Source organism: Melozone crissalis, unplaced genomic scaffold, assembly GCF_028551555.1.
Source record: "Melozone crissalis strain CALT ecotype California unplaced genomic scaffold, PUWL_Pcris_2 ptg000032l_1, whole genome shotgun sequence".
Taxonomy (NCBI): Eukaryota; Metazoa; Chordata; class Aves; order Passeriformes; family Passerellidae; genus Melozone; species Melozone crissalis.
This window is the reverse complement of record NW_026535810.1, coordinates 4732586-4803029: the sequence shown is the minus strand read 5'-3', so window position 1 is coordinate 4803029 and position 70444 is coordinate 4732586. Positions and strand designations below refer to the sequence as shown.

Genomic DNA, 70444 nt, shown 5'->3' with positions numbered 1-70444 from the left:
CAGGCTCCCGGTGCTTCCCGCCATTGCCGCTGCGCCTCCCTCAGCCTCTGCCGGCGGCCATGCCGACACTGCCCGCCTTTCGGCAAGCTCCCCGCGCCCTCCCAGCGCCAGGCGGCCTTTGGCCCTGCCTGCCTGCCTGCCTGCCCACCAAAGGCGCTCTCAGCGCTCCGCACAAGTGGAGAGGAGAGAAAGGACAGCGAAAGGCTCATGAGTTTACAGAAAGAGAGGGAGAGATCCCTCCATGGTCACGGACACAACGGAAGGAACTTGGGGATATTCATTACATTTATTACCCATAAAATCAGAGCAGGATAATGATAAGGAAAGGAAATTTCAACAGCACCTGTGGCCCCAAAGCCATGCCAAAACCTGGCCACACCAACCCAATACAGATGGGAATGGCTTCACAGTGACACAGGGCAGGCTTAGATCTCGTGTTGAGGAGAAATTCCTTCCCTGGGAGGGTGGGCAGGCCCTGGCACAGGGTGCCCAGAGCAGCTGTGGCTGCCCCTGGATCCCTGGCAGTGTCCAAGGCCAGGTTGGACGGGGCTTGGAGCACCCTGGGATAGTGGAAGGTGTCCCTGCTGCCATAGCAGGGGTGAAACTGGACGGGCTTTAAGGCCCCTTCCTAGCCCATCCATTCCATGACTCTGCAGATTGATGGCTCTAAGATAGATTCATTTGGTGACAGCATGGCCTGAACTGCGGTTTGCTGCAAGCTCTGATGCCAAGCACCATCACGGTGACAAGAGCATTGCTACAGTGTCATCAGAAGGACCATTGTGACATTGGCAGCAGCACTGTGACACAGGAGCTGCCACAGCTGCAGCTCAGGTCTGTGTCCCAGGTGACTGCAGGCAGTCCTGCCTCGCCATGGGCCTGGAGATGCGTCTGGTGCGCGCTCTGCTCCTGCTGGCCCTGCTGCTGGCAGTGGCCCCCTCGCCAGCAGTGGGCAAGGAGCTCTGCCCAGAGCCCTGCCACTGCCCAGGCCGTGGGCGGCTGAACTGCGGCCACGCCGGCCTGGCCACCGTGCCCCCGGGCAGCCGCCGCCGAGCCCTGACCTTCCTGTGAGTGCCGCGGCCCCTCAGAGCCCTGCAGCTGCCCCTCCTTGGCTCCCTGGCTCTGCAAACACCTCCAGGGACAACCGGGGCAATCCCTGGCCAGAGACAGGGGGGGTTTGGGGACCTGAGCTCAGCATGAGCCAGGTGAAGCCAGGCTGGGCACGCTGCGCCTTCTCCAGGCAAAGCCCAATTCCAGCTCAGCAGCCGAAAGGCAGGGAAATGGGCTTCCCTGAGAGGGGACCGGGGTTTTTGTTTCTTTGCAGAGATTTCACTGGCAACTCCATTGCGGATATTCGAAAACGAACCTGGAAGGACTACCCATGGACTGAGACCTTGTAAGTGCCCTGCAGCATTTCAACTGTCGGGAGTGTGGGGAGTTTCCATCCTTTGGTCTCTGGTGTGAGCAGCAGCCCCCACACCACCCGCTTCCACTGGAATTCCAAGCTTGGCTGCTCTGCCAGGAGGGGTGTGAATCACCACAGCTTCCCAGCATGGCAAGAATTGCCTTGAGCCTCTTGCAGTCAGGACACCATCCCCATGTCTGTCTGCCCAGGGATCAAGCTGTGGTCAGCGTCAGCCGGCCAGGAGCAAGGGCCTGCTGGTGCCAGGAGTGGGGACAGTCCCTGCAGCGGTGCCCCAAAGAGATGCTTCAGTCAAGCTGCTGCAGGAGATTTTCCCATGAGAATCCCAATTGCTGCTGGGCTGTGGGCGCTGTCACAATGTCCCTGTGTCCCCTTGCAGAGTGCTCAGGGACAATGAGCTGCGGGCAGTGAAGAGGCATTCCCTGGAGGGGCTGTTCCTGCTGAAGCACCTGTAAGCACCGTGCCCTGCCCACGGCGGGGGGCTCCTGCCTGCCCCTGCCTGGGGCCCTGCTGCTCAGCCCAGCCACGGGCACGTGGCCTTTGTCCCTCCTGGGATCCAGGCTGCAGAGGCAGGTAAAAGCAACAGGGCAAATGGAAGTGACATTTGTTGTTGTACCTGGAACAGGGATTTGTCCTGCAATGAGATCCTGTCCATTGAGGAACGGGCATTTGAGCCACTGCCTTTCCTGAAGTTTCTGTGAGTGATCAAGTCTCTCTCTGGTGGTTTTAGCTCAGCCTTTTCATGGGCACCCTTCCTGTGTGGGAAAATGCTGCTGTTGTTTTTCGCACAGTCCCTAAATCTGCCCTGCCCAGAGCCCAGCTGAGCTGCAGAGGTCAATGCCAATGGCTGGGCGGCCACGCCAGGGGACAGAGCCCAGCGGGGTTGTCCACACACAGCCATCAGAGCAGCCACTTCTTGCAGCCTTGGCTGCATCCTGGAACAGAAATAGAGTCAGCACGTGTGCCCTTCTCTTGCTCCCCTGAGCAGGCTACAAACGCTGAGAAAGCAGCAGTTTCCTCCCTCTTCCACCTTGGATTAGCACCATTCCTGCAAAGGGCTCATTCTTTGCCCCCTCTCTCTGTAGGGCAGGCCTGATTGCTTTGTGTGACCTCCTCTTTCCCCAGAAATCTCTCCTGGAATGGCCTCACACAGATCCGCAGCGACACTTTCCAGGCCTGGCATGGGATGCAGTTCCTCCAGGAGCTGTAAGTGGCACCGGGGCTAAAGGCACGGCAGGGCGAGTCTCTGCAGGGTCTCTGCAGGGTCAGTGGGCAAGAGCAGATTTGCCCTTGGCAAAGTCCTGATTCCAACTGTGGATGTCAGCCAGGGAGCACCAGGAGTGTGCAGCTGCCAAGGCCCTTTCCCCTGCCCTGCTCCTCTCCTGGAAGGCTTCCTTGAGTGCGGCCAGGCCTTGCCCACGTACCCGGCACGGCCAGCTCACATCCTTGCCATCAGCCCTGACAGAGCTCTGTTGTTTCTCAGGATCCTCAGCCACAACCCGCTGGCTGTCATTGATGATGCTGCCTTCTTCAAGCTGCCCTCAGTGAGCTCTCTGTAAGTATTGGCTCATTTGGAGCAGATGCACAGAGAGCTGTGTCTCTCTGCAGTGCCCTGTTCTAAGGAAAGCAGCACAAGTGGTGCAGGAGCACATCCTCCTCTTGGCCAGCCGGGGTCTGCTGGAGACACAACTTGCCTGGCTTCTCTTGGAGCAGGCAGAAGTGGATGCCTCTGCCAACAGCACCACCATCATCAGGGCCCTGGGCTTGCTCTGAGAGCAGAGTTGTGGCAATGTCACCACAGAGTTTCATCAACTCTTTCCAATGTTTGCAGAGACATGAGTGCCACCCAAGTGAACTCGCAGACGCTGCTGCAGCTGCTGCAGACCACAGTGAGCTTGGAAACCCTGTGAGTGTGTGGGACTGAGCCCCTGAAACCAGCAGGCCCAGAGTGGTGGGACAGGGGCTCTGCTTGGGAAACAAATCCGTGTGCCACAAAACCTGAACAAGCCCAGTAAGCTCAAGAGCTGGTATTTCCTTCTGGGCAAGTGCCAAAGCTCACCAGCTCAGAGGCAGAATCTCACCTTGGGGGTGACTTGCTGCAGGCTGCTCAAAGGGGAGTTTGAACTCCAGGCGGGTGCATTTCTGTGTCACGTGGTGTTTTGGGAGCAGTTCTACTTTCCAGGATAAAATCCCCTTTTTAATGCTTTGCCTTGGGAGTCAGGGCCCTTTCCCAGAGCGGTGGCACACAGTCAGGCAAAAGCCCCACGCATGGTATGGGTGTGTTCCCTGAGTTGGGCTCTGAGCCATGCACTGGGTGGCCAGGTGTTCCTCCAAGAATCCCCTCTTGTCTGCAGCCAAGTGCCCAAGGAGGCGGCCTGCTGCCTGTGCCAGGAGCGTCCCCTGCCCGAGAGCCCCTGCAGGACCATCCAGTTCCTGTGCCAGAAGCTGTGCAGCACCAGCGCCCCGCAGTGCGGTGAGTGTGCGGAGGGGCTGGGGGAGCTCCAATCTGCCCCTTCTCCTGAGCCTGGGCAGATGCTGCAGCACTGCCCCGTGCTGGGGCGTGCTGATCTGCCCTTGCAGTACAGGCCTTGGACACAACACCTTGGGTAGGAAAGTTCCTGGTGATTGTACTTATCTTGTGTGTCACATACTGTCTGGAGAAGGAACAGCTCACTGGGCCCACCAAACCTACCCATTTCCTACCCACACCATGGCCCCAGGCAAGGAAAGCAGGAATGCCCCGTGCCCTTCCCTGGTGCTGGAAGGCAAGGGCTGCCCATAAAGGCCCCAAATTGCCCTAACAGCCTGGTTTCTGTGCCACCCCAGTGCCCACTGCAGGGCAAAGGGCAGGGCCCCTGATGTGCTCTGCAGGGTGAACACCAAGCACCGTCATGCCCCGGCTGGCCTGTGCAGGGGCAGCAAAGCCCCGTCCTGCTCTAGCTGGGCACAGGGCACAGCACATGCTGTGCACAGCAGGGCCAGGCTGCCCTTCTGCAAACAGAGACAGCCAGGTTTGCAAGGGCCCCAGGGAGCTCGCTTCTCTCACTGCCTCAGCCCCAGGTTTCCCACAGCACAGTCCCACAGCTCTGGTCCCCTTGAGGAAGTTTTTCATGCTCTGACAGCTTCAGCTGCTGCTCTTGGCAATGGCCCCTGAGCAAAGGAGTCCCTGGGCATTCCTCCCCTGCCAGTGTGTGCCCCCCTTGCAGTGCTGATCTTTCCTCTGGGGTCTCTGCCTCTTCACCGGCTCCTGCAGAGCAAGCCAAGCCTGCTCATCTGGAGCTGTGGGAACCTCTCTGACAGCAATCCCGTTCCCCTGGGATGTTTCCGTCCCATCCAAAGGGAGCCCCAGGAGACACCAGGAAAGAACCAGCTCTCTGCTCTGCCCCAAGGGGATAATGGCATGGATTGAAGGGCTCTCCTCCTCACCACCACACATCCTCCACTCTTCTCTTGTGCTCCCTGGCCTTGAGATGACCTCCTGCTGCTCGGGATAACCTCTGAGCCTGTGTTTTTGCCCAGCTGCTAATCTGTTCTCTTGCTGTTCTCCAGGTCACACAATTCTGCCAAAGAGTCGAGGAGAAATAATGGACATGGAACAAGGCAGAGAGCTGAACAGCATGCCAGTGCTGAGCGTCGAGCCCAAGGAGCCTTCAGTGGGAGATGGTGAAAGTGTAACGCTTGTGGTTGCCCTGACCCTGAGATCTGAGGGTGATGTCAGCAGCCTGGACAGTTCCAGAACAAATTCACATCTCCCTCAGAATCTCTTGGGGCATGAAGGCAAAAGAAGCGCTCATGACCTGAGGGCCAAGGTCAAGAAGAAGCTGCACAAGGCTGAAAGCATCAAGACTGCCAAAAGCAATGTGGTGAAAAAGACACCCTCAAGCTGGCAGCAGGGGAAAATGGAGTCACGTTTATACTGGCAAGGATCAATAGCTTCAGCGGTAGCTGGTGGTTTAAAACGTGGTGATGATACTTTCATGTCTGCCCCACACAGAGATGAGGAGGAAGATCCAGCTGCCAGCAAGCACCTCATCAAGAGACACAAATGGCACAAGAAGCAGGATAGGCAGTATGGGGTTGGATATAATCATCTTTTCTACCAGGTTTCAGAGCTTGTGAAAGTGGAGCGAAGGTCCAGATCTGACCAGGGTCTAAACAAGAATCTAGATTTCCTCTCTGACCTGTTGATTGGGAGCCGCCCCGCTGCGAGCAGGAGAGGAAGAGCCACAGCTGAAGAGAAGCATTCCTCTATAGGCAGGCACCTCCTGATGATGCCTGACACCACACAGGAGGGAGACTCCATGTTCCTAAACAAACCTGTGAGGCCCCAAAGTCCAGTCCTTGCGCCAGTTCCAAAAGGACGGGAAACCAACGCTGATCATCACCGGCCGCTGCAGGAGGCACACAAAGGCCTGCGAGCATTCACGGCCCACGTGGAGCGAGCCCTGAACAGGGAGTGCAGCCTGCCCCAGCTCAAGCACGCCTGTGCCAGGATGGTCATGAAGACCAGGCTGCTTCTAAAGCTGCTCACTGAGAGGCAAGAGAACCAGGGAGCCTACGATCCCATGGCCCGGTTTCGTCGGCAAGAAAACATGATCACTTATATGGCCTTGGACAATGGCAAGGGACAAACATGGAAGGTAGGAGAGCTGCTGGGCACTGCTGCACGTGTCCTTCTGGGCAAAGGAGAATGGAAGGATCAATCCTCTTACCTGCGTGATCTTTCTTTCCTCACAGCGCAAACTGGAAGTTGTGGTGTACGTGGTCACTTTTGTCTTTTTGCTGATTTTCCTCATCTTCGTCTTCCTGATCCTGATGTGCATCTTCCATGTAAGCCAATTTCTTGTTTGACACGGAGCTGTCTGCCTTGCAGCTGGAGTGCCCAGGTGACAAAGCCCCATGTGCCACTGCAGATGGCCCTGCATGTGCTGGCTACCACAGGAGTTGTTGTTCCAAGCCTGGAGCTTGTGGCAGCATCCACAGCAGCAAGCTCAGCAGGGTCCAGCCTGCCTCAAGGAAGCTTGTCCTGCCTCCTGTCGCAGCTCTCCCTAGCTTTGCTTTGCTCTCCTGCCTTCAGCCACACAGCAATGAGAGCTTTTGCCCTCTCCTGTTTGGCAGAATATTACAGGAAAACTGATGTGGCAAATCTCCGATTTCTCTTCCCCAGAAGCGCTCTCGACATTGTGAACTTGACTCCCAACCCCGCGACACCGGGAATTTGTGTCTGACAAGGTAACTGCTCCCTGCCCCTGCCACTGCTGTGCCACCAAGAGTCTTTCCCGTGCAGAGCAGCTCCTCCTGGGGCCCCGCAGCCGCGCAGGAGCCGCTGCCCAGGACTCTCCCGGCTGTGTTTCCAACACGTCGCGTTTGGGGCAGCCCCGGGCGAGCGGCTCCTGAGCGGCAGCGCTGGGCACGGCCGGGGGCTCCCAGCCCAACCAGCCCTTGCCACGCCAGCGCTGGGATGGATGCCCGGTGTGCTCCTGAGTTTCTATGAGCACCTGCAATGCCTCTGTGTTCCCAGAACAGTCTCCTCTGCTGATGGCTCTGCCCTATTTCTCCCCGCTCCCTCCCCACAGTGGCTGCTGAAGAACTCACTCCCATCCTCTCCACTTGTCTTTTGCATGCAGGGCTCATTCTCTGCATTGCCAGCCATTGCCATCCCTGCTGGGGCTCCCCATCTTCCTTGGGCTCTGCTGGCACAGCCCCGAGCAGGGAGAGGTGCTGGCACCTGCTGCAGCCCTCCCTGGCCAGACCTCCCTGCTCACGGAGCGGGAGCCGGGAGCTCTGGGCATGGGATGGCCAGAAGCCTTTTTGTCCCCATTCACCTCGCTCACTCCATTGCTTTGCAGTTTTGGAAATGCCCCTTCCCAACTCCTCCAGCGGCTGCTGCCCACACAGGGCAGAGCACAGGCAGCCCGGTTGCCCACAGCCTCCATCACCAGCTGCCTTCTCTCTTTAACCCTATTTTCCCTTTCTGATTTTTTCAGGTTCTGTGTAAAACTGCCACAGAGTGGGTGGAAGTATAACGAGGAGGCACAGCATGTAGAACAGAAAAGTGCAGATAGCTCCTTCGATTGTTTTCCCCGTTTCCCGCCCATTCAAGGTGCTTTCGGGTGCTTTTCCCTATTCAAGAAGTCTGAATTGCCATGGATTCGACGCATTAGGGTTGTCTATGAATCCGAGAGACAGGCATCCCAGCAAGAGTTATAGTTTGAAGAAGTATGGTAGCAGAGTTTTAAGAAGTTAATGGGATGCCCGCAATTCTTCACTTCACATTTTAGTTCAGGCTCTTTTTGGATGCCGTTTGATTGGTTCCTGTTATTTCCATGGATGCTGTTTCCTGGGTTGTTGTTATTTCCATGGATGCTGTTTCTTTGGTTGTGGTTGTTTCCTTGGATGCTTTTTCTTTGACTGTTATTTTCTTGCTGCCCCTGCTGAGGGAAGGCCAGAGGGTGCTGCAGACAATCCCAAGCTTTGGACACCCTGAGGAGGCATCTCAGTGTTTTCCTCATCCCTTGTGGTAATATTTCCCCTTGCATTAGTATAAATAAAGTTTACTCTTGTTCCTCCTGGTGTTGCTGATGTCTTTGTAAAATCAGTTTCCGTTCTTCCACATGGAATTCGTCAAATACAGTTCCAGCTTAGCCTTTGCTTTTCCACCTTTCTCTCTGCATGCCCCAACAATATTCTCGCCATCTTCCTGTGGTGCTGCCCTTCTTCCACAGCTTTCAATTCTGTGTTTTCCTGGAGTCCCAGGCAGAGCTCCCTGCTCAGCCGCTCTGCTTCCCGACCACCTCGTCTTTGGGCACACGGGCACGGGCTGTTCCTGCCTTTGCCTTCAAGGATTTCTCCCTGCACAATGTGCAGCCTCCCTGGACTCCTCTGCCCCTCAGCACAGCGTCCCCAGGGAGCCTCTCAAACAGCGTGGCTGGACGGACTCCCCTGGGCAGCCCCTCCAGCCTGGATGGAGCTTGGCCACACCGTGATTGTCCCGGCCCCAGAGGCCCAGAGCCTCCACCTGTTGTGTAGTGGGAGCTGGGAAGGTGAGATGGGCCAGGAGGGGATTCCCCTGCTGCCCACAGCAGGGACCTGTTTCCATTCCCCCTGCTTTTTGGGTCCCCTCCTTCTGCCTGCTGGCCACACCCTTGGTGATCCTCGGCTTCTTGGCAGGTGTCTGTCTGGGACATTTGTCCAATGGCTGCTTCAGAGTGGCTCCAGCAGTCCCTCTTCCTCTCCTAAACCCTGACACTCCTTATCTTTCCACTTCCCTGTTCAGTATTACTTCTTTCACAGTTCTTTCCTTGGAGGTTATTTCCTAGTTAATGTTGGTTTTGTGCAGCCAGAGTGTGCTGTGAGCTGGGAGAAATATCTGTGTATGTTCAGGGCTGTGCACGTGTTTTTTTGTGAATGTGTGCATGCTCGTTTGTCTGGTGCCAGAAGCAGGACTCACATTTGACCTGGCAGGGATTAAACCCCTGGGATGGAGTTGGTGGATCAAACTGCACTGATTATGAAAACCCCATTGAACTAAAATTTTCCTTTTTAGTCCCCATTTTACTGGTATGTTTGTAAAAGAAGTTTCTCTTCTTCTCTTCTCTTCTCTTCTCTTCTCTTCTCTTCTCTTCTCTTCTCTTCTCTCTTGCTGAGCTGTTTAGCCTGAAGAAAAGGAGGCTCAGGGGGCACCTTCTGACTCTCCCTGACATAAGGGGCTGCCTCGAGGGACAAGAGGAGAGGAAATGGCTTGAGTTGTGCCAGAGAGGTTTAGGTTGGGCTTTAGGAAGAATTTCTTCACAGGGAGGAGGATTAAACATTGGAATAGACTGCTCAAGCAGTGGAATCACTGTCTGAGGAGGTGCTTGAGACCTGGCTGCCTGTGGCACTCAGTGCTCTGGGCTGGGGGACAAGGTGGGGATCGTGGGGGTACCACTTGTTGGTTTCTGTGGGTCTGGATGGACGGCACTTGAGGCAGTAATTAATGTTTGGACTCAGGTCTTTATTATTTCTTCTCAGTAAAACATCTCGTTATTATGAGTTCTGCAGCTTTTCTTTAGAAGGCACAAAATGGCCAACAATCTCTTGGTACAAAGTTTTTTAAGACTGAACTATCCAATTAAGAACTGACACCTAGATTATTTTCTATTTTAACCCAAGAACTGATCCCACAGAGCCGACAATGCAGACTTTTCTGTCCAATTGCAAAATGCCACCCAAACCCACGAAGAAGAAGGAAGAAGAAGAAACCCAGCATGACACCCCGTGCCCTCCATCTTGCTTCCATCCACAACATACTAAACATCCCAAAACCTCAATTTCTCACCCAGTGATCCACCTACACTATTCTCTATAATCCATTTCACACTTTTGTGGATTCCAGTCTAGCTTGAAGTCTGGGAAACTTTCTCCTTGAATGAGGGTCAAAGTCAGTGCTGCCCTGGGGGTCAGGGCACCCCAGAGCAGAGAGAGAAATATTCCCTGTGGTGCCCTGGGTTTCCACAGGGATGGGCACAGGTTGGACTCGATGATCTGGGAGGGCTTTTCTGACCTCACTGACTCTGTGATTCTGTTACCATGACAGGAGCTAGCCCTGCCCCTACTGCTCAGTCCTCTGCCAGGGCCTCCCCACCCTCACACGGAATTTTGGGAATATTCCTTCCCAATATCCCATCTAACCCTGGGGAAGCTATTCCCCCTTGTCCTGTCTCTCCACCCCTTGTCCCAAATCCCTCTCCTCTCCTGGAGCCCCTTTAGGCCCTGAAGGGGCTCTGAGCTCTCCCTGGATCCTTCTCTTCTCCAGGTGAGCACCCCCAGCTGTCCCAGCCTGGCTCCAGAGGGGCTCCAGCCCTCAGAGCAGCTCCGTGGCCTCCTCTGGACTCACTGCAGCAGCTCCACGTCCTTCCTGTGTTGGGGACCCCAGGGCTGGAGGCAGCTCTGCAGGTGGGGTCTCACCTGAGCAGGGCAGAATTCCCCCCTCACCCTCTGGTGACACTGCTGGGGATGGTGATAATTTCATGTTTTGATGCATTTATAAGCCAATAGAATATAGAAATTGCCCCAGCAGGGATATACCTTCACAGATACCAGGCTCCCTGGTCACTGCCTTATGAATCACCACATCTTCCCACTTGGAGTTCCCCAAGTTCTGTGTCCTCACACTGGATTTTGCTTTACCTTTGCCTTTGCGGTTCAAGCTCAGCCAGGGCCAGGTGATTTCTCCTGTAGCAAATCACCCCTTTGCTCTCTCTAGTTGTTAAACAGGTTACATTTCTCTAATTTCAAGAGGGATTTCACATCATTCCTGTGGCTCATCCCCGAGCTTTTCTTTTTGCAAAGCGAGGTCAAAATACCTGGGCAGGAGTTTGTTATGAATTAAGACACCCCCCTCCCTTCATGATTTGGTGAGCTTGGTGTCCCTTCCCATTGCTTGAGCTGCCTCAGATGGTTATTCATTACCAGGTTACACAATCTCATTTCATTTAATGGAAAACATGTTTGAAAGTAGAAGGAACCTTTGTTTTACGTAATGTTAATGCCCCAACTACTTGGGGTTCAACACCTGTGGTTGACAAGACTCTTGTGGCTCAACACATTTATTACAAGGCTTTTTTTTTTTTTCTCTTCTTAGAGAAATACTTTTCCTGTGCCTGTGCAAATAAGTCCCACAGCTACTCCTGCTGGTAAGACACCTTCCCCCTCCAGTTTTCTCAGAGCAGCTCTGGGCTTTACGTGGGCTCCTGCAGGGAGGGTTTGTTCCTTTTGTTGTTCTGGAAGTGCTGCACACGTCTGATACTCTGTCTAAATAATCCTGCAGCTCTGCTGGTTCCAGATATAGCTGACCTCAATAAGTTGACAGGAAAACACCTCCTTTCTAAAACCAGCATTTATCTGGGGGCTTACTTTTAGTAGCATTTAGGTTTATTGCCCATTTCTGTTGCTGTTACATATTTGGAGGAGAAGCAGACATTGGATGCGACGCACATGGTGTCTCAGAACATTAAACTTTCATCCCTAATAAAACACTGCAAAACTCTTGGAAACGATGAAGACAGAGCTGCTTTAATTCTGTGGCATCATTAAAACTGAGATCAAATAAAACTTCTTCTTTGAGGTCAAACTGTTCCAAAGACAATTCATTGGCCTGGGAGAGAAATCAAGTGTAAATTCCTCTCTACAACGTGTTCTAGTTTCCTCCCTGTGCACATATTTTTGCCATATATGAGGGGCAGCTTCCCCAGAATTTACCACTTGGGAATGTTTCTGCTTTGGAAGGACTGACTGACATCACGAGGCAATGAGCCAGGAGGACACACGGCCACTCTCATCCTGAGCAAGTCCTTCCAAATCCCCGTCTGTTCCCCTTTCCATCGGGCTGGACAGTGCTTTGTGGAGGGTGGGTTCTGAATTGCCTCCCACCCTGTCCCAAGGGAAGGGAGCAGGCAGGGAGCTGAGGGATGGTTCTGCAGGAACAGAGCTTTCTGTTTGACTCTGCTGCTCCCTTCCCTTGGGGGCAGTACTGGCCACAGCTTGCTGTGCCTTTGGAAGGGGCTGGAGAGCAGGGCCTGCAAGGGGGAATGTGGAGAGACAGCAAGCAAGCAGAAATTCCATCTTCTCAACAAAAAATCTGATGGGTATTGGTTGTGTCAAACCCCAAAAAGCTCCAGTTTTGCTGCTGCTCTTCAGTAAGGATCCATGCCCAGGGACAGCAGGTGACTCAATGTCACCACAGGGAACCACGTGTCACAAGGGTGGGCAGACACTGCTCCAGGCAAACTGCAGGAAGAGTCAGAATATCCTGAGTGGGAGGGACCCCCAAGGATCATCCAGTCCCTCCCCTGGCCCTGCACAGACACCCCAACAATCCCACCCTGGGCATCCCTGGGAGCTCTGGCAGCCTGGGGACTGGGACCATTCCCTGGCAGTGCCCAGGGCTGGCTCATGGCAGGAGCAGCTCCAGAGAAGCCAAAGCCACCATGGAGTTGGCTCCTTCCAAGCAGACAAGGAAATGCAAACCCTTCTTTTAATGGGACAAGCAGAAGCACATCAGGGTCCCAGGAAATGGCACCACAAGGACAAGCACTGATGGAGCTGAGCACTGGGAATAAGTTAAAACAACTGAGGGGATTTGGGGACACCTCTGTGTGCCCTCATTTCAGCTGCTTCGATAACAAGCATGACCCTGCAGGGCCAGGGCTTCCCTTGCTGTCAGCTTTTCCCCATTTGCCATGAGGTTTGTGGTGATAAGTGCCTGCACCTGCGGAGGTGAGTGGGCTGTGGCACAAAACTGAGCCTCCCCAGGGAAGCTGTGGTGGTCCCAAATGCAGTGACAGGAAAATCCTCTGCTCAGGGCTTGTGCCAAGGCTGGTGCCAGCACCCACCTCATGAGTACCACCAACCAACCACCTTGGACTCAGCACCTTCCAAATTCACCCCCTGCCCCCACCCTCCTCAGACCCCAAATCCACCTTCCCAGCCCCAAATCTGCCTCTCAGTCCCAAATCTATCCCCAAATCCCTCCCAAGCCACAAATTCACTCCCCTCAGTCCCAACTCCGCCCCAACCCTAAATCCAAGCCCTAATTCATCCTTGCAGCCCCAAATCCACCCCCAGCCCCAAACTGCTGTTCAGCCCCAAATCCTCTCCCCAATCCCCCCTCACAGCCCTAAATCCACCACCCAATCCCAAATCTACCCCTAAATCTCCCCAAAGCCACAAATCCACCCATCTCAGCCCCAATTGTGCCCCACCCCATATCCACCCCAGTAGTCCCAAGTCTATCCCCAAATCTGACCTCCCAGCCCCAAATCACACCTCTCCCTGCGGCATCTCGCCCCTTCCATCCCCCGAACATTCCGTGCCCCCCGAACATTCCGTGCCCCCCAAAACCCAGATTCCTGTTCCCTAAAAGCCAGACTCGTGCCCCCCAAGAGCCAGACTCATGACCCCCACAAAATCCAGATTTGTGCTCCCCAAAAGCATGACTTGTGTCCCCCAAAACTCATACTTGTGCCCCCCAAGAGCCAGCCTCGTGCCCCCAAAAATCCAGATTTGTGCCCCCACAAAAAGCCAAACTCGTGCCCCCCAAAGCCAGACTCGTGTCGGCAGTAGCGGGTTTTATTCTCCGGTTTCTTCTCCCTGGAGCGGGGCGGGCTCAGAGGGCGCAGTTCCCCTCTCCGTAGCGCCGGCACCTCATCACCTTCAGGTAGGTCTCCACCTTGTGCAGGTCCTTTTTGAAGCACGAGAGCAGCCCGTAGTTCTTGACCAGCGCGTCCTCCCCGCGCAGGTGGAGCTCGAATTTCTCGTAGGTGGCTTTGAGCACCTGCGGACCCCGCGGGCTGCGCTCCTCCAGCTCCTGCGGGACAACGGGGACACTCCGGGAGAGGCAGGGCCGGACAGGGGCGTCTCCCAGGGACAAACCTCCTGCCGAGCCCTGGGACAGGTCAGGGGCGTTGCCCCCGGTTTTAAATGGGGTTTCAGGTGGGTTTTTGTGTAGCAGGAATCCTTGTAAAGCATATGTATTGTATAAGTGGCTGTGCCCCAGTCCTAGTTATTCTAAATGAGTCACAGCTGCTGCCCAACTAAGGACTCCACAGCTGTAGCTCATTTAGAATAACTAGGACTGGGGCACAGTGTCGTGGTTTGACCGGAAATGGGACATCTGGGATATGTTGTTTTGCTGTGGTTACCAATGGGTGGTTGGAATTTAAGATGAGCACCTAGTTTGACCAGTGCAGCATTTGGATCCGCCTCTTGAGACTACGAACCCAAGGGGTTAAAAGCAGGGCTCTTGTCCCTCAGAGCCCTCTTGGGATTTCCGGCGTGAAGAAGTCTCTCCCCCGGCCCAGTTGCTGGCTGGGCTGGGGGAGGGGAAAGCCACGTGGCCCATCTACGGTAGGCCCGGGTTCGGATGAAGGGTGGCGGACCCTTGAGCGACCTGTTTATCCCCCCCCCCCCCCATTTGGGATGGAGAGAATGCAGCCCGTGCGCAAACTGTATATCTTGAAACTTGATATCATGTGCCGGCAGGCAGCACGGCTGGGAGGAGAAAAGGGGGGGGCAGCGGGCAGTCCGGCCGCCTGGGACCTGGGAGAGCTTTTAACCCTTGTGGAGAATGAAGGCTTCGCAGAACATTGCCTTTCCTGGGAAAGGGATAGGAGTGGAAGATGAAGGAAGAAACCAGGCCAGTAAGGGGGGTCTGGCAAAGGGAGAAGAGAGATGTTGAAGGAATGGAGGAAGATGGAGTGGCAGTTTTTGCTGGACTCTTTTTTGTTGTATATCCATGGACTCTTTCCTGGTGATGCAGAGGCTGTATTGCAGGGGGAAGCGGAGGCTCGGCGTCAAGAGAGTTTGGTTTTGAGACCCCTCGGCCCCAGGGGGTATAGAAGACATGGGGGGGACAAAGGTCCCAGGGATGTGACTGTGCTCTGCTTGGAATGAGACGAGGCATTCTTAAAAGGCCCTGAAGGCAGGCCCCTGCCCCATCCCATGCCTGGTGGTGAGAGCACCTTGGCATGGAAAGGAGATGTCACGAGATAGCAAGATACCGGGCGGATTGCTGATTGTGACAAGAAGTCCGTGGCACAAGGAAGGACTCCGTCTATCCCTTATGAGCTGAAGATTTGATTTTTTTTTCTAAAGGGTGGTGCCAGACCAAGTGTGGATAATTTTTTGGAAATGTAAATGTGTTTGGGAATTTGGTGGGAGGAGGATAAGGAAGTGTTTCTGTGTAGTTTTCATTCTCTTTGTGTGTGTAGTTTAGTAATTGTGTGTGTAGTCTAGTAATTGTGTGTCCAGTTTAGTTAATAAACTTCTCTTTATGTTTAAGTTGGAGCCTGCTTTGCTTATTTCCTGGCCACATCTCACAGCAGATATCAGGTAAAAGGTATATTTATGGGGGCTCTGGCTTTGTCAGGCCTAAACCATAACACACAGCCACTTATACAATACATATGCCTTACAAGGACTCCTCCTACATTTCCCCCTTTTTCTTTTACTGACAGATGTTCAAATATGATACAGATATTTAAGTACAAGACATACATTTCCCACAATCCATATTTTACCCCGAGACTCAAAGGCCTCGTACAACACACACACAGCTCTTTGCTCAAAGGCCGTATTCTTCACAGCTCTTGGCTGTCACAGCTCCTCAACTCAAAGGCTATGTTCTTCCACGGCTCTTGGCTGTCTTTCCCACAGTCCTGGCTCAAAGGCCATCTCACCTAATTCAGCACTCTGATTTCATGGGACCAACATCATCTGTGCTCTCTGAAGTGATTCAAAAGGGCTGGTTCATACCAGAATTGACTTTTTCTGAGTCTTACATCTAAATCTGTGTCCTTTTCCATTGATCTAAAATTATTTGATTACTTTTGCCTAAGTAGCTAGTTAAGTAAATTAGTGACCAACTAACTCAATTCCCCAGAATGCTTCAGCTGAATGTTCACACCAATCTTTATCTGAAAACTCATCAAATCACACAGATTCCTCTTGTCTGGCCCTCTTTCAGTAACCTTTTACTGCCCAGTTTTGGACAAACCAGGTTTGAGCACGATGTTGTCTCCTTGTTCTGTTTTCAAATCTGTATTCTTAAGGAATGAAATTGCAATAAGGCACATACCACCATTAAAATGCCTCCCCCATAAATCTTTTCACCAGGTTCAGTGTAGCATGTAGCAAACACACCTGTGAACAACAGCTCAGCAATGTGCTCAGGCCTTGGGGTCCTTGGCAAGCAACTTTCTCCAGCAGGGCCAGAATGTCACACAAGGATCCTTTTTCTTTGGTGGTCCCCAATCTGTGTCCCTTTCGTGATGATCATGAGGCAGATTTTAAGAGCTGAAATGAGGGATGTGGGACTCCGGGTGGCTCTTCAAAATACAGTTTGTTGTATACAAAATGCAGTTTCTTGTATACAAAATGCAGTTTATTCCATCCAAGAGGTTACAGCAGTCCAGGGTCATGGGCAACAGAGCTGTGCCTACAGCTGTCAGCTCCAGAGACCCTTAGTTTAGGTTCCAATGCATTCTATACTTTTGGTTCCAATGCATTATATATTTTTCTTTTAGTTACATTGCATTCTATACTTCTCTTTGCTGAGCATCTTCATACAGTAGAACCAATCTATACCTTAACTTTTATCTCTAGCCTATCATAACTACTGTAATTACCATATTCATGTTACTGTTCTCCAATCACTCAACGTTAATACATTACAATTTAAGCTGGAAGTTGTTTTTCAGTTTTCCTGCAGTGGAAAATTCTGAGACCTTTTTTCTACTTGCAACTTCGCTGACTTGTTTGCCTGTCTATCTTTGTGCTTGGTAAAAACATTTTCTTGTTTGAGATGGGTTTATCCTTTGCTCTAAGCCATAAAAACCCCTTCTAACTAACACACCCTTTGCCTCCTTGGTTATCCAGTAAGACTGGCTCAGCAATTCTTTTCTTCTATACCAAAACTTGCTTCCATCTCTATTCCTTCATCAGACTCTATATTTAAAAAACTTTCTGCTAAGCACACATATCTGTGAGACTTTCTTGTCAAACTTTCATCCTTCCCAAGAGCAGATGAGGGAAACTTCAGACAGAGAAGAAAGGCCTCACACTCTTTGTTTGAGGATCTTGCCTCTGGCTGTGCTGGTGCACAGGGCACGTCCTCTTCACCAGGACGCTGCTGGAGCTCAGCTCTGTGTCCCAGTAGTACTCTGGGGACAGCAGCCGGGTGGGTTTGTGCTGCAGGAGGTACCTGTTGAGGTGGCTCTCGTGGTGCCAGGGACCCTCAATGCCATTTTCTCTGTCCTGCAGCAGCCCTGCAGAGCAGGCTCTGCTCAGCTTGTACACCTCAGCCACGCTGCCCCCATAGAAGCTGGCAGTGTAGTGGAAGTCCCCTTGTCCCTCAGGGACGGCAGGTTGTGACTCAGAGTGTTTCTCAGAGGCTTTGTCCTCCTGCTGTGGGGTGACCTGCCAGGAGCTGATGGTGGCCACCAAGGCATCGATGATCTCCACGCCAATGTGTGCCAGGAGCTGGACATTGATATCCACGGAGTACAGATAATCCACCTCGTGCTGGAACTGGCTCTGGTGTAGGAGCTGAGGATGTCCATGCGGCTCCTGGAGATGTCCTGCCACCTGGGGTCATGCTGGACAGGGATGACAAACAGGTGGTTCTCAGGGGCCATCTGAAGGTGGGAGACCTTCTCGGGACAGTCTGTGAACAGGTAGAAGTTCACGGGGTGCCCAGCAAGGAAGTATTTGTTGGCAGAGCTCATGAACCCTTCGATGAACTGGACATAGCTAAGAGACATGGAAAGGAAGAGAAGGGAGAGGCTCCTTCTGCTGAGGAGTGACAGCTTTTCAAATTCATTTTCTTTCTCTTTTTCTATCTATTGCTCCTTTTTATGATGTTAGTGTCCTTTATTTAACACAGCTGCTGGGTTTTTCTCTGCAAAGAGTTTTGTTATTTTGCCTTTTATTATACCTTTTTGTTTCCAACACTACCACAGAAGCCATCCTGCTGATTTTATGCCTTCTAAGCTAGCTGAGCTATCTTGGGTGTGATATAAATCTCCAAGAGCTTATGAGACCTGGCTCAAAGAGGAAAATATTACTCTGCTGTGAGCTGTTTTCACTCTTTGGCCAGTTGGGGCCAAGCTCTGTGGAGACTCTGGAAAGAGTCAGGAGTTTTCATTATTATTTTTTTTTTAGCATTCAGTAAGAATCCTTTCTGTATCCTTTAGTATAGTATAGTATTTATAATATAATATATAAAAATTAATTATACATATAATTAATTATTATATATAATTTTATATAACATTATATATTATTATTTTTATATAAATTATATATTGTTATTTTTATATAAGATATACATAGTATATGTAATTATATATATAATAATATATGTAATCATATATGTATAATTTATATATAGAATATATATAATTTTCATTACTATCTTTTTAGCATTCAGTAAGTATCCTTTCTGTATCCTTTGGTATAGTATAGTATTTTTAAGATAATATATAATAACTAATTATATATAAAATTAATAATTATATATGATAGTCAAAGTATATAAAATAAAATAAAATAAAATAAAATAAAAATAATAATAAATTAGCCTTCTGAGAACCTGTAGTCAGATTCATCATTCCTTCCTTCACCCCTTGCAGATACAATCATGCTCCACCAGCAGTACTGCAGAGAGGTTTAACTATTTGACAAGAAACAAAGGACAAACCAGTACTTTTCAACAGCAAAAGTGACCACTCCAGTGACCAGGTTCTTCTGCAGATATTGAGCATCCAGGATGTCTCTGCTGAACGTGCCTTCCCAGACAACTGGAGCCAGCCATGGTGTCAGCACCAGCACATCCCTCCTCCTGCAAGGGCTTGGCAATGAAGGCAGGCTTGAGATGGCCCAGGAAATTCATCAAAACAAACACAGATGTAACACTGAATTAATCATTCCAGTCTCACTTTGAAATCACAGCATAGGTTTCTGATTGCAGCACAGATTTCTGAATAGGCAATTCCAGAAAATAATTTATCCCAGTGACCAAAAATGTTAATTCCATAGGTGTTTACACATCAGGTATGATGGTGACTGCCGTCGCAAAAAATAGTATTTTGATTTTTTGGCTTCTGAGTTGTGACAGAGGATGCAAAAAACTGAATTAAGATAAAATTAAACCAAAATATTTTCAACTTTCATCATCATTACCTGGTTTCCTTTCTGAAAGTAACAAATTACAGATTCTTCATCTATGCATTTTTGATGGTTTATGGAAGAGTTGATTTTCTAGTCAGGCTTCTGTTTCATTCGGTCTGGCTCTCGGCTATCCTGTCAGTGCCACTCTGTGTTTCTGACATCAATGGGATTTCATGGTCATGATATTCCATTGTGCCAGAGCAGGTGCACTTACCATGGAAGCATCAGAGATGTTTCATCTATTTTTCTGCAAATGAAAATAAAAAAAATATTGGAAATATTATACAGGGAGAAATAAAGGGTACATAAATGAATTGTGGCACAGAAGTTTTGTTACAGCGCCTGAGTGGGGTCACTGCTGGTGAGAGAGACGATGAATCTTGTTTCTTGATCAGAAGGCTGGATTTATTGATATATGATATAAAATACATTATGACTATACTAAATAGAATAAAGAGAGAAGTTGCAGATGCTTGCTAAGCCAAGAATAGAAAAGAAGGAAAAGAATCTAAAACAAAGTTGTGCCCAGGGACTCGGTCCCCTGGCTTGCTCTTGTGATTGGCCCTCAATTATAAACATACAAACATGAGCCAATCAAGGTGTCCCTGTTACATTCCACAGCAGCTGATAACAACTGTTTACATTCATCTTCTGGGGCCTCTGGCCTCCCAGAAAATGCAGAAATCTGAAAGAAAGGATTTCTGTGAAAAAATGTCTGCAACATCTCACCTTTCTAAATTGTATAAAATAAAAGAAAAATGCTGATGTGGAATGAACAGGAAATTTCTTCACCTGTAGAATATACAATAACTAACAAATCACTAAAACAGTGCTACAATATAAGAAAAATGCAAAATACAATGCAAAGAGAATTTGAGTCCATGCAGCTGAGTTTCAGGAACAGTCCAAGAGCCGAAGTTGTTTCCCTTGGAATATCTGAGAGTCCTTTTTGGTCCTGAAAACAACTTGCTGCAAAAGGAATCCCATCAATAGTTATCAAAAAACCATTGACAGTCATAACACAATTTTAAACAGTTTGTGGAATGTCCTTTCTGGCCCTTCAATGCTTCAGAGCTGCTGCCCGCTATTTTCAATCTTTTTTATTTAATTTAAATTTTTTTTTTTTTTTTTTTTTTTTTTTGATTGAAGAGCAAAAGAGCAGAAGCCGAGCAGAGCAGTGCCAGAGAAGGAAAGGCCCTGGGGGCCCTGGCCCATGCTGGACCAGGAACCCCAAAACTGGCTCACAAAGGGGGACCAGGTCCAGTAGGAGGAACCTCAATCCCCAGAAACATCAAGAGGCCAAATGCTGGCCCTGGCCCAGAAACTTTCTCAGCCCAATGGCCCAGGCCAAACCCATGACAGAGGCTCTGCATTCCCGCAGGCCTGAACCCTGCTGCCAGCACAATGGCAGCACGGGTAGTGAGACGCTTCCTTTCCCCAAAACCACTGAGGCATGCCAGCAGTGAGGAAATAGAAGCCTTCCCCAGCAATCCCATCTGGGGTCTGGAGATGTTTGTTTCCCACAGCAAACCAGCTATGGTCTCCTCCAGCTGTGCCATCTTCCCCTGCACTGCATCGGGTTTGTCTCTCATCCGCCCCGTGGCATCACCATCCCCATCCCCTTCGGGCTGGGGATCAGAGGCAGGGCTCTCGGGATGCACCTGCCCCCCCATGCCACTAGGACGCAGGAGAGGCGGCAGCCTCCATGGGACAGCAACCGAAACACCACCCCCCAAACCGCCGAGCTTGAAAGCCGGCAGCCGGGCTGCCGCAAGAGTCAGCTGGCGGGCAGCCCCCGCTCCACTGAAGGAGAGACCCGCGGCCGGGGCAGCTGCTGGGGCAGCCGGTTCAGGACGGTCCAGGCTCGAACCAGCCGCCGGTGCCATGGCAGTCTCTGACACCGACACGGAGGACAGAGCCTCCGACAACGCCAGAGCCGCTGGAGCGGCCAGTCCGAGCGGCGAGGGGGGGGCCGGAACTGGGGAGGGAACCGCGCTGAGAGTGGGATCAGCCGCGGGCTGCTCCAAGGGTCCCGCAGGTTCAGCGCCGTTTTCAGCCCCATCCTGAACAGGAACTGTCTCACCTTGAGGCGGCGGGGATGCGCGGGAACACGCTGTTGCTGCGTCCCTTGGCTCTGAAAGCGGCGGCAGGCACGGCACAGGCAGCAGCGGAGCCGGGAGAAGCGACGGAGCATCGCTGTTGCTTAGCAACAGCTCAATCACAGGAAGTGCTGTCTCTTCTGCCTTCTCCGACGCTGAGCCGGAAGCTGGAGACGCATCCTCGTCGTTGCCTAGCAACAGCTCAGGGGGCGGGGAGGCCGGTGAAACCGCGGGCGGGACAGCCTGGAGAGGCGGAGACGGGATCTCCTGGAGTGACGGCTCTGGCAGGACCGGAGAAACCTCAGAGACCGGTGCCGCCCCCATGTCTGAAGGCGGAGTCTGAGAGGCCGGCGCTGGCTTGAGCGGCCACTCCCATCCCCCCGGAGAGAGAGAAGGGGGGGAAGGAGAAAACTCCATCTGAGCATGCTCCGGAGCAAGAGTAAAAAAAACTTCTTCGCCCAGCGAAGTTTCAGCCCCCCCCGCCGCGAAGCAGGGCGGGGGAAAAAGCCCAAAGTCATCACCCACCGGGTCTTCTGCCAAGGGGGGGGGAAACGGTGCCTGGCCATAACAGTTAGAAATCCATTGAAAACAAGCTGCTCTGCGTTTCAGAAGTGGGAAAAGCTGTATAAATGCTGGGTAGATAGAAGGCAGGACACGTCCCTGGCTCCAGACGAACTGGAAAATGGAGTCCATGCACTCCCAGACAAAAGCATCTAAAGCGTACAGGACATCAGTAAAGAACCCAAAAAACTTTGCCCATCTAAAGAATTTATAGAGATCTGTTTCTGACAAAAAGCAACCATCTTCTCTAGACCAATGGTTCCAGAGGGCTATAAGTTTCTCCTCTGAAGGGGAGAATTGAATCTCTTCTGGCAAGGCATGTGTCTGCCATACAAACAGCCACAAGCTACGAAGGGCTGCTTCATCAGGGATAGAAAAGCCCACAGTACCTTTTGAAAGAGTCCAGCTTGCTCTGGCCAGCTCCACGGGTCTGCTGCTCTTTTCCATCATCTTTCCTGATGGTTTTCCAGAAGAAGGTTCTGTTGTGGTTAGCCTTGGCTGTGAACTCTGTCCAAATCAGGATCTTCAGTTCTTCAGCTCCTGGCTTGAGTCCACTTTTGTGGTCACTTCAAAGCAACCAACAAATGCTACACATACAGGATTTTTACCCAGTGCAGCAATTTTGCTCCTCTGGTCTTATCAAATTAATTTTTGCTCTGACACGAGGGGTCACCAGATGTTACAGCGCCTGAGTGGGGTCACTGCTGGTGAGAGAGACGATGAATCTTGTTTCTTGATCAGAAGGCTGGATTTATTGATATATGATATAAAATACATTATGACTATACTAAATAGAATAAAGAGAGAAGTTGCAGATGCTTGCTAAGCCAAGAATAGAAAAGAAGGAAAAGAATCTAAAACAAAGTTGTGCCCAGGGACTCGGTCCCCTGGCTTGCTCTTGTGATTGGCCCTCAATTATAAACATACAAACATGAGCCAATCAAGGTGTCCCTGTTACATTCCACAGCAGCTGATAACAACTGTTTACATTCATCTTCTGGGGCCTCTGGCCTCCCAGAAAATGCAGAAATCTGAAAGAAAGGATTTCTGTGAAAAAATGTCTGCAACAAAGTTTCAGATTTTTTTTTTTATGTGAGATGAGCTCCGCAAGAGATCTTTGTGTGGTTCAATGTCAGTGAGCATCCAGACTCCACCACAAACACTATTTTTTTATTTATATGAGTTCATATACAATGTGACCCTGCAGGGTGGCTCATATCAAAATGGAAATTTGCACTTCCAGGGCATGGATCTGGTGCCTAAAAAGGAGTCTTTTAGGTGAGTGTTGTCCTCACGGCCTGGACTGATCCTTTGGTAAACTCTTTCCTGTGGTGGTGTTTGCAGGGGTACCAGGATGAGGGAAGAGATGAGAATCTTGACTCCATGTTTCAGAAGGCTTGATTTATTATTTTATTATATATATTATGTTAAAAGAAAATTATATATTAGAACTATACTAAATGAATAGAAGAAAGGATTTAATCAGAAGGCTTGAAAGGAAAGAAATGGAATCATAATAAAATCTTGTGACTGACCAGAGAGTCTGAGCCAGCTGACTGTGATTGGCCATTAATTAAAAACAACCACATGAGACCAATCACAGATGCACCTGTTGCATTCCACAGCAGCAGATAACCATTGTTCACATTTCACTTCTGAGGCCTCTCAGCTTGTCAGGAGAAAACATCCTAACAGAAGGATTTTTCATAAAATATGTCCATGACGCTCTCCTGTATGTCCATACCTCTTTTATTACTTTTTCATTTTGCAGAATGAACTTACAGGACTGAATCATCTCCAGGGGAGGCTTTGTGTTCCTGAGCTCTGGCTGGGGAGAAAGGGTAGTGGTACCTTGGACAGGATAAGAAGTCAATGAGTCAATGATAAAACCAAAATCAGCCTCTCACCCACTTCCATTGTGACTGAAACTATAAAACAAATCTAACAGAACATTTGTGGGGTCAGTATGGTGATGAGGATTTGCAAATCTCAGCTGTTTCAAGACAGGATGCAAAAAAGGTGTATTTTATGATTGGCTTTTGGAAAATATTAAAATGAATATTGTATGTGTTATGTCAGAAAGTGATGCTGTATTAATTTTCTTAAGTAGTGTGTTAAATAGAGTTTTAGGTTATAACATAATGTTAAAATAGAAACTGTGCCATGTAAGAGACTTTTTAAAGAGAGGACTCAGCAGCCACAGGACACCTGAATCTTTCAGAGAAAGAGAATTTATTGCTCCCTTATCAGAGGAAATGAACTTCTTCCCACCTCGCTCCGCCCTGAAGACGCTGTTAGGATTCAGAGGAAGAAGCTGACACTGACCAGACAGAATCCTGTGTTTGAATGGAATTTACGCATCATGTATGAGGTGTATGAATATGCAACAGGCTGTTGCTTTTAAGGGGTAATCCTCTGTTCATATGGGTCCTTTTTTGGGCTTATTTTGCCCAGAAAGAGGCACCCAGATGTCTGTAACTCTTTGGGGTTTTTTTGTCTCGTATTGTCCTAATCCAAATTGTCAAAATTTTCATTACTCCAGTTATATTACTATTTTTATAACCATTTTATTACTATTAAATTTTTAAAATTTTATTAAAAAGTGATTGGTGTTTTTCACACAGGAGTTTAGCCTAAAGTTATCTGAAGATCAATCAGCTCTGAGGATCTGCGAGTCATTTAATTTGCCCCAGACTGTTTGCACCAAAGGAAATGTGTGTGCTTTGAGCAGAACTTGGGCTCAGCTGATGCCCGAACTCCTCTGCAGCTGCCTCTTGAATCCAGATGTTCACAGCACCCCTTGGCTCTGGCCATTCTGTGGGATCTGAGTGTAAATTTAAACAAAAATGTGAGCATTTGTGCTCACATTTGAGCATTTGATGCTCTGCTGCAGAGAAAGAATGGCTGAAAATTTGTCCTGATTCCTACAACTGGAACAGATCTTCAATATTGTTCCAGCCAACTCTGAATTAACCCCACCTGCTCTGATTTCAGGCTCCAGAACACTGAATACACACCTGTCCTGGTTTGAAAGGAAGTGAGATTTTGGGAGTTTGAAGTCAAACCAATCAGTGCTCAGATTTCAATGTTGGCATGAAACCAACCACCACGAAACAACATTTTTAGATTGAAGAATACTTGAAATATTCTCGATATTATATATATATATATAAAAAAAAAAATATAAAATAAATAACATATCTTTTATAGATATATAATATTATATATAAAATGTATATTTTATATATAATATATATAATTATTCAGACTTTTAGAATTTCACAGAAAAGGTTAAAAGTGTTCACACCTTGCTTATTTTCATATTTTGAATGTAAAAGGAGATTTTGAATTTGTGTAAATTCAAAGCTTACATTGTACCTGCATTAGTTAGAAGAAACCTGTCTGAGTCTGGGCAGTAGAAAGAAATTCTTGTTGAGAATAATTGTCAAAGGTTAAACACCCACCAGATTGCACCAGTGATCCCTGCTGTCACTAGAATAGCCAGGCCATGTAATTTTGTCATTCCCATCTCCTTAGTGCTGCAAAGCAAGATTGTGAACTCTGGATTGACAGCAAAGTGGGGAAAAAACCCAAAACAAACACAAAAACAAAAAGGCAGCAAATACTGGTTATGAAATACTGAATAAGTATTTTGTTTTGCACTGCAAGTCTGGACATAATACAGAGAAAAATTAGTTTTTCTAGATAGAAAGTTTGACATCTAGGTATTTATAATACATACTACATATTTACACAGTGAGCTCTCATTTTACAATAGTATAGTAAACCATTTTTAATTGTTCAAAGCAATAATTCTCATACCAGATTTTCTCTGAAGCAGGTTTTATTTTTTCCCCAGCCAGTGCCCTCTCTGATCTTGGTCTTTCTTTCTTCCTTTCCCTCTGTCCCTGCCTTTTTCTGTTGTTTTTCTATTATATTTTGTTATTTTATTTTTTAATTTTATTTTATTTATTTTTGTCTAGCTCTCCTTTTTGACCTTGCTGCCTTGATTTTCCTGCTCTGCCCCTCACTGCTCAGTTCTCTTTTTTTCTAATTTGAAAGTCACAGTCCTTTTCTCTGGCTCAGCTTCTCCATCCATTCTGGGGCTGTTCACAACTGGGGTTCGGCCACATCTTCCTTTGTCCCAGCCTTCTGAAAAGTCTCTGGGGCATTCTGTTTGTCAATATTGACCATCCTCTGATTTCAGCATCTCCTCCTGCTGTCACCCGTTTCTCAGCCTAATTTCTTATCTATATCACAATTTTACAAGCCATGAGTTCTACAGCATTTCACTAGCAAGCTACAAAATAGCCCCGTCTCTCTCTCTACAAGGTCTTTTAGGGGAAAAAAACTTATCCAATTAAGAAATGATGCCTCAACTATTTCTGCTTTTAACCCAAAAACCAATCACCCGTGGCCCACCATGTGGATTTTTTTTATCCAAATACACAAAACCACCCAAACCCATGGAGAAGAAGGTGAAGGAGAAGGAGGAGAAGGAGAAGGAGGAGGACGAAAAGGGAAGGAAGAGAAAAAGGAGGAGGAGAAGAAGAAGGAGAGAAGGTGAAGGAGGAAAAGGAGAAGGGGGAGAAGGTGAAGGAGGAGAAGGTGAAGGAGGAGAAGGGGGAGAAGAAGAAAGAGAAGAAGAGAGAAGGAGAAAGAAGGAGAAGGAGGAGAAGGGGAAGAAGAAGGAAGAGAAGAAGAAAGAAGGAGAAAGAAGGAGAAAGAAGGAAGAGAAGGTGAAAGAGAAGGAGGAGAAGGGGGAGAAGAAAAAAGAAAAGAAAGGAGAAGAAAGAAGGAGGAGAAGAAAGATCAGCCACCACCCTAAAACCTCCATCTTGCTCTATATATATTACTATATTCTAAACCCTTAAACTCTAAGTTTAAGGTGATATCACCCTGTGATATTACACACTTCTATTCAAACTCTACACCCACAATCCCAGTTCTATCATTCCATTTTGGAAGCTTCTCCATGGCCTCAGGTCAAATGCAGTGTTCTCTTGGAGGTCAGTGCCTGGCAGCACAGAAAATCCAAAATTCTCATTTTCCAGGGTTCCAGCACTCACCTGTGGTTCTCCCAACGCTCACACCCCAGCAGCTGCAGCTCTCTGCTGCTCCCAGCCCTGCTGAACCAGTACCAGCTCCCAGATCCTCCTGTGTGTGTGTCAGCCCTGGGCTCGGGGCCAGCAGGAGCCTCCACCCCAATCCTCACCTTTTGTGGGAGTGCTGACACCTGAGTAATGGGGAAACAACAAGAAACCTGCAGCAGCCAGTTATTCCCTGGCACTGCAACCTGTGTGGGTTACCTAAAAACAGAGCCAGACCAAATTAAGGGGATGAAAAGTGGTTTTATTGATTGAATATGGGTGTGTATTGAATGTTTGGGTGTCTTCTCTCTGGGCTGTATCTCACTCTAAGTTGGAGTCACGTGCAGTGAGTTGGATTTCCCCTCTTAATGGTGTCTTTCACACCTAAAAATATTATTGATACTTAATCCTTGGGTACTGCTGTCTCTGTGGAACCTCAAGTAATATTAAAGACCAGTGCAATAATTATTTAATGTCCTGGTTGAGATGGAGACAACAAAAAGCAACACACTCCATTTTCAGAAGGCTTCAAACTGTTCTTATTATGGCCTGCATGCTTTTTATACATTCTTACAAAGCTCATAAGTTCACACTTTACTCATTGGTCACCAGAGACAAAGTGCTCATTGGAATACGTAGTTGAAGTTTCTCTTATTCTCCTTCTTTCTTTCTTGGTTTCTGTGCCAGCAACCTTGGTAGAAAATTCTTTTAGGGGTAAACATGGATCCTCTTCTCAAACTCCTCTCTGGCTCACAGAAGTCACTGTAAAACCTCTTCCACAATTTAATGGACAGAGAAACTAAAGCATTGATAAGTGAAGAGTTTTACCCATCATGAGCCACCAGCAAAGTACAAATATCCTGAGTTCTGCTCTGATGCTTTGTCACACAGACACAGTGACTTGGGAGAAGGAAGAAAAAAAGTATGAAAGTGCTACAATAGTTAGCACATAAAAAAATTAACAAGCAAACAACCAACAGCAGCAGAGCAACGCTTTCCATGAGGTTTAGAAAAAAGAGGGGAAATTATTCCCTCTAATTCTGTTCCCAGCTCTCTTGGGCTTTGAAGGATAATGTACTGGGAGATATTTTAGCATCCTGGGAAATCTCCTGCTCAGCTGAAGTGACAAAAGCCTGCAGGAACTGTTTGTGCTCACAGCTTTTAACAAAGCAGCCACCAACAATGCAGCTTCCAGCCACTGGAGAGAGACAGAACAGCACAGGGGTAAGGTTTAGCTTAGTAGAAGAGAGACAAGCATAGATATGATCTCTCGTTAGACAAAAAGCTTTTAATTTATTTTTCTGTAGGTTTGTTAGAGCTGTTTCTTCTCATCTGATCTCACCTGAGCTCTGAAAATTCCAACATAAGTTGTGAGTGTCCTGGAAATGGCATTCCCAGTTTTTATCGAGAATTGGAGCAGGACAAGGGAGAATGGCTTTGAACTGAAAAGGAATAAGTTTAGATTAGATATTGGAAAGAAATTCTTCTCTGGGATGGTGGGGAGGGTGCCCCTGCATCCCTGGAAGTGCCCGAATCCAGGTTGGACAGGGCTGGGAGCAGCCTGGGACAGTGGAAGGTGTCCCTGCCATGGCAGGGGTGGGTTGGGATGGGCTTTAAAATTCTCCCAACACAAACCAGTCTGGGATTCTGTGATTTTGTGATTTTGGCATTCTGTGATTTTGTGATTCTGTGATTTTGTGATTCTGGGATACTGTGATTTTGTGATTCTATGGTTTTTTGATTCTGTGATGCTGTGAGCACTTTTCAAGAGAAACATGGACATTTTTCTCAAAGTGTGAGAAAGAAGAGAAAGGGATTGCTTGGAAAGGAAAGCAGATTTGGATTTGACAGATTAAAAGACTAGAAATATGGAAATTTCTAATTGTACTTGATGTGCTTTTAAAAGTCTTACGACCTCTGTTGAGAGTATAAGTCAAATATAACCTTTCCCTCACTCTCTCTCTGTGTTTTCTATGCAATAGCAGTGCTTCTGGGCATGTTTATGTGGTCAAAAGGCATTTTTATTCTACTTTCAGTGGACTAGAATGTAAAAAACATTCACCATTATTTTTACATTGAAAAGCTTCATTCTTGAAACATGGAAGTTGGCTTTCTGTGCCACCTGAGAGTGATCTGTTAGTTGAGGAAGGTATCTGAAATGCTCCAGTTAATCACCCTTTTAAAATTAAAAGTAGAGTCAGTCAATTCTGACACTTTCAATTCTTTTAATTTAAAATTAAAGTAGTGCCAGTCAATATTCTAAGGTACTTTAAAGTAGATCTGGAATTTTTAAAGTCAATAATAGAATGGGGAACTATAATTTTTCTTTTTTTAATATCCTTTTGGTTCAGGCACTTCTCAATTATGGTTTGTATTCTATAGCCTGCTAAAACACTTAAACGAGGTTTTTTCCTTGTTCTGCTTGAATTTCTACTGGCTACATTGAAAAATGAGTTACCTGCCTTTCCTGTCCGTATTTACCACAGCTTAAATCTCATGGAACGCTGGGAGATGTGAAAGCCATCCTTACAAATGAATTTGTATTTAGTATTTTGTCACTTTATTATCTGGAAGCAGTGATGTATTTATTATGAAATATGTAAGTTATGTAATCAGATTGATTCTACAGAGACTATCTATATGCAAGAGAAAAATTTAATTTGAAATAAATATTTTGAAACTCAAATAATGATATCACAAAAATACATATTTCTTTTTCTTCAGAACATTAATGGATTTTTTTTCTCTTAATGTCTTCTATAGAAAATATTTTGTGAATAACAAATACTGAACATCATTCTAGAAAGTCAGTTGAGTATTGGATAGGAATGTGCAGGAATATGTAAAAAAAATGTTGTTTGAAATCTTCCCTAAGAAGTGAAAATAAGAGGCATAAACATCATACTTCAGGTATTTTGTGAAAAATTAAGATTAATTCTATCAATTAATGCAAAAGATCAAACACGCATTTAATAATGTTGTCTCTTCCCCTCTGACTGTGTTTTAAGTGAAGATAAGGTCTGTGAAGAAATCAGTGAAGCCTAACTATTTTCTTGGAGCCAAGATTCCAATCACCAATCCTGCTGTAGGCCACAAAAATAATTCAGAAGTTAAATAATAAGGAATGGTTAAATAATAAGGAATGTCAATTAAATAACTGGTGTGGAATCTCTAGTTAAACTGTATATTTGAAAGTCAGGCATGAAGAGGATGCTTGGGGGAGATAATACAAAATGTTCCCTTATTTCTTTCCTTTTTGCTCCTCATACATTCTATTGTATTTGCAGGGATTTTCATGGCAGGGAGGAATGATGAATCTGACTCCATGTTTTTAAAAGGATATTATATTACATTACATTACATTACATTATATTATACTATATTACCAAATGCTAAAAAGATAATAATGAAAACTCATCATTCTTTTTAGAGTCTCGGCACAGTTTGGCACTGATTGGCCAATGAGTGAAAACAACTCACACCAGAATCCAATGAAACAATCACCTGTGGGTAAACAATTTCCAAACACATTCCAGATGAGAGAAACACAGGAGAAGCAAATGAAATAATAATTGTTCTCCTTTTTCTCTGCAGCTTCTCAGGAGAAAAATGCTGATCAAAGGGATGTCTTAGAAAATGTGAATACCACAACATTCCAGGCCTTCAAGGTCATCATGGCACAAGAAAATGACACCCACGTCCATGAGTTCATCCTCCTGGCATTCCCCACCAGCAGAGAGCTGCAGGCTGTGCTGTTTGTCATTTTCCTGGCTGTGTATTTGCTGACTGTCACCGAGAACATGGTCATCATCACCTTGATCATCACCCACCCCCAGCTCCACAAGCCCATGTACTTCTTCCTGGGCCACCTCGCTTTCCTTGAGGCCTGCTACATCTCAGTCACCGTTCCCAAGCTGCTGCTCACCTTGGTGGTGAGGAACAAGAGCATCTCCCTCACAAGCTGCATGGCCCAGCTGTACTTTTTCATCGCCCTGGTGTGCACTGAGTGTGTCCTGCTGGCGGCCATGGCCTACGACCGCTACGTGGCCATCTGCGCCCCGCTGCACTACGCCCTCGCCATGGGCCACGGGGCCTGCCTGCAGCTGGCCACGGCCTCCTGGCCGCTTGGCTTCCTCATAGCTGTGCTCAAGGTCTCCTTCATCTCCCAGCTCTCCTTCTGTGGGCCCGGGGTCATCAATCACTTCTTATGTGACATCAGCCCGCTGCTCAACCTCTCGTGCGCCCAGCGGCGCCTTGCTGAGATGGTGGATTTCATCTCGGCCTTGTTCACTTTGTTGATCCCCCTCTCTGTCATCATTGTTTCTTACACCTGCATAATCAGGACTGTTTTGCTCATCCCCAAGGCTCAGAACAGGAAGAAAGCCTTCTCCACATGTGCTTCTCACCTGGCTGTGGTCATCATTTTCTTCTCAGCAACTCTCTTCATATATGCTCGGCCCAGGCGTGCAGACTCCAGGGATCTCAACAAGCTGGTTTCCATCATTTATACCATTGTCACCCCGATGCTAAACCCATGCATTTACTGCCTGAGGAACCAGGAGGTGAAGGACACTTTGCTGAAGGTCTTGTGTAGCAGGACTGCTCTCTCCAGAGTTTCTGCCTCTGATCACTAATGAATTCTTGGGAGATGATCTTCCAACTGAATGTGTCTGAATTCTATGGAAACCTAATAAGATTTTTACTTTGACAGAAAGGGTTATTGGGGTTCTCCAGTTATTGGTTATTGGAGTCAATCTGCATGTTCAGCTAAAATCTCTGAATCTATGTGAATGTAAAAGGTTTTTCTAACTGAACACATCACACATCATTTCCGAGGAGTGGAAAAGGCAATAACCATAATTGTCCTCTCTGAATGTATTTTGTTGGTATGCATCAAAGAACAAAATTGCATTCTGACCTTGATTCAATTTAACATGAAACTAGGATTCAAGAACTTGAGGCACCAAAGAAATAGTTATGTCAGCTTTCTTCACAGGAATGAGGATGGGAACTTCAGTCATTTTAGATAGCTGTGATAGGAGACCATGAAACTCCACTGAGAAGTTTCTTCTTCATTAACTTCAAATATAACTTTGGGAAGTAGCTCAGATTCAGAAAATAAACCTTTACTTTTGGGGAAGAGGGTTAATTTGCACAGTTTCATTTCCATTTTAAATGCTAAATCAACCTCCTGATTTTTAAATTTTTTCCTGTGGTCCTTCAACATCACATAAGGAGATATAAGCACTAAGAGAAGAATCAGTTGTCTAAGCACAGATCTTTCCCCAAGGAACATTCAAAGGAGAGGGTCAGGAAGAATTTGAGGGTAATTTAACACACAGACACAAAATCTTGCATCATCAGCCTGATGGTAAATGATCCTGGGCTCTGTTTGTTACCCAGGACTAAATCAACAGTACTGTGTCCAGTCTGAAACTTCCCACTAGAAGAAAGACAAAAATGGAAATTCCAGCAGCGAGTTACCAAATGACAGAAGGGTGGGAGCACACAGAGAGAGACAGATGGGAGCAGTTTATTAGAAAAAAGAATGTTGAGGAGGTTTTTAGCTGCAGTCTGCCACCACGTGAAGAGGATTACAGAGGAGATAGAGGCAATTCTTAAGTGGGCATGCCTGAAAAGACAAAAGCAACAGGAACTTGTTCCAACAAAATTAAATTCAGATAAGATAGAGTGGTGAAGCACCACAACACAGTCCCAAATAGGTCAAGAAATCTCTGTCCTTTGAGCTTTGCAAAGCTCGACCTGACAAGTCCCTGAAACTCTGAAATATGTTTGTGACAGCAGAGCGAGTTAAAATATTCTGTAATTAAAGTTCTGCCTTTCCAACCCGAGTTTTTGTATGATTCTTTGATCTGGATGTCAAATGGAAAACTCTGTGGCATGACAAACTGCAACAGAAATTGATGTTTAGGGAAGTGAATCTGGTACCCACAGATTGAGCAATATGTTCAATCCTATCCAGGGAATGGATGCTCTGCAGATGATCCATGTCACTCCTGGATGCAGTACTCCAGATGTTAATATATATTTATAATTTATAATTTTATAGCATAACTCTGCCCACGTCTCTGTTACATCAGAAGTGCCTTGGTCTAGCTGAGAGCTGAAAATGTCAGAGGTACTAAAATCTCTCAGGGAAGCTGTTTAAGCACTCTGACCTCACATCCAATGGCCTAAATAGCAGTTACTGAGTTGCAAATCATTGTTTTTATCCCTTTTTATAGCTTGTCACAGCTTCCAATACCCCATATTTAACAAACCCAATAACTTCTTTTCATGGTTCATGTACCCTGAGTCATATCTTCACATCCTAGCAGGCCTTGGTAAGCACCTCTCTAGTTAATCCACATTTTCCTTGAATTATAAATATATATACACATATATAATATAAATTATAATTACATAAATTATAAAATGATATAAATTAAAATTATATAAATAAAATTATATAAATTAAAGTTATGTAAATACCGGGGAACCCAAAACTGGTCCATGGTAGTTGGACCCTCATCAGCCTAACAGAAATGAGGTAAGAACTAACACTACTCCCTTCTCCATGCACTGACATTATTTTAAAGTTGTCTTTTTTATGAGGTTCCCTTACATTCCTGAGCATGCACATGTGGCTTTGGCCAGAAGTTAGAATTCAGCAGCACACCATAAGGTATGTCAAATGTCACTAGATTCTTACATATTTGCAAAATAAATCAAACTATGCCCTAACAGCCAAATAAGTTCTGTGATTCCACCTCTCCTAGATGCTAAAGTCCCATTATTTTCACTGTATGAAAATAATTGTAATTTTAAATGTAATTAATGTAATTTCATGTAATAAACGTAATTTAAATGTAATAAATGTCATTTTAGTCATGGTTCTGGCTTAAGGAAGATATCTAATTAATATGAGACCAAGTGGAGGGAGATTTTACAAACAGCTGCAGCATGGAGGGGGAACCGCATCAGGTTTTGTACTTTTCATGCTATAGAATCCTGCAGCAGCTCCTCAGCTCTGTTTGGGAGGCAGCTGACCTCACCAGGGGACAGATAAATGTTATCTCTGATCCTCCTTTTGCTCTGAACACATTTGTAGTGTTTTAAAAAATTAAGAAAATGCATAACTTGGCTATTTGTGGGGGTGAACACAACTCCAGTGTGGGTGAAACTACACTTATCCAAAATCACTCACTCCAAAAGCCATTACCAGTTAAGGTCACTGATTTAGATTAGGACATTAAAATATTTTTCTAGATTACCTTTTGGTAAAAGACTGCCATATTCCCTGCCTCAGGGTATGTTTTTACTTTCATCTGCCCTATAAAAATCAGCAGACACTAGCAGGTATTCTTTCATTGTTCAGTGTCTCAGAAAAAAAAAATCTTCAGAGTTTCTTCTGCTCTGCATGGAATCACAGAGGAAACAATAACATCCCTCCTCTTTCTGTGATTGCTTCCATTGGGAGGTTACCACAATTGCTGAATCAGACCTCATGAGACACCACAGGTAAATAAAGTGTTGATTTCTCTGTGCTGGTATAGATCACAGCACTGACATATCAGTCCACATTTCAGCTGTTCCCTACTGATCACATTCTGCAGCACCAGTGGATTCACACTACAGGAGGTTGAGAACAGTTTTGTTTTTAACAGCACAGGCTGAGCCACTCTTATTTTTGAAGGATTAATCTGAGGTAGCTGCAAACAAACCAGACCTAAAATTGGAATTTGCTTGTACTTATGCTGTATCTGAGATCTCTGTGTACCATCTCCATAGATTTGTGTAGATGCAAGTGTGCTCAGAGCCAGATACAGAAACCTTTAGTGGGCTCTTTCAGATGTATTTGGAGAGGTTTTTTATTTTAAAAATGAATATATCCTTATGCTGCTTCACATTTCTCTTACAGTTCCTGGGATATATATGATAGAACTTTAGAAATGTTTAGACGTAGAAACTAAAGCATTGGAAATGTGAATGTCTGTCTACAAGCTCATAACCTGTCACTTCTTTATACTGGATGGAAAATATATTAGCATCAGTCATCATTTGTCTAAGGTGAGATTTGTAATGTGTATTTATCTCCATGAAATGTCAATTTGTAATGTATATTTATCTCCATGAAATGTAAACTTAAAAGCATGTATTAATTTTTAAAGTGAAAAAAATCTGAATTGAGCAGATAAATTCCACAAAGTTTTGTAATGTATATTTATCTCCATGAAATGTCAATTTGTAATGTGTGTTTATCTCCATGAAATGTAAATTTAAAAGCATGTTTTAATTTCTAAAATGAAAAAAATTCTGAAATGAGCAGATAAATTTCACAAAGTTCATTTCTAAAAACCCAGCAAAAAATGTCTGAACTTTTACAGAGTCTTTAAGTGGTGGTGTAACTTATGGCTATGAATTTAAGCCTGGTAGTTAGGTGTGATTGCATTAATTTATTGCAGGTGGATAAGGTTCATCTTTCTTCTACAGAATGGGTGGGAGGAATGAAACCAAAGTCATGTATTTCTTTCTCCTGGGTTTTCCCACCACTGGTGAACAGCAGCTGCTTCTCTTCTCTGCTTTACTTCTGGCTTATTTATTAACTCTGTTGGAAAACTTCCTCATCATTCTCATCATCCAAAATAACCACAGCCTGCAAAAACCCATGTATTTTTTCCTAGGGAATCTGTCTTTTTTAGAGATCTGGTATGTCTCTGCCATTGAGCCAAAGATGATCAGAGATGTCCAGTCCCATGACAAAAGGATTTCATTCCAGGGCTGCATGGCACAGCTGCATTTCTTTGTGACTTTTGTTTGCACTGAGTACGTCCTGCTGGCCGTGATGGCCTTCGACCGCTTCGTGGCCATCTGCAAACCCCTCAGGTACGCCCTGATCATGAGCCCCAAGCTCTGTGCTCAGCTGGTGGCTGCCTGCTGGATGTGTGGCTTGGCCACCTCTTCCATCAAGCTGGGCTTCATAGCCAGCCTCTCCTTCTGCGACGTGGACAAAATCAATCATTATTTCTGTGACATTTCCCCCCTCCTGAACATCTCCTGCAGCGATTCCTCTTTGGCCGAGCTCATGGACTTCACCTTGGCCCTGCTGGTCATCCTGCTGCCTCTGTGCGCTGTGGTGGCCTCCTACATCTGCATCCTCTTCACTGTGCTGAAGATTCCTTCTTCCCAGGGGAGGCAGAAGGCTTTTTCCACCTGCAGCTCCCACCTGACCGTGGTGGTTTTGTTCTACTCCACCACTCTTTTCACCTGCGCCCACCCCAAGCTCATGTACACCTATCGTGCCAACAAGCTGGTGTCACTCCTGTACACGGCGGTTGTGCCACTTCTGAATCCTCTCATCTACTGCCTTAGAAACAAAGAGGTCAGGGTTGCCATGAGGAGGACTTTTACTTGCAGAAGAGACACCAAAGAAATCAACTGAAGGGGCTTTGCTCATGAAGATCAACGGCAGCGCTGAGGAGATGAAGTCAGGAGGTCCAAACCTTAATCCGTGCAACCACCACTCATATTTATTGAACTAAACCTTGATATATTTATGTATATACTATGGTTTTGACTCGAGATGTGTGGGTTTGGGGTTTTTTTGCTTGTTTTCCTCCTAAGAATCAATGCTGTCACCTTTTCTTAAAAGTCTCCAACTGAATGACTGCTGTTTTTAAAGGTGTTTGGAAATGCTGGAAAATAAAGCCCAGATTTGTTTGCTCTAAATGGAACAGAGTCCAGAAAACACTGTAAATGCATGTGAAAATCAGTTATGTGTGATTTATTTAGTTCAAGATTTTGTGATTATCCCTTGAGAGAGATAGGCAGCAGCAAAGGATGGGTAATTGTAACATTCTTAGATTCCTGGTGTAGGATAAAAAGAACCATCCTCTGATGAAGAAAATGTTTCTAATATGGCATCAGAGAAGGTATAATGTGAATATTCACATGGTACAGCTGCATTGTGACTTGGCCTCTGTCTCAGCTCCACAACTCCTTCCTGAGTTTTTAATTTAAATTTTGCAAGGTTTGAAGTTCCTTTAATGCAGTGATTTGGCTATACACATTGACTGGTTTTAAAGCCCTGATCTGAAGTGATTGTTTTGAAATAATTTTAGGAAAATCCTTCAAATACACTGGGAAGAGGATTATCATCCAATTATTATGGGGTTTATGTACACTAATAATAATATTGTTAGATAACCTGAAAAAAATAATTCATAATTTATTCAACAGAGGAGGTACCTTAGGGAAGGAGAGAACACAGAAAAGTCTTACACAAACACAAACCTTTTGAGAATGCAAGTTCCCTCTTGCATCTAAGCTTATTTCTGGAAATTTTCCTAATAAACACTTTCACAAATTCAAGTACTTTTAAAGTACTGTAAATAAGTCACTACCCACAAGTTAAGAAGGTAAAAACAAAGTCCAATCTCAGCTTTTGGGAAACTTTCTCTTAATCTCACTCTCTGTGTGCAGATGAGAGAAACTGATAGGAACGTATGCAAATGTAAGATAGTCTGGGTTTAGAAGGCACTGATCAATTGTCAGTCACAAAATATGGGAAGCCATTATATCAAGAACAGAAACATCTATTTCATGCAGATTTATTTAAAACCACGTGCCAAAACAAAGAAAATTTAATATAGTTTGCTGTAACTAAATGGGACACTCCTGTGCTGAGAAGAATGCAAATTTGCTTTTTGAAAGACAGCCATGTCCTAGGGTGTGTGAGATACCCAAACAGGGGTTGTGAGATGTTTTTCCCTTCCTGGGGTGATTGCTGCACCCCACAGCAGTGTTCCCTTAGAGGCTGGGCCCTCACCTGAACCAGATTTCTCAGTTTTAGAGGTGAGCACACTCCTGGAGTCAGAGAAGAAAACACATTTAGTGAAAACTTGCTTTTGTTTAGAGAGGAGAACCATTATTGCTTGGGGAGAAGGCAAGGGTGTCTGTTCTATTTTGATAATCTGGAAGAGGTTTTACAGTGACTTCTGTGAGCCAGAGAGAAGGTTGAGAAGGGGATCCATGTTTACCCCTGAAAGAATTTCCTACCAAAGTCCTTGACATAGAAATCAAGAAAGAAAGCAGGATAAATAAGACAAACCTGCAGCTGCCTCTTCCAATGAACACTTCATTTGTCTTTTGTGACCAATGAGTAAAGTGTAAACTTATGAGTTTTATGAGAATGCATAAAAAGCATGCATGCCATAATAAAAACAGTTTGAAGCCTTCTAAAAATGGAATGTGGCTTTGTGTTGTCTCTGTCTCAACTACAACAGAAGGAAGCACATTCTAATGGTTAATGAGAATCTTGATTAGGTCCACAGTGTTTTGCTGAGCAGAAAAAAAATCTACAAGAGGCAGGAAGGGTTCTGCATAAGAAGCAGTGAAAAAAGTAGGGGTAGAAGACGCACAGAAACAGCTTTACACTTTATTGCTTGTGTTTGTTATTTTATCTCTTCTATTCCTTATAGTTTTCTACTTTTGCAGGCAAATAAAAATGGCACAAGGGAAAAATATCTCATTTGAGATTTCAGATGTTTGCTGTGAAGGTCCAGGACTGTGGAAACTGAATCCCTGGGGTTTTTTATGTACACTTATTAAAGTATACATAAGCAACATGCTAAGGAGAATGCTCTTAGAAGCAGTCAGAGGAAAAACCAGTGATGTATTGATTACAAGAGAAAAGTCAGCTGAGTAGAAAAAATGTTCAGTATTTTTGGCAATGTGTTCAAGAAACCTGAATTCCAAAAAACCAAACCTGGCTTCAATAACTGTGTCACAAGGTATGTGTATTGTGGTGTGTGAAATCTGAGTTTTGCTTTGTTAAATGGGATGATAGAATTGGATTAAAAGTTTCTGTTTTCTCTTTTTTCTCATTATATAGAATGTAGTAATTATGTATACAGTTAGTTCTTCTGGAAATTAAATACATTATCAGGAAGACAGTTTTTAATGTGTCTGCATTTAGACTTTTTGTTTGATCAATCAAGGGACAGATAGATCCAGAGACTTCTCAGGTGAATCAAAAATCTTCCTTTCTCACTGGCTAAAAAAGTATCTGCAGCATCTTCATTCTTAGCTGAGGTGTTTACCTTCTTTAAAAAGCCATTAAATTAAGCAGTAGTAATTGTTATTTCAACAAAACAATTTCGGATAGGATGTAGGATATCCTTCAATGGACAATATGTTTGATTATCATTAAATTATTTCATAAGTTTACATGTATTACACTAAAATCTTTGATGCTTACACATAAAACCAGAACAAAAATAAGAATTTAAAAATAAGGTCAATTACATATGCCAGGAGCACACAGCTGTTGAATGCCTGACCACAATGACACAAGATTTTGATGTTTTCTTTTACATTATTGTGGACAAAAGTATCTCTTTTTTTCTTATTCTCTTCTGGCTTGCTTTATTATTTTTTTATCAAAACCAGCTACTTCTAAGGGACAGGTTTTCCCCTGTTTTGAACAGGTAGGGTGAGACTAGAAGGATCGCACTGTGGATGCATCTATTTCTCTCTTTTGACAGTAAGGGAAGGCTTAGGAATTGTGAAAGTTGTAGACAACAACCTTGGAAAGGCTTTGAGTGATACTTGACCTGACTGCCTAAACCTGAGCTCTCTGCACACAAAAATCCCCAGGAAAACTCACTAAATATTTAATGAGCAAGGTTATGCAAAGAGAAATTCTTTCTCCAAATTTATTTCCCTTTCCTAAGACTCGTGGGTAAATAAGAAAAAAGGATTAAATAGAACAAAGGATTAAATATATTTAATACCTTCTGAGGGTACCTAGAGGTGAGGCCACATTTCAAGGACCCCGGAGGGATAGCTGGAGAAATTGTTAAAAATTAATTCAATGCTTTTAAAATATTAAGTATATGCTGGTTAAGAAAAATTATCTAATGGAAATGACAGCAAAGCAAATAAAATACCATTTCTGTCACTCAGCTTTTTTAAAAATAATAGACTTGAAATTTTTTTAAACAATTATCTAAATGAATACATTTCTTGGCTCATATATTTACAATTGTTTTGCATCACCTGAAGCAGCATTTTTCCTGTTCTTTTGTTTAGGGGAGAGCAATCTTGTGCGTTAGTTGCAGTCTTAGGGTGAGATTATTTTCTGCCAGTTAAATCTGAAATAGGTCTTCAACTGTAGAATGGAATGTCTGTTTCTAGTTGGTCGTAAAGTTTATTAAATTAAAATAGGTTGGATAAGATGCATGCAGAATGTTTCTTTATACTGAAGATAATATTACAGGATTATTAGCTTACAAATTACCCTGTAGCAGTTGACAAAAACTGGCAGATATGATATATAATTAATTTTATAATTTTTCCAAATATCTATTTAATTTTATTAATTAATAATTATTTTATAATAATATAACTACAATCAATATATTATTGATTATATGTCATATACAGTATATATTACATAATATATACTATATATATAGTATTATAGTCATAATAATATTTATATTTATTGATTTATTATCAATATTTATTAGTCATATTAATACTTATTTTAATATATTTATATATTTAATTAATTATATATAATATTATAATTTATTTTATTCTTAGTTATATATTATTTACATTATATTAATATTTTTAAATATTTTGTATTGTTTATATTATTTTTCATAATTAATGCATATAATTTACAATTAATTTTATTAATTTATATTTCTTATGTTTCATGTATTTCATTGTTTGTCTTCTTCTTCTACAATTGCTTCTCCAGGCAAAGTATCTTCAATCCACTCCATCCTAATTTCCTTTTGGAAAGCCAAGATGGAAAACCACACCAGGATAAGTGAGTTCATTTTGGTGGGGTTCAAATCCCACCCAGGATCCCAAGTCCTTCTCTCAGTTCTCTTCTCCACAATGTACTTTGTCACTGTGGTGGGAAACATCTGCATGATCCTCATCATCAGGATGGAGCCCAAGCTGCACACCCCAATGTACTTCTTCCTGGGGAACCTGTCCACCTTGGACATCTGCTATTCCTCTGCCATCACTCCCAGGGCAGCCCTGGCATTCTTGCTGGGCAGAAGGAGCATTTCCTATGCTGGCTGTGCTTCCCAAATGTTCTTCTTCTCTCTCTTTGGCACAACAGAAGCTTTTTTCCTGGCTGTGATGGCTTATGATCGCTTCACTGCCATCTGCAACCCGCTGCTCTACCAGGTGGTTATGAGCAGAAGGCTTTGTGTGCTCATGGTGGTGGGCTCCTATCTGTCACGCTGCATCAACTGCACCATCCAGACAGGCTTCACCTTCAGCCTGTCCTTCTGTGGGCACAGAGAAATCAAGCACTTCTTCTGTGAAGTTGCTGCAGTGATCCACGCCTCCTGCTCCAACACCCTTGTCAACCAGCTCGTAATGCTGGCTGTGTGTGGACCAATAATTGTGGGCACTGCCCTGGTGGTTTTTGTCTCCTATGCTTATATCATCGTCACAATCATCCAAATGCCTTCAGCAGAAAGCAGGCACAAGGCCTTCTCCACCTGCTCGTCTCACATGGTGACAATCTGCTTGTTCTTTGGGACAGTGTTCTTCATGTATGCTCAGCCTGGAGCTGCATCCTCACCCAGCAAGAGCAACATCATCTCCATCCTCTACACTGTTGTTATTCCCATGCTGAACCCTTTCATTTACACCCTCAGAAACAGGGAGGTAAAAGGGGCTCTGAAAAAACAGTTAAAAAGGAAAGGGTTTTTTAAGCACCATTCCTGAAGCTGAGAATGAGCACGGGGTCCAATTTGTAAAATAAAGGACATCAGGACCTGAATGTGAAATAAAGGACAGAATGTAAAATTAAGCACATCAGGACCTGCTTTCAAGAGTCTTTTGTGTTTCTAGATGGTCAGTAAAAGCAGGATATATAAACAAATCTATGACAATCTAGTGACTGTTATTTCAACTAAACAATTTTTGATAGGATGTAGGATATCCTTCAATGGGCAATATGTTTGATTTCTATGAAATTATTTCATAAGTTTACATCAATTACACTTAAATCATTGATGCTTACCCATAAAACCAGAATAAAAATAAGAATTTAAAAGTAAGGTCAATTAAGTAAGCCAAGACCACACATCTGTTAAATGGCTGATCACAGTGACACACAATTTTGACATTTTCTTTTACATTCTTGTGAACAAAAGTATCTCTTTTTTCCCGATTTTTCTCTGGCCAGCTTTATTCCTTTTCTAGAGCAGATGAAAGTGAGGTTTCATTTAACCGTAATTAGATATTTACAATCCATCTGACCTGTAATTTAGAGGCCTCTTATAGCCATTCAAAAGATACCAGCATTTTAAAGCCATAATTAACACGATGGGTTGGACAATTTGAAGAGTACCTAAGTGTACTGAACATGTAAAATAGGACAGAAAATTCAGATTCTGGCAGCAGAATCTGCTGCCACACCTAACTGTACTGAACATGTAAAATAGGACACAAACAGATTCTGGCACTTATTTCTGAAACACAGCCAGTTCAGGTGGAGGCATTCTCACTCTGCACATCCACAGCTAAATTAAGTCAGACGAGAGTGAAGCACAGAGATGTGTCTCTGCAAATAGCTCTTAAAACTCAAATATCCAAGCTGGCTCCTCGTAGAAAACGCATTTCTTCTTTTCTTAACCACAGGATATGGCACTTTCATAGAGCTGGTGGCCAGAGGGATGAGGAGAGCTGTGATTGCTCAGTGAAGCAAGGGAGACACCACTCCTGGAAGTGCCCAAAAAGAGACAGGACACAGCACTTGGTGCCATGATTTAGCTCATGGTGATGTTCAGTCAAACACAACAATCCTGGAGGTATTTTCCAACTTTAATGGTTCTGTGACTGAGTGACAGACTGGGGCTGGGGGAAGGATGATGGATGATGGATGGATGGATGGATGGATGATGGATGGATGGATGGATGGATGGATGGATGGATGATGGATGGATGATGGATGGATGGATGGATGGATCATGGATGGATGGATGGATGGATGGATGAATGGATGGCTGGATGGATGATGGATGTCCCCTCAGCCCCGCTCTGCTCTGTTCCCTGAGTGCCCCCTCAGCCCCTGGGCCCAGGCAGTTCCCGAGTGTCCCCTCAGCCCCGGACCGCTCCCCGTGTCCCCAGCCCGGTTGCAGCCCGGTTCCAGCCCGGCTCCAGCCTGGTTCCAGCCCGGTTCGCCGCCCATTCCCGAGCACGGCCCCGGCGCTGGGATGCGCTGGCCCTTTAAGGGCCTCCGCGCCGCTAGGGGGCGCCGTGCGCGGAGGGCGGGGCGCACGCGCCGTGGGCGCTGCTCGGCGCATGCGCGGCGCGGCAATGCGGGTGGTGGTGGGTGAGTGCGGGGCTGGGGGCGCGGGGCTGTGAGGGAGCGGCGGACAGAGAGAGCGGGGTGTGAGGGTGCAGGGCCCAGAGAGAACGGGGCGTGAGGGTGCAGGGCCCAGAGAGAACGGGGCGTGAGGGAGCAGGGGCCAGAGGGAACGGGGCGTGAGGGAGCAGGGGCCAGAGAGAACGGGGCGTGAGGGTGCAGGGGCAAGAGAGAACGGGGCCCGTGAGGGAGCGGCGGACAGAGAGAGAGCGGGGCCGTGAGCGAGCGGGAACCGTGAGGGTGCGGAGTCCGTGAGGGAGCGGAGGTCTGAGGGAACGGGGCCCGTGAGGGAGGGGTGGCCTGAGAGAGCGGCGGTCTGAAGGTCTGAAGCGGGGGCCGTGAGGGAGCGAGCCCGTGAGGGAGCGGGGGCCCTGATGGAGCGGAGGCCCTGAGGAAGCGGGGCCGTGAGGGAGCCGCGGCCTCAGGGAACGGGGGCCTGAGGGTGCGGAGCCGTGAGGGAGCGGCGGACAGAGAGAGCGAGGCCCGTGGAGGTGCGGGTGCCTGTGGGAGCAGGTCCGTAAGGGAGCGGGTCCCGTGAGGGAGCGGGAGTGTTGAGCGGAACGGAGTTTTGGAGAAGGGCCAGGCGGGCCTGGGTTGTGGGTGCTGCCCGCTGGGTTGGAGCCAAGCCGCCGCTTCCTCCCCGGCTATGGGAGCTGGCCATGAGCGCGGGCGGTGCTGCGGTGATGCAGCCCCAGGCATGGGCCGCCTCTGCTGCAGAGGGTGATGGCACAGCAACACAGCCCTGATGTTGTCTCTCTAACCAGGTGGTGGGACGGGCTTCGTGGGCAGAGCCCTGACCCAGCTGCTGCGGAGCCCAGGGCACCAAGTGACCCATGTGTCACGAAGAGGGGGCACGGATCGGATCAGCTGGGTATGAAATGAGAGCTGTCACAGCAGGGCGAGTGTGACAGGGCTGAGAAACCAGGCTGCGTGCCGTGGCTTTCCATGGCATGGAGGGGAGGTCTGGCTCCTCTGGATGTCCTTTTGCTGGTGTTCCGTGGGTCACAGTCATTAGAATGGATACTGCTGTAGCTCCAAGAAACAAAATCTTCTCCATTCGTGCTGTCTCTGCAAATGCCAGGAAGAAACTGGGTGAAGTTCTTGGGAGCCTGCTCTGCTTATTTGCAGGGAAGGCTTGATCAGAGGGGTGGCCTGATTTGTCATGTCTGTCACTCCTGCCCAGGAGGAGCTGTCCCACTCCGGGCTGCCCCTGTGCGAAGCTGTGGTCAACTTGGCTGGTGAAAATGTCCTCAACCCTTTCCGCAGGTAACTTGATGTTCCATAGTGCTCTTGGGATAAGGTGGCGTGAAGACAGGCTAGTGTTGTCAGCGAATGTGGAAAGGGAGGAAACAACATGACCAGGAATCTCTTGGGTTGACATTTGCACCCTCAAGTACCCAGAGCATTTCTGTGGGCCTGGAAGGTGCTGAGAGACCTTTGGAAGAAAAGTTCCCTCCTGCATCTACAGCTGGAGGCCAGAAACATTAGTTCCACATTTCCAAAAGGAGACTGGGTGGCATGCCTGCATGCAAAGTTTGACTTCTGGGAGGAGCACCAGCTTTGCTGTCTAGCTCCTTTGCTGACTTTGTCTGAAGGCAGTCCAAACCCTTCAGTCTTGTAAGGGTTAGAGCCACCATCTCCCAAAGTTCCTCTGCCTTTGTGCTGTAAGATGACATGTCCTCCCTTTGCTCTGAGGTGAGGGGAGTTCCTGTGACTTCTCCTTGATGCCTTGTGCAGGCTGCCCTAGAACAGAGACTGGACAGAGCTCCAGAATAAAGCAGGGATTAATTAGGAGGATGCATGGATCCACCTTGGACAGCACAGGGCTACACCCAAGATGAACCAGAATGGTCACAAAATGCCCCACTGGTCACAGGGTCTCTCACTTTTATAAGCTCTGCTCCATTTGCATATTGGAGTTAATTGTCCAATTACAGAATAATGAAGGGATTTATTCAAAGGATCTCCTCCATGGATCCACCTTGGGCACTACAAGAGCCCAGCCAGGGCTGCACCCAAGGTGAACCAAAATGGCCACAAAATTAACACAAAATGGTCCCAAAATGAACCAAAATGGTCACAAAATGCACGACAATGCTCATGAGGTCTCTCACTTTTATAAGTTCCTCTCCATTTGCATATTGGAGTTAATTGTCCAATTCCAGGTTTGGCCCATGCAGTCCCATCCTTGTTTTTCCCTCTCCAGCCCACGCTGTTTGTGCTCTTGGCCTGAGATTTGGCTCATTTGTCCTTGGTCCCCAGCTGGAGCAGGAATTGTTTTGTCTCCCTGCTCTGTGCACAGAGCTCACCATCCCCTAATAGAAGCCCAGAGCCACCCACTAAAGCAACAGAGAACCTGAGAAATATGAAAACTAAAACCTGAGGCATCACCCTGTGCGTGTGAGCTGGTGTTGGCTGGGTCCCCCTTGGTGGCAGTCCTGTGAGGTGTTTGAACCCTGGCTCTCCCTTTCCCAGGTGGAATGATGCCTTCTGCAGGGAGGTCGTCAGCAGCCGGGTGGAGACCACGAAGGCCTTGGCCAAAGCCATCGGTGCTGCTGAGCAGCCTCCCCGTGCCTGGGTCCTCGTCACTGGCGTAGGTATTGGTTGGGCCTGGCCAAGACAGCACTCGTGCTGACCTGGAGAGGCCTTGCCTGCAGACAGTTCCTCAGGAGCACCTTCTTGCCTTGAAATGTCAGCTGTATTGCTATCAGTGTCACTGTGTTTAGGCAAGCCTTGATAAGCTTTTAGTGCTGCCGGAGAGGAATTTGGCTCCCTGTGCTTTGTCTAGGGCAGTTCTGTGTTTTCCTGTGAAAGCCTTTAGGCATCCTGTAGAATCAATTTGTGTCAGTAAGGCCTTCTGCATAATCTCCAACTTCCTGCTTGCGGCAGTCTTTAAAGCTGAGGTTTATCTTTAAAGCTGCCATGGTTTAAACCTTCCAGCCAGCTCAGTGTGTTGTTTGTAGGCCTGTTTGGGTTTTGGGGCTGCCTGAGTGTTAGTGCATCCTGCTGAACCTGTAGAGCACATTGGTAGTTCAAAAACTTGTCAGGATCAGAGACCCTGAGCTGTTCTCGTGAGGATATCCCTGGTGGAGTGATCAAGCTCACAGAATCCCAGAATGGTCTGGGTTGGAAGGTGCCCTAAATCCAATCCAGTTCCATGGCAGGGACACCTTCCACTGTCCCAGGGTGCTCCAAACCCCATCCAGCCTGGCCTTGGACACTTCCAGGGATCCAGGGGCAGCCACAGCTGCTCTGGGCACCCTGTGCCAGGGCGTCCCCACCCTCACAGGGTAGATTTCCTTCCTAGCAGCCAGTCTAAACTGACTTTAAATTTGAAGCAATTCCCCCTTGTCCTTGGCGCTTCAGGCCCTTGTAGTCTCTCTCCAGCTTTCTTGTAGGCTCCCCTCAGGTCTTGGAATGTTGCAATTAGGTCTCTTTTCTGGGCTGAACAATCCCAGTTCTCTCAGCCTTTCCTCACAGGAGTTCTAAGCTCCTGGAGGCAGAGAAGGTCTGATGGGAAAGGGGGGCTTGGTGTGATCATTCAGCCCTGACCCCCTTTCTGCTGTCACCCTGCAGGTTTTTACCGGCCCAGCCCCACAGCTGAGTACACTGAAGACAGTGCAGGAGGGGATTTTGACTTCTTCTAACGCCTGGTGAGCTCATGGGAGGCTGCAGCTCTCATCCCTGGGAGCCCAACTCGTGGTGTTGTGGTGAGATCAGGTGAGATGGGGCATCGTGGTTATTAATGGGGATTGCTTTACTGCTGGGAAGAGCTGGGTAAAGGGCATCAGTTCTTCTCTCTTCCCTTGTTGGGGTGCTGTTCCAGCCAGCCCCTTAAGGATTCTCCTGCTTGTTGGTGTGGGTGTGAAGGGGGTTTTGCCCTCTGGCAGCAGCACCTCGTGTCACTCTGTTCTCCCCACAGGTGTGGTGCTGGGCGGAGATGGCGGCGCAATCTCCCAGATGCTCTTGCCTTTCCGCCTGGGACTCGGAGGCCCCATGGGCTCTGGACTGCAGCCCTTCCCGTGGATCCACATCCAGGACCTGGCTGGGATCGTGTGTCACGCCCTGGAGACGGAGTCAGTGCGAGGCGTCCTCAACGGCGTTGCCCCGTCCTCGCCTGGCACCTCCAATGGCACCTTTGCCAGGAGCTGGCGGCAGCCCTGGGGCGCCCGGCGCTGCTGCCGGTGCCCGCCTGGGCCGTGCGGGCTCTCTTTGGGGCAGAGAGGGCGGCCATGCTGCTGGAGGGACAGAGGGTGCTGCCCAAACGCACCCTGGAGAGCGGCTACCGCTTCACCTTCCCTGAGCTGCCTGCTGCTCTCAAGGACGTTGTGGCTTGAGGCCTTCCCACTTGGGCTGGGCTCTGTTTGTGTGAGCTCTCTGCTCTGCCCCAAGGGGATAATGGCATGGATTGAAGGGCTCTTCTCCTCACCACAACACATCCTCCACTCTGTTCCTGTGCTCCCGGGCCTTGAGATGAGCTCCGGCTGCTTGGGGTAACCTCTGAGCCTGTGTTTTTGCCCAGCTGCTGATCTGCTCTCTTGCTGTTCTCCAGCTTACACAACTCTTCTACAGAGTCAGGGAGAAATAATGGACATGGAACAAGGCAGAGAGCTGAACAGCATGCCAGTGCTGAGCGTCGAGCCCAAGGAGCCTTCAGTGGGAGATGGTGAAAGTGTAACGCTTGTGGTTGCCCTGACCCTGAGATCTGAGGGTGATGTCAGCAGCCTGGACAGTTCCAGAACAAATTCACATCCCCCTCAGAATCTCTTGGGGCATGAAGGCAAAAGAAGCGCTCATGACCTGAGGGCCAAGGTCAAGAAGAAGCTGCACAAGGCTGAAAGCATCAAGACTGCCAAAAGCAATGCAGTGAAAAAGACACACTCAAGCTGGCATCAGGAGAAAATGGAGTCACGTTTATACTGGCAAGGATCAATAGCTTCAGCGGTAGCTGGTGGTTTAAAACGTGGTGATGATACTTTCATGTCTGCCCCACACAGAGATGAGGAGGAAGATCCAGCTGCCAGCAAGCACCTCATCAAGAGACACAAATGGCACAAGAAGCAGGATAGGCAGTATGGGGTTGGATATAATCATCTTTTCTACCAGGTTTCAGAGCCTGTGAAAGTGGAGCGAAGGTCCAGATCTGACCAGGGTCTAAACAAGAATCTGGATTTTCTCTCTGACCTGTTGATTGGGAGCCGCCCCGCTGCGAGCAGGAGAGGAAGAGCCACAGCTGAAGAGAAGCATTCCTCTATAGGCAGGCACCTCCTGATGATGCCTGACACCACACAGGAGGAAGACTCCATGTTCCTCAAGAAACTTGTGAGGCCCCAAAGTCCAGACCTTGCGCCAGTTCCAAAAGGACGGGAAACCAACGCTGATCATCCCCGGCCGCTGCAGGAGGCACACAAAGGCCTGGGAGCATTCACGGCCCACGTGGAGCGAGCCCTGAACAGGAAGTGCAGCCTGCCCCAGCTCAAGCACGCCTGTGCCAGGATGGTCATGAAGACCAGGCTGCTTCTAAAGCTGCTCACTGAGAGGCAAGAGAACCAGGGAGCATATGATTCCATGGCCCGGTGTCGTCTGCAAGAGAACATGATCATTCATATGGCCATGGACAATGGCAAGGGACTCACACGGAAGGTAGGAGAGCTGCTGGGCACTGCTGCACGTGTCCTTCTGGGCAAAGGAGAATGGAAGGATCAATCCTTTTACCTGCGTGATCTTCCTTTCCTCACAGCGCAAACTGGAAGTTGTGGTGTACGTGGTCACGTTTGTGGTTTTCCTGCTTCATCTTCGTTTTCCTGATCCTGAAGTGGATCTTCCACGTAAGCCAATTTCTTGTTTGACACAGAGCTGTCTGCCTTGTAGCTGGAGTGCCCAGGCAACAAGCCCCATGTGCCACTGCAGATGGCCCTGCATGTGCTGGCTACCACAGGAGATGTTGTTCCAAGCCTGGAGCTTGTGGCAGCATCCACAGCAGCCAGCTCAGCAGGGTCCAGCCTGCCTGAGGGAAGCTTGTCCTGCCTCCTGTCCCGGCTCTCCCCAGCTTTGCTTTGCTCTCCTGCCTTCAGCCACACAGCAATGAGAGCTTTTGACCTCTCCTGTTTGGCAGAATATTACAGGAAAACTGATGTTATATATCTCCTATTTTCCTTCCCCAGAAGCGCTCTCAACGTTGTGAAGTTGACTCCCAACCCCGCAACACCGGGAAATTGTGTCTGAGAAGGTAACTGCTCCCTGCCCCTGCCACTGCTGTGCCACCGAGGGTCTTTCCCGTGCAGAGCAGCTCCTCCTGGGGCCCTGCAGCCGCGCAGGAGCCGCTGCCCAGGACTCTCCCGGCTGTGTTTCCAACACGTCGCGTTTGGGGCAGCCCCGGGCGAGCGGCTCCTGTGCGGCAGCGCTGGGCACGGCCGGGGGCTCCCAGCCCAACCAGCCCTTGCCACGCCAGCGCTGGGATGGATGTCCGGTGTGCTCCCGAGTTTCTGTGAGCACCTGCAATACCTCTGTGTTCCCAGAACAGTCTCCTCTGCTGATGGCTCTGCCCTATTTCTCCCCGCTCCCTCCCCACAGTGGCTGCTGAAGAACTCACTCCCATCCTCTCCACTTGCCTTTTGCTTGCAGGGCTCATTCTCTGCATTGCCAGCCGTTGCCATCCCTGCTGGGGCTCCCCATCTTCCTTGGGCCCGGCTGGCACAGCCCCGAGCAGGGAGAGGTGCTGGCACCTGCTGCAGCCCTCCCTGGCCAGACCTCCCTGCTCACAGAGCGGGAGCCGGGAGCTCTGGGCATGGGATGGCCAGAAGCCTTTTTGTCCCCATTCACCTCACTCACTCCATTGCTTTGCAGTTTTGGAAATGCCCCTTCCCAACTCCTCCAGCGGCTGCTGCCCACACAGGGCAGAGCACAGGCAGCCCGGTTGCCCACAGCCTCCATCACCAGCTGCCTTCTCTCTTTAACCCTATTTTCCCTTTCTGATTTTTTCAGGCTCTGTGTAATACTGCGGCAGAGAAGGAGGAAGGATGACGAGGCACAGAATGTAGAGGAGAATAGAGCAGGGGGCTCCTCCCAGCGCTGCCCATTCTTCCTGGCTGCCTGGGCATCCTTCCTTTTAAAAGGTCTTTCCTTTCTCAGCACTTTCTGGAGCTTTTCTCTGTTCAGCAAATCTGAAAAACCATTGCTTCGGTGCATCACGGATTCATACTAAAGTGACAGAAAAAACATTTCAGGAAGAGACACAGTGTGAAGAACTCGAGGGACTGGAAGATTTTCAATAGGCTGAAGACGTTAATGGGAAGCAAACAACTCTTCACCGCCTTTTCCACAATAGGAACTACTGAAGCTCTCCTTGGATGCTTTTCCCTTGAGTATTATTTTCTTGCTGCCCCTGCTGACAGAGGGCCAGAGGGGGCTGCAGGCAAGCACAAACTCTGGACACCCTGAGGAGGTATCTCTGGGCTTTCCTCATCCCTTGTAGCAATGTTTCCCTCTACATTCAGTAAAAATAAGGTTTGTTCTTGTTCCTCCTGGTGTTGCTGATGTCTTTGTAAAAGCAGTTTAGTTTCTCCCACATGTAATTTGCCAAATACAGTTCCAGCTGGGCCTTTGCTTTTCTACCTTTCTCCCTGCATGCCCCAACAATATTCTCGCCATCTTCCTGTGGTGCTGCCCTTCTTCCACAGCTGTCAATTCTGTGTTTTCCCTGAGTCCCAGGCAGAGCTCCCTGCTCAGCCGCTCTGCTTCCCCACCAGCTCATCTTTGGGCACATGGGCATGGCCTGTTCCTGCCTGTGCCTTCAAGGATTTCTCCCTGCACAATGTGCAGCCTCCCTGGACTCCTCTGCCCCTCAGCACAGCGTCCCCAGGGAGCCTCTCAAACAGCATGGCTGGACGGACTCCCCTGGGCTGCCCCTCCAGCCTGGATGGAGCTTGGCCACACCGTGACTGTCCCGGCCCCAGAGGCCCAGAGCCTCCACCTGTTGTGTAGAGGGAGCTGGGAAGGTGAGATGGGCCAGGAGGGGATTCCCCTGCTGCCCACAGCAGGGACCTGTTTCCATTCCCCCTGCTTTTTGGGTCCCCTCCTTCTGCCTGCTGGTCACACCCTTGGTGATCCTCGGCTTCTTGGCAGGTGTCTGTCTGGGACATTTGTCCAATGGCTGCTTCAGAGTGGCTCCAGCAGTCCCTCTTCCTCTCCTAAACCCTGACACTCCTTATCTTTCCACTTCCCCCTTCAGCTCTGCCACTGGGCTGAGCAGAGCATGCACCTGGTCCTACCTCACCCAGGTGTTATTTCTGCCAGCCCCAGTGCCAGTGCCTGGCTCCAGCACTCCCTGTAGAGTTTTCCCATTCCAACGAGGCCTTCCGGGATAGCTCATTGGATATCAAAGTAAGAGGCTTTGCTGTGGTGCTTCTGAAACCTCCCAAGGCCCCTGAAGCTTTCCAGGGTCAACACGTTTGTGTTCCTGTTATGTTTGCCCAATGATCCCATCATAAAAAAAGCAAGCAGTATTTAAGGTAGCAGCAATTTTAATTGAATAATTTAGAAAATATACAAATAAGGGATAATTTGATTCCAATAGCACATAAGCAAGAGGTGCCGCGGGGTACGGTGGGCAGGGTTTAATGACCCTTACCACTTCACGTACAAGCTTGCCAAGTAAAAATCACCCCTTATATGCCATATGTCAAGTCCATCTCCTGCTATTTTCAGTTCATCACTTTTCTGCCTCCACCTTCATTACCACCTTTACCATGCATGCGCCACCACTCGCTTTGGAGGTCGCACAAGTCTTTGGGGATCGTCACTGATGAAGGCTCTGTCGTCTTCTTCGTTGTCCTTTAATTCACCTTTGGGTTACACATGCGCACCAAGCCAGTACAATGTAAGCCAAGACTAACGTATTGCTGCATCTACATATCAAGGCAATAAATCCCTTATAATTAACATTTTCTTGGGACCCAAGCAGGCTCTTGGTCATTTTTAGCAACTGTATCTTCAGCTTCTTTCCTGTGGTCCTTGAAAAAAACATCTGCTGGGGGGGGTGGGGGTGGAGCCCCTCCTCTCCCTCTCTTCTTTGGCATTACAACTTTTTATCTATTTATTATTCTCAAATAATAATTACTGTATCAATATCAATTACTATTTCAATTTTTATCAGCACTAATCATACCTATTTATCACAAATCCCCCATTTCTCTTTGTGATCATTATGATTCGTGCTGTATTTAAAAACCTGTGCCCTGAGATCTTTTATATTTTTCAAAATTTTGGTTTTCTCACTGTCTCTTTTCAGCTTCAAACTTTTCCAGCATTTCTATTACTGCTTCTAGTCTTTCATACTCTCTTTCAAGTTTAGTTAACATTTCCTGGCCTATTTCAATCTTTTTAGGTCCTTGTTCTTTAACAGGCATCGATTTAGCTTTTAATACCATTATAGATCTTGGTTTTCCTTTTTCTGCTGATTCTGAACCTAGAGACATTGTTGTAATCTGCATCCCCTGAATCACTGACTGAATTAACCTAATAAAACACAAAATCATACAAGGCAGAAACAGAAGTCCCAGAATTGAGCATAACAACATGAACTCTGACTTTTTCCTCCAAACACTTCCAAAGAGGTTACCCCACCAATCTGCTTTCAAGATTGAATTCCACTTTTGTAGTGGCACATGAGCCACTCTTTTCATTTCCTCTGCAAGTTCTGTGATAGCTTCCCCATAATCATCAATTTCTACACAGCACTCAGATTCATTAAACCTCCCACAAACTCCTCCTTCTTCTGCTAACCGATGGTCTAGGGCGATCCTGTTTTGATACACAAACACCCTCATTTGTGTATATTGCCTGGCCAACATTTTTAAGGCACTGATGGTGTGATTTGACACCACCTCCACTACTGCTTGGGGCCTTATTAATCTATTCAACAGGTAAATTGGGGCCTTATATCCCCATGACCCATCCTGAGCCCATGTTGCTGGGTCATAATATGCTATAATTTGTTCTGTAGGCCATTCGTCCTCTTCCCATTTTTGATTCCCTCCTGCTGTTGGAAAATTTAAATTTAAATCTCCTTGATTCCACTGTAGGGTTTCATACAGTGGAGTTCCTAGCACATTGCTCCTAGACCTCAGTAAAACAAAGAAGAAGGGTTGTATTACTTACAAAGTACAGGTTCCTCCCCATTTTTGAGGTAACTCACTGTATGCTCGTTGCCCACAAATCCAATATATCCCATCTGGGGCTTTCCATTTCTTATCAGTTTTCTCCGGTTGTTCCCAATAAGACCTCAGGCTGTTGATGGATTCGTAGGGGTTAGCTCCAGGACTTCTGTACCAGCATAAATTAATCTGTTCATCCCATTCACAATTTATTTCTTTTATTGGTCCCCAATATCCAATGGGATTTTCAGGTCACCAAATTGTTGAACGATTATCCATATTAACCACCAATGTGGATTTACAAGGAGTATGCCCTACTACTTTATTAAATTTCCTTCCTTCTCGAGTTATACAAATGATCCAATTACTTGATGGCTTAAAATTCATCCTTCAGGTCTCTTCAATGTTCCAGAAATTTGGATGTGGTTCCACTTTAAAAACTGCTCTGGAGCTAAGCTCTCACCTTTCCATGGCCATCTTTCAGCCATTTTTACACCTCCACAAATCCAACATTTGGATAATTCCAATTCTGTAACAATCCTTTGCATCAATCCCACAAACAGATTCTTATTCGAGGCTGGCAAATCCCAATCTTTGTAGTAACGTTTTAGCTGTTTATACACTTCAGCCAATTCTGTTGACTCTTTTCTCCTGTTCTTTTTTCTATTCTCCTTTGTTTCTTTTTTCTTCTTTTATTTTCTCTTTCAATTTTTCTTAGTGCCCGATTTCCCATGCCTATACTTGGATCCTTTCCATTATCAGCTCTTTCAAAACAAACAAATCTTTTATATTGAGGGCAAATTTGATCACCATGGGGATAAGGAGCTTGTCCATTATATCCCAAATTTTTCCCTACCCAATACATCTTTCCTTCCTTAATACAAACATCTATAACACTACCGTGATTGTAGCACGCAGAGCTAACATACAGCTGTGTTACAAGCACAGATTTCATCTTGTCCTTAATCCACACAGAGTGATTGCAATAGTCACAAATGTTGAAATTGCTGGGACTTGGTTTTTGCCTTGTTTGCTTTTTCATTGCTGAAACTCTGTCCAGTGTGGCTCTCTGGCTTTGGCCAACTGCCCAGGGTACCAGAATGATCACAGTGAAAATAATCCTCAGGAAATCTACCTTTCTACCTTTCTCAAGGCCCCTTGAGTTGCAACCAAGGGCTGAGATGCCAGTCTTCTCGGTAGCAAAGGTAATATCCTGGGATCTAGTCACCGGTGCTTTTGGTTTCCTTGGTACCCATAGCTTAGCTCCACAGAGTTTGTTTGTCCCTTTTTAAATGCCATTTCTCCGTTCTGGCTAGTTAAGAAGCAGTAATTAAAACAAAAAGAACAGGGAAAAGATTAGGCTGGAATACGATAAACCTGTATTTTCCAAAATTTCAGGGATGTGCCAACCACAATAAGATTTTTCTAATTTATTTTCTGCTTCAAGGGCGGGGAGTTTATTAAATCGCCGCCTCCAATAGGCAAACTCGCAGCGCCAATGTGCCCCTGGAAAGTACCTATGATGTGGTATGTAGACTTCTTCTCCACAACAACTATCAATTATGAAACACTGGTCTATAATATTATCAGTTGCTTATTCTCTTATTTGTGCTATAGCCAATATAGCAAGAACCAACTGATCTAAGTTTTCTATTAATCCAATTGCTGCTGGAAGGGTCCCGTCTCCCAGTCTCAAAGATATCCAAAAAAATCACTAGCAATGCGTTCTATAATTAGCTGACTAAATACATAACCATAGCAAAACAAGCAAATCGTCTCTCCTTCTCTTCCCTCTTAGTTACTCTCCACCGTAAGTTAAAGCAAAGTGTGCAAACAATACATATCCGTGGATGACACCCTAAACCTCACTCCCAACATTTTACTTGTCTCTGAGCTCTTTTAACAACAGGTGTTATCAATCTCAGTTTCTGGAATTGCAGTTCTGTAATCAATTCTAATAATGTTGCTGGTGGGTGATCCTGGAGGAGATCTTCGATCCTTTTAGGCCATTCCCACCAATTCAGAAAGTCTTTTATTCTTTTCCACCGGCGTTCTTCTGCCTCCGAGCTCAAGGGAATTGTGGTCCGTAGCCACTCCAGGATGCTTAGTTCCTTCTTAATAAATGAGGGTGTAACATAAATAAACTTAAATTCCACCATATTATCACATTCTTGGAATTTCATGTTTCAACAATATTTTAGCCACTGTTTGAGCTGCAGCCCAAGCTGCTGGAAATGCTTCAACTCACTGAGTTAATTGATCTATTATAACTAACAAATATTTCCACCGACCCACTTTAAGCAATTCTATAAAATCAACCTGGATCTTTTCAAATAGCCTGTAGGCTGTTTTGCATCCTCCAGAGGGAGGGCTCTTCAACACCTTCTTATTTACCTTTTAACAGGCGAGACCCCCCTGGGTAATTTGCTTTCCAATTTCAAATATCCTCCTACACCTATAAAATTTTAAAAAGTAATCACAAAAGGCTCTTTTCCCCCAGTGTGTCCATCTATACAAGTTATCTAAAATCTGATGTGCCACTGGTTTTGGCATCATAATCCTGCCATCAGGAAAAACTCACTTGCCCTCCTTAAATTTTGCTCCTAATATCTTTATAGCTGCCAGTTCTGCTAGCGGAAGGGAAAGTGTCTCCTGCTGAATTTCTTTTTATTTTTTTTTTTCTAAAGTCATGATTTCAGTATCTCTTTTTCTTAAGGTCGCTCTTTTTGCTTCTTCATCAGCCAAATCATTTTTCTGACTCTAATATCCCTCCCTCTCTGGTGTTCCTTTACATGAACTATTATTATTTTCTTTAAGCCTTTTAAAGCTTCAATTATCTAAATTATCAATTCCCTGTGTATTAACCCTTTCTCTTGAGTGTTTTTAAGTCCCCTTTCTTTCCAAATTTTTCTAAAAGTATGTACTACACTAAAAGCATATTTGGAGTCTGTATAAATAGTCCCTTCTTGCCTTTTTAGTATTAATAATGCACAGAGTAATGCATAAAATTCACAGGCTTGTGCTGAGCAGGAGGGACGAAGGGGACCAGACTCCTTTGCCTTAAACTTTTTCTCACTTCACCTGAATGCCAACCCGTGTCATTAATTTCTAAATTATCTTCTTCAGTTGAAGAATAAATTTTAAGTTTTCCTTCACAGGGTTTTATCTGTAAATGTAAGGCTATCATTAGATCTCTGCCTAACAAATTATTCTCGGCCTCTAGTACTAACAATAAATCATTTACTCCAAATTTGTCTTCTGTTTCAATTTGCACTCCTTTTATTACAGGAACAGGGAAAGTCTCTCCCATAAATCCGATTACTGAAACTCGCTCACGACTTATCTCACATCCCTGGGGTAATTTTGTCACTGTCGACCGAGAAACTCCTGTATTGACTAAAAATATAAGTTTTCGCTCTGAGGACCTACTTTTAGTTTTATTATCAAGGGCTCTTCTGGTTGTATTTCGGTCCTCTTCATTAAACAAAACTCTTGCCCTCTCTGATTCTCCTGAGAAGTTTTCTCATCTTGCTGTTTCTTTCTGCAATTTTTTTTGCGGGTGCCCCTTTTTATGGCAATAAAAACAGGTGGGTCCCGCACCCTTCAAAGTGGGGCAAGAATTTTTTAAGTGTCTTTTTTTTGGGCAGGAAAAATGCACAGGTTTTGTGTTCCCAAAAATAGATCCTGACAACGGCTGTTTGTTTTTCCCTGCAAATTTTTCTGTATTCAAAGCTGCCTGCATTTCTTGAACTGCTGCCACCAGAATTCTGGCATCTGCTTTCTGCTTTTTCTCATTTCTCCTTACAAACACCCTTTCTGCTTCTCTCAGTAACTCCTGAAGTCTCCTGTCCTGCCAATCTTCTAATTTTTCCAGCTTTTTCCTGATGTCACTGCAAGATCCGGTCACAAACTGAATTTTTAACAGAACCTGCCCTACTGCAGTATCAGTATCTAGACCTGAATGTAATTGCAAGTCTCTTTTTAATCTTTTTAACCATTCTGCCGGCGACTCATATTTTTTCTGATGCTCACTCAAAGCTTTTCCTATATTATGTCCTTTAGGCACTGCCCTCAGAATTTCTTGATTTTCTTCTCTTCAGGATTCCCATTCATCCCAAAACCGTATTATCATCCCCAGTGGGCTGTCCTGAGGAATGCTCCCCCCCTGAGAACCCCCCTCACGGTTCCCAGATACCTCAAACCACTGCGAATTTTTCCTACAATCCGCAGCCCCTGGGTCAAGGAACTTACTTTTTCCCTGACCCATTTCTGGCAGCAACAAACTAAGAAAGCCCCGGTACCAGGAGAGTCTTTGTTTCCCACACTCATCTCGTGGTTCAACTTCCTCCCTTACTACTCTGTCACACTGCCTTTTCAATCTACCTGTTCCACTCCTATCTCTCCCTCTGCAATCTACTTGTTCCACTCCTAACTCTCCCTCTTTCTCAATCTATTAGCCCCGTCCTCTCACCATCTAATCGCATACTAAATTGCCTCCTACCAAACCCTCCAAGGAAATTGAACCTATTCATTCACTCTCTCAGTCTCCCTGCGGAGTCAATCCCTCCTGCCCAAAGACCTTCCCACAGGTGCCTGGACCAGGGATCCCCTCCTTCCCCTTGGGTCAAACCCTCCCGGGGTCCCCACTCATTCACTTTTCTTTCGCTTCCCTCCTTTCCCGGCCGGTCTCCTCGCGGAGAACGTGAAAATGCACTACTGGGAGGTCCTACTTGCTTCGGGGGTCTGGAACTGCCCAGCCCCCGTCTCAGACACTCCACACACACTCACTCACACATGCATACAGCCGCCCCCCGACCCAAAACCTCGTGATACTCACAGCCTCCTTTTCTAACGAGGGTCTTCGTGCACAAAACAGTTTTCTATGGGTTTATTACAGGTGAATTTACTGCAGTCTACTCTGGGAGCTCAAAATTCTTTGCTCATAATTTACCTTATGGATTTCCTCTTCCCTGAGAGATTCCCCCATCACTCAGGGCCACCGGAGGCAAGAGCCTCCAACGTGGGGCGCCTCCCTGAGATCAGCAGTCTCCCTCAATGGATTTGGAAATTCCTGGCCAATGTACCAAATTTGTTATGAATAAGAAGCTTGACTAGGCCAATATTCAAGCAGCAATCAATTTATTATTTAATATGGTAAAGTATGAGCAATACAGCGCTGGGTACAGTGGGGGAAGTTTTCCCTCCAACTGCACACCGATAATTGATGGTTACAGGTATATATAGGGGTACTCATCAGGTTTTTTTTTTCAGCAGTTTCTATTTCCAATTTTTACTCATCAGCAATTTTTATTCCAAATCATTACATCATAATTCTATACAGTATTGTGATTTTAGTTTCTCAGGATGTATTTTCAAAGGAGTATCCCCAGATGGTGATGGTCCAGTTTCCGAAAGAAGAAAGATGAATCCCATCTGGTGGAGTCCAGCTCCCCAGATGTGGGTCCACCTTTTAATTGCAGAGACCATAAATCTCATTACAGTGATGTCCAGCTTCCCTTGGTCGAAGCCATAAACCCTTGAGGTGATGTTCATCTTCCTTTCTAAAACTGTTTTTCGCTGCATCACTAAGGCGTGAGATAAGCATATTTCCTTTACATATATTCCAAAGCTATAGTTTCAAGGATACAAGTAATATTCTAAAATTATACTTCAAAAGTTTCTTATTGCAGAGCTTTTTTTTTTTATGGATTAAATGCAAGCAAAAAGGAACATCCTTAACACCTTAATTCCAATGCTCCTAAATCAACGAGGGTTAATTGCAAACAAAAGATAGGTTCATAGGCCTTTTTCCATGCTTTATTGTCCTCAGTTATTATTAGAATTCGAAACTATCACATTGTCGATATCCACACATTTCGCCTGTTTGTACCTGACATGAAACACAGTTTTGCATATCACAAAGCCTCTACCTCTTGTATAGAGGGAGCTGGGAAGGTGAGATGGGCCAGGAGGGGATTCCCCTGCTGCCCACAGCAGGGACCTGTTTCCATTCCCCCTGCTTTTTGGGTCCCCTCCTTCTGTCTGCTGGTCACACCTTTGGTGATCCTCGGCTTCTTGGCAGGTGTCTGTCTGGGACATTTGTCCAATGGCTGCTTCAGAGTGGCTCCAGCAGTCCCTCTTCCTCTCCTAAACCCTGACACTCCTTATCTTTCCACTTCCCCCTTCAGCTCTGCCACTGGGCTGAGCAGAGCATGCACCTGGTCCTACCTCACCCAGGTGTTATTTCTGCCCGCCCCAGTGCCAGTGCCTGGCTCCAGCACTCCCTGTAGAGGTTTCCCATTCCAACAAGGCCTTCCGGGAAAGCTCAATGTATATCAAAGTAAGAGGCTCTACAGTGGTGCTTCTAAAACATCCCAATGCCCCTGAAGCTTTCCAGGGTCAGCACTTTTGTGTTAAAAATGTGTCCTGTGAGCACAAGAGCTCTGGGTGGTGGGTGGGAAGGGGAATGGCCGTGTCCTCCTGCAGAGGCCATGGCACTGGTGTCCCCATGGTGCTGGCTTGGTGCTGCACAAGCAGCATTGTCCCCTCTGCACTCCTGAGGTTTTTGCCTTGTCCTCCTTCCCTCTGCCCTCCCTCACAGCCACCTGGCTCCCAGGTTCATGGTTGCATTGTTGCACCTCCGGCTGAAGAGCTACTGTCATTAAACAGAATCATCTTCTCCAGGAGGTTTAATGCACATGCATGAAAGGCACCTTTGTCTAATATGGCTCAGAATAGGCTTAAAATAGTGTCAGGGTGTATAAGACAGGGAACACAGAGATCAGGGAGGAATTTCTCCATGGAAAAGGTGCTCAGGCCTTGGGAGGGGCGGCCCAAGGAGGTGATGGACTCCACATGTGTGGAGAGGTCCAGAGAACGGCTGGAGGTGGCACTGAGTGCTGTGGCCTGGCTGCCAAGGTGCGGATGGAGCCCAGGATGGACTGGCTGAAGCCGGAGGTGTTTTCCATCCTCAGTGACTCTGAGGCTCCGAGACTCCGTGCCCAGGACTGGAGGCCGCCCTGGCCCAAGCGCTGCCGCAGCCGCCCCGGCCCGAGCTGTTGTCCCGCGCGTTTCCCCTCAGGCCGGGGCGGCCCCTGCCGGTGCCGCTGCCCGGAGCCGGAGCTGCCCGTGCGGCGGAGCGGCCGCGCTTTCCGGCCGGGCCGGGCCGCCTCTCTGGCCGCTGCTTGCGGGGCCATGCCGGCCTTGCCCGAGCTGCCCGCGGCTCCCTTTGCACGGCGCTCGCTGCCGGGGCCGGCGCGCTCAGGCGGAGCTGCCGCCGCTCAGGCTCCCGGCGCTTCCCGCCATTGCCGCTGCGGCTCCCTCAGCCTCTGCCGGCGGCCATGCCGACACTGCCCGCCTTTCGGCAAGCTCCCCGCGCCCTCCCAGCGCCAGGCGGCCTTTGGCCCCGCCTGCCTGCCTGCCCACCAAAGGCGCTCTCAGCGCTCCGCACAAGTGGAGAGGAGAAAAAGGACAGCGAAAGGCTCATGAGTTTACAGAAAGGGAGGGAGAGATCCCGCCCCGGTCACGGTCACGGACACAACGGACGGAACTTGGGGATATTCATTACATTTATTACCCATAAAATCAGAGCAGGATAATGATAAGGAAAGGAAATTTCAACAGCACCTGTGGCCCCAAAGCCATGCCAAAACCTGGCCACACCAACCCAATACAGATGGGAATGCCTTAACAGTGACACAGGGCAGGCTTAGATCTTGTGTTCAGGAGAAATCCTTCCATGGGAGGGTGGGCAGGCCCTGGCACAGGGTGTCCAGAGCAGCTGTGGCTGCCCCTGGATCCCTGGCAGTGTCCAAGGTCGGGTTGGACAGGGCTTGGAGCAGCCTGGGATAGTGGAAGGTGTCCCTGCCATGGCAGGGGTGAAACTGGACGGGCTTTAAGGCCCCTTCCAAGCCAATCCATTCCATGACTCTGCAGATTGATGGCTCTGAGATAGATTCATTTGGTGACAGCATGGCCTGAACTGCGGTTTCCTGCAAGCGCTGATGCCAAGCACCATCACGGTGACAAGAGCATTGCTAGAGTGTCATCAGAAGGACCATTGTGACATTGGCAGCAGCACTGTGACACAGGAGCTGCCACAGCTGCAGCTCAGGTCTGCGTCCCAGGTGACTGCAGCCAGTCCTGCCTCGCCATGGACATGGTGATGCGTCTGGTGCGCGCTCTGCTCCTGCTGGCCCTGCTGCTGGCAGTGGCCCCCTCGCCAGCAGTGGGCAAGGAGCTCTGCCCAGAGCCCTGCCACTGCCCAGGCCGTGGGCGGCTGAACTGCGGCCACGCCGGCCTGGCCACCGTGCCCCCGGGCAGCCGCCGCCGAGCCCTGACCTTCCTGTGAGTGCCGTGGCCCCTCAGAGCCCTGTGGCTGCCCCTCCTCGGCTCCCTGGCTCTGCAAACCCCACCTGGGACACCCGGGTCACTCCCTGGCCGGAGACAGGGGGGGTTTGGGGGCCTGAGCTCAGCATGAGCCAGGTGAAGCCAGGCTGGGCACGCTGTGCCTTCTCCAGACAAAGCCCAATTCCAGCTCAGCAGCCGAAAGGCAGGGAAATGGGCTTCCCTGAGGGGGGACCGGGGCTTTTGTTTCTTTGCAGAGATTTCACTGGCAACTCCATTGTGGATGTTGGAAAACGAACCTGGAAGGACTACCCATGGACTGAGACCTTGTAAGTGCCCTGCAGCATTTCAAATGTCAGGAGTGTGGGCAGTTTGCATCCTTTGGTCTGGGGTGGCAGCAGCAGCCCCCACACCACCCGCTTTCATTGGAATTCCAAGCTTGGCTGCTCTGCCAGGAGGGGTGTGAATCGCCACAGCTTCCCAGCATGGCAAGAATTGCCAAGAGTCTCTTGCAGCCAGGGAATCATGCCTGTGTCTGTCTGCCCAGGGATCAAGCTGTGGTCAGCGTCAGCCGGCCAGGAGCAAGGGCCTGCTGTGGCCAGGAGTGGGGACGGTCCCTGCAGCGGTGCCCCAAAGAGATGCTTCAGTCAAGCTGCTGCAGGAGATTTTCCCATGAGAATCCCAATTGCTGCTGGGCTGTGGGCGCTGTCACAATGTCCCTGTGTCCCCTTGCAGAGTGCTCAGGGACAATGAGCTGCGGGCAGTGAAGAGGCATTCCCTGGAGGGGCTGTTCCTGCTGAAGCACCTGTAAGCACCGTGCCCTGCCCACACGGGGGGCTCCTGCCTGCCCCTGCCTGGGGCCCTGCTGCTCAGCCCAGCCACGGGCACGTGGCCTTTGTCCCTCCTGGGATCCAGGCTGCAGAGGCAGGTAAAACCAACAGGGCAAATGGAAGTGACATTTGTTGTTCTGCCTGGAACAGGGATTTGTCCTGCAATGAGATCCTGTCCATTGAGGAACGGGCATTTGAGCCACTGCCTTTCCTGAAGTCTCTGTGAGTGATCAAGTTTCTCTCTGGTGGTTTTAGCTCAGTCTTTCCATGGGCACCCTGCCTGTGTAGGCAAATGCTGCTGTTGTTTTCCCCACAGTTCCTAAATCTGCCCTGCCCAGAGCCCAGCTGAGCTGCAGAGGTCAATGCCCATGGCTGGGCGGCCACGCCAGGGGACAGAGCCCAGCGGGGTTGTCCACACACAGCCATCAGAGCAGCCACTTCTTGCAGCCTTGGCTGCATCTTAGAACAAAAATAGAGTCAGCACGTGTGCCCTTCTCTTGCCCTCCTGTTCGGGCTCCAAACGCTGAGAAAGCAGCAGTTTCCTCCCTCTTCCACCTTGGATTAGCACCATTCCTGCAAAGGGCTCCTTCTTTGCCCCCTCTCTCTGTAGGGCAGGCCTGATTGCTTTGTGTGACCTCCTCTTTCCCCAGAAATCTCTCCTGGAATGGCTTCACACAGATCCGCAGTGACACTTTCCAGGCCTGGCATGGGATGCAGTTCCTCCAGGAGCTGTAAGTGGCACCGGGGCTAAAGGCACGGCAGGGCGAGTCTCTGCAGGGTCTCTGCAGGGTCAGTGGGCAAGAGCAGATTTGCCCTTGGCAAAGTCCTGATTCCAGCTGTGGATGTCAGCCAGGGAGCACCAGGAGTGTGCAGCTCCCAAGGCCCTTTCCCCTGCCCTGCTCCTCCCCAGCAAGGCTTCCTTGAGTGCGGCCAGGCCTTGCCCACGTACCCGGCACAGCCAGCTCACATCCTTGCCATCAGCCCTGACAGAGCTCTGTTGTTTCTCAGGATCCTCAGCCACAACCCGCTGGCTGTCATTGATGATGCTGCCTTCTTCAAGCTGCCCTCAGTGAGCTCTCTGTAAGTATTGGCTCATTTGGAGCAGATGCACAGAGAGCTGTGTCTCTCTGCAGTGCCCTGTTCTCAGGAAAGCAGCACAAGTGGTGCAGGAGCACATCCTCCTCTTGGCCAGCCTGGGTCTGCTGGAGCCACAAGTTGCCTGGCTTCTCTTGGAGCGGGCAGAAGTGGATGCCTCTGCCAACAGCACCACCTTCATCAGGGCCCTGGGCTTGCTCTGAGAGCAGAGTTGTGGCAATGTCACCACAGAGTTTCATCACCTCTTTCCAATGTTTGCAGAGACCTGAGTGCCACCCAAGTGAAATCGCAGATGCTGCTGCAGCTGCTGCAGACCACAGTGAACTTGGAAACCCTGTGAGTGTGTGGGACTGAGCCCCAGCCACCAGGAGGCCCAGAGTGCTGGGACAGGGGCTCTGCTTGGGAAACAAATCCGTGTGCCACAAAACCAGAACAAGCCCAGTAAGCTCAAGAGCTGCTGTTCCTTCCTGGGCAAAGTGCCAAAGCTCACCTGCTCAGAGGCAGAATCTCACCTTTCGGGTGACTTCCTGCAGACTCATCAAAGGGGAGTTTGAACTCCAGGCGGGTGCATTTCTGTGTCACGTGGTATTTTAGGAGCAGTTCTACTTTCCAGGATAAAATCCCATTTTTAATGTTTTGCCTTGGGAGTCAGGGCCCTTTCCCAGCGCTGTGGCACATAGTGAGGCACAAGCCCCACGCGTGGTATCTGTGTGTTCCCTGAGTTGGGCTCTGAGCCATGCACTGGGTGGCCGGGTGTTGCTCCAAGAATCCCCTCTTGTCTGCAGCCAAGTGCCCAAGGAGGCGGCCTGCTGCCTGTGCCAGGAGCGTCCCCTGCCCGAGAGCCCCTGCAGGACCATCCAGTTCCTGTGCCAGAAGCTGTGCAGCACCAGCGCCCCGCAGTGCGGTGAGTGTGCGGGGGGGCTGGGGGAGCTCCAATCTGCCCCTTCTCCTGAGCCTGGGCAGATGCTGCAGCACTGCCCCGTGCTGGGGCGTGCTGATCTGCCCTTGCAGTACAGGCCTTAGACACAACACCTTGGGATGGAAAGTTCCTGGTGATTGTACATATCTTGTGTGTCACATACTGTCTGGAGAAGGAACAGCTCACTGGCCCCACCAAACCTACCCATTTCCTGCCCACACCATGGCCCCAGGCAAGGAGAGCAGGAATGCCCCGTGCCCTTCCCTGGTGCTGGAAGGCAAGGGTTGCCCATAAAGGCCCCAAATTGCCCTAACAGCCTGGTTTCTGTGCCACCCCAGTGCCCACTGCAGGGCAAAGGGCAGGGCCCCTGATGTGCTCTGCAGGGTGAACACCAGGCACCGTCATGCCCCGCTTGGCCTGTGCAGGGGCAGCAAAGCCCCGTCCTGCTCTAGCTGGGCACAGGGCACAGCACATGCTGTGCACAGCAGGGCCAGGCTGCCCTTCTGCAAACAGAGACAGCCAGGTTTGCAAGGGCCCCAGGGAGCTCGCTTCTCTCACTGCCTCAGCCCCAGGTTTCCCACAGCACAGTGCCACAGCTCTGGTGCCCTTGAGGAAGTTTTTCATGCTCTGACAGCTTCAGCTGCTGCTCTTGGCAATGGCCCCAGAGCAAAGGAGTCCCTGGGCATTCCTCCCCTGCCAGTGTGTGCCCCCCTTGCAGTGCTGATCTTTCCTCTGGGGTCTCTGCCTCTTCACCGGCTCCTGCAGAGCAAGCCAAGCCTGCTCATCTGGAGCTGTGGGAACCTCTCTGACAGCAATCCCATTCCCCTGCGATGTTTCCGTCCCATCCAAAGAGAGCCCCAGGAGACACCAGGAAAGAACCAGCTCTCTGCTCTGCCCCAAGGGGATAATGGCATGGACTGAAGGGCTCTCCACCTCACCAGCACACATCCTCCACTATTCTCTTGTGCTCCCTGGCCTTGAGATGACCTCCTGCTGCTTGGGATAACCTCTGAGCCTGTGTTTTTGCCCAGCTGCTGATCTGTTCTCTTGCTGTTCTCCAGGTCACACAATTCTGCTAGAGAGGCGAGGAGAAATAATGGACATGGAACAAGGCAGAGAGCTGAACAGCATGCCAGTGCTGAGCGTCGAGCCCAATGAGCCTTCAGTGGGAGATGGTGAAAGTGTAACGCTTGTGGTTGCCCTGACCCTGAGATCCGAGGGTGATGTCAGCAGCCTGGACAGTTCCAGAACAAATTCACATCCCCCTCAGAATCTCTTGGGGCATGAAGGCAAAAGAAGGGCTCATGACCTGAGGGCCAAGGTCAAGAAGAAGCTGCACAAGGCTGAAAGCATCAAGACTGCCAAAAGCAATGTGGTGAAAAAGACACCCTCAAGCTGGCATCAGGAGAAAATGGAGTCACGTTTATACTGGCAAGGATCAAAGGCTTCAGCGGTAGCTGGTGGTTTAAAACGTGGTGATGATACTTTCATGTCTGCCCCACACAGAGATGAGGAGGAAGATCCAGCTGCCAGCAAGCACCTCATCAAGAGACACAAATGGCACAAGAAGCAGGATAGGCAGTATGGGGTTGGATATAATCATCTTTTCTACCAGGTTTCAGAGCCTGTGAAAGTGGAGCCAAGGTCCAGATCTGACCAGCGTCTAAACAAGAATCTAGATTTCCTCTCTGACCTGTTGATTGGGAGCCGCCCCGCTGCGAGCAGGAGAGGAAGAGCCACAGCTGAAGAGAAGCATTCCTCTATAGGCAGGCACCTCCTGATGATGCCTGACACCACACAGGAGGAAGACTCCATGTTCCTCAACAAACCTGTGAGGCCCCAAAGTCCAGACCTTGCGCCAGTTCCAAAAGGACGGGAAACCAACGCTGATCATCACTGGCCGCTGCAGGAGGCACACAAAGGCCTGCGAGCATTCACGGCCCACGTGGAGCGAGCCCTGAACAGGGAGTGCAGCCTGCCCCAGCTCAAGCACGCCTGTGCCAGGATGGTCATGAAGACCAGGCTGCTTCTAAAGCTGCTCACTGAGAGGCAAGAGAACCAGGGAGCCTATGATCCCATGGCCCGGTGTCGTCGGCAAGAGAACATGATCACTTATATGGCCTTGGACAATGGCAAGGGACAAAAATGGAAGGTAGGAGAGCTGCTGGGCACTGCTGCACGTGTCCTTCTGGGCAAAGGAGAATGGAAGGATCAATCCTTTTACCTGCGTGATCTTTCTTTCCTCACAGCGCAAACTGGAAGTTGTGGTGTACGTGGTCACTTTTGTCTTTTTGCTGATTTTCCTCATCTTCGTCTTCCTGATCCTGATGTGCATCTTCCATGTAAGCCAATTTCTTGTTTGACACAGAGCTGTCTGCCTTGTAGCTAGAGTGCCCAGGTGACAAGCCCCATGTGCCACTGCAGATGGCCCTGCATGTGCTGGCTACTACAGGAGTTGTTATTCCATGCCTGGACCTTGTGGCAGCATCCACAGCAGCCAGCTCAGCAGGGTCCAGCCTGCCTGAGGGAAGCTTGTCCTGCCTCCTGTCCCCGGCTCTCCCCAGCTTTGCTTTGCTCTCCTGCCTTCAGCCACACAGCAATGAGAGCTTTTGCCCTCTCCTGTTTGGCAGAATATTACAGGAAATCTGATGTGGCAAATCTCCGATTTCTCTTCCCCAGAAGCACTCTCGACATTGTGAACTTGACTTCCAAACCCGCGACACCGGGAATTTGTGTCTGAGAAGGTAACTGCTCCCTGCCCCTGCCACTGCTGTGCCACCAAGAGTCTTTCCCGTGCAGAGCAGCTCCTCCTGGGGCCCCGCAGCCGCGCAGGAGCCGCTGCCCAGGACTCTCCCGGATGTGTTTCCAACACATCGCGTTTGGGGCAGCCCCGGGCGAGCGGCTCCTGAGCCGGCAGCGCTGGGCACGGCCGGGGGCTCCCAGCCCAACCAGCCCTTGCCACGCCAGCGCTGGGATGGATGTCCGGTGTGCTCCTGAGTTTCTATGAGCACCTGCAATGCCTCTGTGTTCCCAGAACAGTCTCCTCTGCTGATGGCTCTGCCCTATTTCTCCCCGCTCCCTCCCCACAGTGGCTGCTGAAGAACTCACTCCCATCCTCTCCACTTGCCTTTTGCATGCAGGGCTCATTCTCTGCATTGCCAGCCGTTGCCATCCCTGCTGGGGCTCCCCATCTTCCTTGGGCCCGGCTGGCACAGCCCCGAGCAGGGAGAGGTGCTGGCACCTGCTGCAGCCATCCCTGGCCAGACCTCCCTGCTCACGGAGCGGGAGCCGGGAGCTCTGGGCATGGGATGGCCAGAAGCCTTTTTGTCCCCATTCACCTCACTCACTCCATTGCTTTGCAGCGTTGGAAACGCCCCTTCCCAACTCCTCCAGCGGCTGCTGCCCACACAGGGCAGAGCACAGGCAGCCCTGTTGCCCACAGCCTCCATCACCAGCTGCCTTCTCTCTTTAACCCTATTTTCCCTTTCTGATTTTTTCAGGTTCTGTGTAAAACTGCCACAGAGTGGGAGGAAGTATTACAAGCAGGCACAGCATGTAGAACAGAAAAGTGCAGATAGCTCCTTCGATTGTTTTCCCTGTTTCCCGCCCATTCAAGGTGCTTTCCCGTGCTTTTCCCTATTCAAGAAGTCTGAATTGCCATGGATTCGACGCATTAGGGTTGTCTATGAATCCGAGAGACAGGCATCCCAGCAAGAGTTATAGTTTGAAGAAGTATGGTGGCAGAGTTTTAAGAAGTTAATGGGATGCCCGCAATTCTTCACTTCACATTTTAGTTGAGGCTCTCCTTGGATGCCGTTTGATTGGTTGCTGTTATTTCCATGGATGCTGTTTCCTGGGTTGTTGTTATTTCCATGGATGCTGTTTCTTTGGTTGTGGTTGTTTCCTTGGATGCTTTTTCTTTGACTGTTATTTTCTTGCTGCTCCTGCTGAGGGAAGGCCAGAGGGTGCTGCAGACAATCCCAAGCTTTGGACACCCTGAGGAGGCATCTCAGGGTTTTCCTCATCCCTTGTGGTAATATTTCCCCTTGCATTAGTATAAATAAAGTTTACTCTTGTTCCTCCTGGTGTTGCTGATGTCTTTGTAAAATCAGTTTCCGTTCTTCCACATGGAATTCGTCAAATACAGTTCCAGCTTAGCCTTTGCTTTTCTACCTTTCTCCCTGCATGCGCCAACAATATTCTCGCCATCTTCCTGTGGTGCTGCCCTTCTTCCACAGCTGTCAATTCTGTGTTTTCCTGGAGTCCCAGGCAGAGCTCCCTGCTCAGCCGCTCTGCTTCCCCACCACCTCGTCTTTGGGCACACGGGCACAGGCTGTTCCTGCCTGTGCCTTCAAGGATTTCTCCCTGCACAATGTGCAGCCTCCCTGGACTCCTCTGCCCCTCAGCACAGCGTCCCCCGGGAGCCTCTCAAACAGCGTGGCTGGACGGACTCCCCTGGGCTGCCCCTCCAGCCTGGATGGAGCTTGCCCACACCGTGACTGTCCCGGCCCCAGAGGCCCAGAGCCTCCACCTGTTGTGTAGAGGGAGCTGGGAAGGTGAGATGGGCCAGGAGGGGATTCCCCTGCTGCCCACAGCAGGGACCTGTTTCCATTCCCCCTGCTTTTTGGGTCCCCTCCTTCTGCCTGCTGGTCACACCCTTGGTGATCCTCGGCTTCTTGGCAGGTGTCTGTCTGGGACATTTGTCCAATGGCTGCTTCAGAGTGGCTCCAGCAGTCCCTCTTCCTCTCCTAAACCCTGACACTCCTTATCTTTCCACTTCCCTGTTCAGTATTACTTCTTTCACAGTTCTTTCCTTGGAGGTTATTTCCTAGTTAATGTTGGTTTTGTGCAGCCAGAGTGTGCTGTGAGCTGGGAGAAATATCTGTGTATGTTCAGGGCTGTGCACGTGGTTTTTTGTGAATGTGTGCATGCTCGTTTGTCTGGTGCCAGAAGCAGGACTCACATTTGACCTGGCAGGGATTAAACCCCTGGGATGGAGTTGGTGGATCAAACTCCACTGATTATGAAAACCCCATTGAACTAAAATTTTCCTTGTTAGTCCCCATTTTGCTGGTATGTTTGTAAAAGCAGTTTCTCTTCTTCTCTCTTCTCTTCTCTTCTCTTCTCTTCTCTTCTCTTCTCTTCTCTTCTCTTCTCTCTTGCTGAGCTGTTTAGCCTGAAGAAAAGGAGGCTCAGGGGGCACCTTCTGGCTCTCCCTGACATGAGGGGCTGCCTCGAGGGACAAGAGGAGAGGAAATGGCTTGAGTTGTGCCAGAGAGGTTTAGGTTGGGCTTTAGGAAGAATTTCTTCACAGGGAGGAGGATTAAACATTGGAATAGACTGCTCAAGCAGTGGAATCACTGTCTGAGGAGGTGCTTGAGACCTGGCTGCCTGTGGCACTCAGTGCTCTGGGCTGGGGGACAAGGTGGGGATCGTGGGGGTACCACTTGTTGGTTTCTGTGGGTCTGGATGGATGGCACTTGAGGCAGTAATTAATGTTTGGACTCAGGTCTTTATTATTTCTTCTCAGTAAAACATCTCGTTATTATGAGTTCTACAGCTTTTCTTTAGAAGGCACAAAATGGCCAACAATCTCTTGGTACAAAGTTTTTTAAGACTGAACTATCCAATTAAGAACTGACACCTAGATTATTTTCTATTTTAACCCAAGAACTGATCCCACAGAGCCGACAATGCAGACTTTTCTGTCCAATTGCAAAATGCCACCCAAACCCACGAAGAAGAAGGAAGAAGAAGAAACCCAGGATGACACCCTGTGCCCTCCATCTTGCTTCCATCCACAACATAGTAAA

At 48.0% G+C, this 70444-nt stretch overlaps 3 protein-coding genes and 2 pseudogenes across 3 annotated transcripts; 4 read left to right on the top strand and 1 right to left on the bottom strand.

Annotated features, from left to right (window-relative positions):
- Positions 1-13568: 13568 nt before the first annotated feature.
- LOC128940096 (histo-blood group ABO system transferase 2-like) lies at positions 13569-25318 on the bottom strand (annotated as a pseudogene).
- A 5235-nt stretch (positions 25319-30553) lies between these two features.
- LOC128940095 (olfactory receptor 6B1-like) lies at positions 30554-31513 on the top strand. The gene has a single exon (XM_054281397.1). It carries the CDS (start codon positions 30554-30556, stop codon positions 31511-31513), a length of 960 nt encoding a protein of 319 aa, XP_054137372.1.
- Positions 31514-35373: 3860 nt separating this feature from the next.
- LOC128940094 (olfactory receptor 6Y1-like) lies at positions 35374-37205 on the top strand. Its single transcript, XM_054281396.1, has 2 exons — positions 35374-36287; positions 37124-37205. The coding sequence occupies exons 1-2, from the start codon at positions 35374-35376 to the stop codon at positions 37203-37205; spliced, it is 996 nt and encodes a 331-aa protein (XP_054137371.1).
- Positions 37206-40697: 3492 nt separating this feature from the next.
- On the top strand, positions 40698-41642 carry LOC128940093 (olfactory receptor 12-like). Its single transcript, XM_054281395.1, has one exon. The coding sequence runs from the start codon at positions 40701-40703 to the stop codon at positions 41640-41642; it is 942 nt and encodes a 313-aa protein (XP_054137370.1). The 5' UTR covers positions 40698-40700.
- Positions 41643-43223: 1581 nt separating this feature from the next.
- LOC128940148 (epimerase family protein SDR39U1-like) lies at positions 43224-47624 on the top strand (annotated as a pseudogene).
- The last annotated feature ends 22820 nt before the right edge of the window (positions 47625-70444 follow it).

What these genes read in the sequence shown, in the direction of transcription:
- LOC128940095 (XM_054281397.1), top strand. Translation starts at nt 30,554, where the DNA reads ATGGCACAAGAAAATGACACCCACGTCCATGAGTTCATCCTCCTGGCA.
- LOC128940094 (XM_054281396.1), top strand. Translation starts at nt 35,374, where the DNA reads ATGGGTGGGAGGAATGAAACCAAAGTCATGTATTTCTTTCTCCTGGGT. An exon ending in GTTGCCATGAGGAGGACTTT is followed by an intron (nt 36,288 to 37,123) that starts TACTTGCAGAAG and finishes TCAACAGAGGAG; the next exon opens with GTACCTTAGGGAAGGAGAGA.
- LOC128940093 (XM_054281395.1), top strand. Translation starts at nt 40,701, where the DNA reads ATGGAAAACCACACCAGGATAAGTGAGTTCATTTTGGTGGGGTTCAAA.